This window comes from Arachis ipaensis, chromosome B8, assembly GCF_059453495.1.
Source record: "Arachis ipaensis isolate K30076 ecotype BB chromosome B8, ASM5945349v1, whole genome shotgun sequence".
Taxonomy (NCBI): Eukaryota; Viridiplantae; Streptophyta; class Magnoliopsida; order Fabales; family Fabaceae; genus Arachis; species Arachis ipaensis.
In genome coordinates, this window is record NC_142443.1 from 116648421 (window position 1) to 116720509 (window position 72089).

General features: G+C 35.1%; 1 protein-coding gene across 1 annotated transcript; it reads left to right on the forward strand.

The window, feature by feature from the left end:
* Nucleotides 1-15823: 15823 nt before the first annotated feature.
* Nucleotides 15824-27893, forward strand: LOC148549365 (beta-glucosidase 12-like). Its single transcript, XM_088496323.1, has 13 exons — nt 15824-16009; nt 17454-17523; nt 18235-18293; nt 18542-18617; nt 19346-19423; nt 24421-24508; nt 24709-24964; nt 25973-26088; nt 26257-26471; nt 26994-27025; nt 27320-27422; nt 27507-27603; nt 27710-27893. Exons 1-13 carry the CDS (start codon nt 15824-15826, stop codon nt 27891-27893), a joined length of 1560 nt encoding a protein of 519 aa, XP_088352449.1.
* The last annotated feature ends 44196 nt before the right edge of the window (nt 27894-72089 follow it).

A 72089-nucleotide genomic window follows, 5' to 3' on the forward strand; every position in this document is an offset into this window, starting at 1 on the left:
GATTTTTGGCGTTGTCTCCCCCTTGATCATAGCCCTTCCAACACTTTTATTTTTATCTCGTCTATTCTTACAAGACAAAACTGAGCAGAATCAATATTTCACAAGTTATCAATAGAACTTAAATCAAACATTCCCAAACTTTTTCTCAAAGTACAGAATCTATCTTCATAGAGGGGTTTTGTAAAAATATCAGCAAGTTGGTCTTCAGATTTTACAAATTGAATATCAATAGTACCCTTTTGCACATGTTCTCTAATGAAATGATATTTTATCTCAATGTGCTTGGTTCTTGAGTGCAAAACAGGATTTTTTGAGATGTTAATGGCACTCATATTGTCACAAAATAGGGGTATACTATTGATCTTTAATTTGTAATCTTCCAACTGCGTTTTTAACCAAATTAATTGTGAACAATATGCAGATGCAGAAATATATTCAGCTTCAGCTGTAGATAGAGCCACTGTGGCTTGTTTTTTGCTTGACCACATGTTAAGTGAGCTTCCAAGGAAGCAACACATGCCGGATGTGCTTCGTCTATCCACTCTATCTCCCGTGTAATCTGCATCACAAAACCCTACTGCACAAAAGTCATCAGATTTAGGATACCACAAGCCATAATCACTAGTCCCCTTAATATATCTAATGATGTGCTTAACGGCCGCAAGATGGGATTCTTTTGGGTGAGATTGAAACCTTGAGCATACACCCACACTTTGAACAATATCCGGTCTAGAGGAGGTAAGGTACATAAGTGAACCTATCATTCCTCTATACCTTGTTTCATCCACATCTTGGCCATCATCATCCTTTTCAAGTTTTGTGTTAGGATGCATTGGTGTTCCCATTGGTTTGGAACTTTCTAGGCCAAATTTTTTGATAAGTTCTTTTGCATACTTTCCTTGGTGAATAAAAGTACCACTAGGAGTTTGTTTAATTTGGAGGCCAAGAAAGAAAGTTAGCTCTCCCATTAAACTCATCTCAAACTCACTAGTCATGAGTTTTCCAAACTCTTCACACAAGGACTCATTGGCCGAACCAAATACAATGTCATCCATATAAACTTGAACTAGGAGAATATCATCATTAGATGCTTTAATGAATAAAGTTGTGTCGGTGGTTTCCCTTTGAAAGTGGTTTTCCAATAGGAAGGCACTAAGCCTTTCATACCAAGCTCTTGGAGCTTGCCTAAGGCCATAAAGAGCCTTAGATAGTTTAAAAACATGATTTGGGAAATCTTTATGATCAAAACCGGGGGGTTGAGCCACATACACTTCTCTATCAATAAAGTCATTAAGGAAAGCACATTTAACATCCATTTGAAATATTTTGAAACCCTTATGGGCAGCATAGGCAAGAAACAACCTAATTGCTTCCATTCTAGCTACCGGAGCAAAAGACTCATCAAAATCTATACCCTCTTCTTTATTGTAACCTTGGGCCACTAATCTAGCCTTGTTACGAACAACTTGTCCATCCTCACCAAGTTTATTTTTAAACACCCACTTAGTACCCGTAACTTTCTTTCCATCCGGATGAGGTACTAGTGTCCAAACCTCATTCTTGTCGAATTGAACAAGCTCTTCTTGCATTGCTTTGACCCATGATGGATCCTCAAGAGCTTGTTTGACATTGTTCGGCTCCATTTGTGACAAGAGGGCAAAATTGCTTGGTTCGGATTACCTTTTGGTTGAGGATCTTGTTGTTACTCCTTGAGAGGGATCACCAATTATAAAGTCATGAGGATAATCCCTCATAGACTTCCATTCTCTAGGCTTCCGGAGTGGTGTTGAGCTTTGATGAGTTTCTGTTGGTCTCACTGTTTCAGTTTCTCGTGTCTGCTCAGGAGACAAAATGGAAATGTCTCCTTCAATCTGACGAGACAAAACTGGACTGGCAGATTCTTCATTTTGAGCAGATTTGGGATTTTCCTTATTTGTTCCAGCTTCTTTACAATCTGAATCATTATCTATCACAGTACTGGGAATTAAATTAGAATCACAGAAAGTAATATGTATGGATTCCTCTATGGTCCTATGCTCTTTGAGATAAATTCTATAGGCCTTGCTAGTAGTGGAGTATCCAACAAACATTCCTTCATAGGATTTTGGATCAAATTTTCCAAGGTTTTCTTTATTGTTAAGTACACAACATTTGCATCCAAAAATATGAAAATACTTAAGATTTGGAGGGGTTCCTTTCCATAGCTCATAGGGGGTTTTCTTCAACCCTTTTCTAATAATTGTCCTATTCAAAATGTAACAAGCTGTATTTATAACTTCAGCCCATAAGAATTTAGGAATCTCATTTTTACAAAGCATGGCCCCAGTCATCTCTTGAAGACTTCTATTCCTTATCTCAACCACCCCATTTTGTTGAGGGGTTCTAGGGCATGAAAAGTTATGAGAAATTCTAAAGTCATCACAGAATTTTTCAAAATCTTGGTTTTTAAATTCTCTTCCGTGATCACTTCTTAAATGGGCAATTTTTAAATCTTTTTCATTTTGAATTTTCTTGCAAAGAGTTGCAAAAGCATGAAAAGCATCATTTTTATGAGCAAGAAAAAGTACCCAGCAAATCTAGAGTAATCATCTACCACCACAAGACCATAGTGTTTACCTCCTAAGCTTTGAGTTCTTGTTGGACCGAAAAAATCAATGTGTAACATCTCTAATGGCCTTTTGGTTGATATTCCATCTTTTGGTTTAAAAGAGGATTTTACTTGTTTGCCCAATTGGCAAGCATCACAAATAAGATCCTTATCAAATTTGATATTTGGAATTCCTCTAACCAAAATTTTCTTAACTAGCTTAGAAATTTAGTACATGCTAGCATGACCCAACTTTCTATGCCATAGCCATTTTTCAGATTCAAGAGAAGTAAAACATGTTACATTTTGTTCTTTCAAGTCCTCAAGAGTCAATCCATACATATTATTGCACCTTTTAGCTTCAAATAAAATATCCCCAGATTTCTCACAAACAACCAAACACACAAACTTTCTAAAAATAACTTCAAAACCTAAATCACACAATTGGCTAACACTAAGTAAATTATGTTTTAAACCATTTACAAGAAGAACATCATTTATACAAGATGAAAAGCTTTTACCAACTTTCCTAACAGCCACTATTTTTCCTTTTGCATCATCACCAAAAGTGACAAGTCCTCCATCATATTCATCAAGCTTTATGAAGAAGGTTGTCTTTCTGGTCATATGCCTAGAGCATCCGCTGTCCATATACCACATATTCTCCTTCCGTTTGGATGCTAGGCACACCTACAAAACAAGCTCAAGTGACCTTAGGTATCCAAATTTTTTTGGATCCTTTCACGTTAAACCATCTCTTATGTCCTAAGCCATTATAATAAAAAGCAACCTTGTAAACTTTATCACCTATCATCCTTTTACCAAAAAAGCATTGTATGGAAAAGTGTCCATTTCGGTTACATAGTCTACAAAATCTTGGAGTTTCTGTTTTGTTAAAGCTTCTTGGGTTTTGAAATCTTGTATCATTGGAAGATGAGGCAATATTTTCAAAATAAGATTTTTCAACAGATTTATAAAACCCCAAGCCAGCTTTATCATAAAGAGGTTTTTGGCTAGCCAAGATTTGATTCAGATTTTCAGAACTTTGTGTGAACTTGGCTAAGTCTTCTTTAAGCCTTTTGACCTCTTTAAGCAACTCTTCATTCCTTCTAAAACAATCAACATATGCAACAACCGAATGGTCACTTTCACAGCTCCTAAGTTGGGTTTTTAACTGCTTATTTTCTTCAACAGGATCACAAGCAGTTTCGGCCTCCCTTAGCTTTTCTTTTAAAAATCCGTTTTCTACTTTAAGGATGATAATTTGTTGTTCAAGTTCTTAATTATTCAGCAAAAAGCTACTTATTTTTTCAGAAAGATGATCTATCATAAGATGAAGAGATTCAGTGTCAGGGTTGGGAACGATTACCTGCTCAACATGGTCAGCCATCAGGCATGGTTGAGACTTTATTTCATATTCTTCATCGTCTTCAGAGTCATTTTCAAGGTCTTCTCATGATGCCATCAGTCCCTTCTTCTTCCCTTTCTTTGGTTTTTCTTCCTTCTTCAACTTAGGGCAGTCAGATTTGAAGTCACCTTGCTGAAATCTCTCTTCTATTTTCTTGAGCTGCCTCCTTTGCCTCTCTCCTTGAGCTTTACCATTTTCCTAATTTTTTTTGCAAACAAAACAAATTCGTTTTCAGATGAGTTATCACTGGATTCATCATCCAGAGGGTTAGTGACAGATGAAAAAGCTATTCCTTTCTTTTTTGAATCTTTTTTCAAATAGGTATTTTCAAAAGCAAGTAAATTTTCTCTCAAATCATCATAAGTCATAGAGTCAAGACCACTACTCTCAAAAATAATTAAAGCTTTTGTTTCCCACTCTTTTGTGAGACATCTCAACACTCTTCTCACTAGCACAGATTCAGGATACTTGATTCCCATAGCATCCAAGCCAACAACAATGGTGTTGAAGCGCTCATACAGCTCATCAATGGATTCTCCTTCCTTCATTGCAAACATTTCATATTCTCTGTTTAACATATCTATCCTGGTCTTCTTTACGATGGTTATTCCTTTATGAGTAACTAGGAGTTTGTCCCAAATTTCCTTTGCTATTGTGCAACGTGATACCCATCGGTATTCCTCAAAGCTGATAGCACAATTTAGCAGATTGATAGCCTTGGCGTTAAGTTCAACCTTCTTTCTATCTTCTTCGGTCCAGCTTGCTTCTGGTTTAGGAGTGACAACTCCTTCGGCACTTATGACGGTTGGATATTGAGGACCTTCAAGGATGATCTTCCAGAGTCTGTAGTCCACTGCTTGCACAAAGATCTTCATCCTCTCCTTCCAATAGGTATAGTTTTTCCTATTGAAAAGAGGAGGTCTGTTGCTTGATTGTCCTTCGGTCAGATTGTAGGACACTAGATTTGAGCCACTGTTCTCTGTCATCTGGATCTTTACTCCAAGTTGCAAATCTTGATCTCTTTGAGACCAAGCTCTGATACCAATTGATGGTTATCAATGGCTAAGAGAAGGGGGAGTTGAATCTTAGCCCCTTTTTTTGCTTTATAATATTTGCTGACCTTTGAAACCACTTCTGGAAACTTTTTGTCTTTTTATCTCGTAACTAGCCACGAGACTTTTTCTTATGTCTCGTCCCCAGCCACGAGACTTTTTTTTGTCTCGTCAGTCAGCACGAGATATTTTCAGTTTTATCTCCTGGGCAGCAGAAACAGAAATGGAGTAGAAGAAAGAGAGAATTACACCAAGATATATCCTGGTTCAGCTGCTAAGTGCAAGGTAGCCTACATCCAGTCTCCATCACAATAATGATGGAATTTCACTATAATCATCCTTGATTACAAACACCAATTCTCCCTAGGAACTACCCTTCCTATCTGGGACAAGTCCAGAATCTAAACCCAAACTGAACTTGACTTGGTCGCAGCCAAGCTTTCAACTGTAAAGTGCTAACCCAACTTACAAGGGGATTCCCACAGAATCATGAAATACAACACAAATGTACAAAGGAACTCTAAGGACATCTATGGCTTTTTCTTTTAATTTTTCACTCTCTGCCTTTTTCCGCTCTATGGCTTTTTCATACAAACCTCACTGTTTGCCTTTTTTCATGAGACTCAATACATGACAAAATTAAACAGAAAAATTACAAAATGAGAACATTGAAGGAGAAGAACTTCTGTTAGCTTAGGTAGCTCTGAGAACTCTGTGCCTTGCACTCTCACTCTTTGAATCAACCTTAACTGTTCACCCATACTTATAGGTAGAAGCCTCCAAGGTTGAAACCAAACAAACCAATCCAATCTTCTTCTTCTTCAACTTGAACCGGTTCGGCCAGAGAGAGAGAGAAAAGATAACTCATGCAAAACCCAACATGCAATTACCTCTAGTCCTTCCTTGGTCATCACTCTTCATCAATCCGAGCCCTTCAGCCTTGCCTTGCTCTCCAAGATGAACTTCTGGCCATTGATTCTTCATGATGATGATAGCTTCATCTGCTCCAATCTCTGCCTCTTCCATCACGTAGCCACTGTAGCTACCTTCTGTGGTGGTTGAGCATAATCAGAGACAAGCCATCCTCTCCAAGGATCTTCTCCTATATTGGCCGAGATCTTCACTTCTATTTTTGGTATGGAGGAGCCAAGATCTCTTTACAAAATCTTACCACAAGTGAGAGAAGATCTTTGCCACAGCATACTTTTCCTTTGCTTTTTCTTGCCATCATTGTGATGGTCTTTCGACGTGCATCTCCTTCCCTTTGGTGAAAAGCTTTTTCTTCCATGGTTTGCTATGTAATGACTGAAGGAGAAGAAAGAAAGATGAGAGAGAAGAAAGAATTGGAAGAAAAGCAATTCAAAGTGATTAAACAAAGATAGATAATAAAAGTAAATCAATTTCCCTTTCTCTTTGCTGACTAGCGTGTAGCTTTAGTGCTTGCAATCAAATCAATAGATTTATTCTCTCTTTCCAATGTAAGTATTAACTTCACTTTAATGAAATTTGAATTCCATCACATGTCAAAGAGAGAGATCCGTTGGAAGCATGCAGCCATGAATCAATGAATTGGGTTTTTATTACTTTAAAAGAGTAACATAACCATAGTGCCCCAATTCCTTTTAATTTCGGACCAAGTAAGTTGGTCATATACCAAGAATGGATTTGGGCCTGCTCATTTAAAATATGGCCCAACAAAGCAAAACAATTCAGCCATCATTCATAAGATAATTTTGCATAAGGCTGAAATTTTTATTGGGCTTAGGATCTTTTCTTTTCTTTTCAGCCCACACAAAACCTGTATAGCAAAAATCAATTTAATCACCATATATGAATTAATTAAATTAATAATATTTAGTCATCACAAATGTTAATGTAGAGTTTTCTAAACTTATCATGTTGACACTTTATGTTCTGAATTGTTGAAATATTTGTTGTAATTGGAACTTAGTTGTGATTTGATAATCCCTTTATGCTTTGATATGTTAGATAATTCCTTATACTCTGATATGATTCTGTTTATTTGAAAATATTTTCCTTACTATAAACTGATAATTTTTGCTCTGATATGATGGCTGGAAAATGTTGTTCATTTAATCAAATTATTTGGGAATTATCAACTGTTTCTTATGTACTCAGTACTCAAAGCATTTTTTATTGTTATTGAGCAGAAAATTATTTATATGATAACAAGTCAAGTTGTGTTTATCATGTTATTTCTGCTCATAAATCAAGCCATTCAACATCTCAAATTTCATATGTTGAATAACATAGTTGCCTTAAGCTTGATTTCAAAAGTTACAGGAAAAGCTTCCCTTGGTAAAATGGCATATATTAAGGGGGAGTCATGTAACAATTGGAAAGGTGAAGGAATCCTAATATTCAAAGGGAGTACTTTTTGATCCTTAATCTTTTCATTTCAATTTTTTAATAATGTTTGTCATCAAGGGGGAGATTGATGAGTTTGGAAAATTCCAAATTAAATTGATGATGATCAAACATTATTAACATAATTAATTGTAAAATTATTAATTTGATTTTAATTCATACGTGTTAATTAAATATTTTTGCTGTGCAGATGTTACTATTGGGCCAAAAAATAGCAAGCCCAAGATGTTGAAAGAGAATCAGCCTTGGTTATAAAAATGTTAAATGTTGTGGCTGAATTGTTATTACTCTTGTTGGGCCAAATTTAATTATTAGCCCAAAATCAACTTTGAAGAAAAGATCCACTAGCTTGGTCCGAAATCAAAGAAAAGGAAATGGGGCACAATATTTTTCTTTACTCATTTAACATGATGAAATCCATTTTCTTTAATGCTGCATGCTTCAACGGATCACACTTTTACCTTTGGTGAAATTCAAACTTTTATTAAGTGAAGTTAATGCAGACTTTGGAACCATGAGAGAGAAACAGCAATTGATTTGATTGCTATCATTAGTACTACACGCTACCTAAAGCAAAAAGGGAAGTAAATTAATTCATTTTGATTTCCTCATTCAAATCCATTAAAAGTTTTCTATCTTCTCTCTCTTCTCTCTCATAACTCTTGGTCACTTCACAGGGAAGAAGATGGAAGCTTTTGCAAGATATCAGAGTGAAGAAGAAGAAGCTAGAAGCAAGCTAGGAGCCATTGTGATGATGGCATCAAGAAAAAAAAAATCGGAAGTATGTTGTGGCTAAGATCTTTACCACAAAAGGCAAGATGTGGTGAAGTAATCTTAAGTTCCTCATACCCTAAAATGGAAGAAGATCATTTCGGTCAGAGGAAGATGATCCTTGAAGGGATGGCTTGTCTCACCTTTTGATCAACCACCACAGGAGGTAGCTACTGTAGCTACGTAGAGGATGAGGCAGAAGTTAGAGCAGAAGAAGCTGTCATCATCAAGAACTCATCAAGGGCTAGGAATCCTTCTTGGAGTGCAAGTCAAGATGGAAGGCCCGAATTGATGGAGCTTGGTGTAAAGGGAAGACACAGAGGTAATTGCATGTTGGTTATAGCATTCGGTTTCCTCTCCTCTCTCTCTAGCCGAACTGGTTTTGCATGAAGAAGAAGAAGTTGGCTTGATTCAAGAGCTTCAACCTTGGAGGCTTCCCCTTCTATGAATAAGGGTGAACAGCCAGGGCTTGAGGTAAGGAGTGAGAGTGCAAGGCACAGAGTTCTCATAGCTACCTAAGCTAATAGAAGTTCTTCTTCTTCAATGGTCTTCATTTAATAGTTTTTCTGTTTAATTTTGTCTGTCTTGAGTCTCATGAAAAAAGGCAAATATTGAGGTTTGTAAGAAAAAGCCATAGAGCGGAAAAAGGCAGAGAGTGCAAAATTAAAAGAAAAAACCATAGATGTCCTTAGAGGTCCTTTGTACATCTATGTTGTGTTTCATGATTCTGTGGAAATCCCCTTCCAAGTTGGGTTAGCACTTAGCAGTTGAAAGTTTGGCAGTGACCAAGTCAAGTTCAAGATTGGGGATTAGATTCTGGACTTGTCCCGAATAGGAAGGGTAGTTCCTAGGGAGAATTGGTGTATGTAATCACGATGATTATAGTGAAATTCCATCATTGTTGTGATGGAGACTGGATATAGGCTGCATTGCACTTAGCAGCTGAACCAGGATACATCTTGGTGTGATTTTCTCTCTCTTCTACTCTATTTCTATTCTCTGCTGCGTAGGAGATAAAACTGAAAAATATCTCCTGTCTGGTTACGAGACAAAAAGAAAAAGTCTCTTGACTAGGCATGAGACAAAAATAAAAAATATCTCCTCAAGTGTTCTGAAAGGACAGCAAGTGTTATTAAGCGAAAAAGGGGCTAAGATTCAACTCCCTTCTCTTAGCCACTGATAAACCATCAATTGGTATCAGAGCTTGGTCTCAAAGAGATCAAGCTTTGCTGCTTGGAGAAAAGATCCACATGGCAGAAAATAGTGGCTCAAACTTGGTGTCCTACAATCTGACAGAAGGACAGTCAAGCAACAGACCCCCTCTCTTCAATGGGAAGAACTATACCTATTGGAAGGAAAGAATAAAGATTTTTGTGCAAGCAGTAGATTACAGACTATGGAAGATCATCCTGGAGGGTCCTTAATATCCAACCACCACAAGTGCTGAAGGAGTAGTCTCCCTTAAACCAGAAGCCAGTTGGACCGAAGAAGACAGATAGAAGGTGGAGCTTAATGCCAAGGCTATCAACTTGCTCAATTGTGCCATCAGCTTCGAGGAATACCGACGGGTATCACGATGCACAACGGCAAAGAAAATCTGGGACAAACTTTAAGTCACTCATGAAGGAACCACCATAGTAAAGAAGGCCAAGATAGACATGCTGAACAGAGAATATGAAATGTTCTCAATGAAGGAAGGAGAATCAATAGATGAAATGTTTGAAAGATTTAACATCATCATTGTTGGCTTGTATGCTATGGGAATAAAGTATCCTGAATCTGTGCTTGTGAGAAGAGTCTTGAGATGTCTCACAAAAGAGTGGAAAACAAAAGCAATAATAATATCTGAGAGTAGTGGTCTTGATTCCATGACATATGACGATTGAGAGGAAACTTACTTGCATTTGAAAATACATATTTGAAAAAAGATACAAAAATGAAATGAATAGCTTTCACATCTATTACTAATCCCATGGATGATGAATCCAGTGATTATTCTTCTGAAAATGAATTTGTTTTGTTTGCCCAAAAATTCAGGAAAATGGTGAAACTCAAGGAAAGAAGCAAAGGAGGCAGTTCTAGGGAACAAAAGAAAGATTTCAGCAAAGTGATCTGCTACAACTGCAAAGAGACTGGCCATTTCAAATTTGATTGTCCTAAGTTGAAAAAGGAAGAGAAGCCAAAGAAGGGAAGGAAGAAAGGACTGATGGCTTCTTGGGAGGACTTGGAAAATGACTCAGAAGATTATGAAGAATCAGAAACCAAGTCCCAACCATGTCTCATGGCAGATCACGTTAAACAGGTAGTCTCTCGTAACCCTGACACTGAAGATCTTCATCTTATGATAGACCACCTTTATAAAAAAATTATATGCTTCTTGCTTGATAACCAAGATCTTGAACAACAAATCACCATTCTTAAAGCTGAAAATGGTTTCCTCAAAGATAAATTAAGGGAGGCTGAAACTGCTATTGAACTTGTTGAAGAAAACAAGCAGTTAAAAGCTCAACTTAAAAGCTGTGAAAGTAATCATTCTATGGTGGCATATGTAAACTATTTTAAAGAAAATGAAGAGTGCAAGGCACAGAGTTCTCATAACTACCTAAGCTAACAGAAGTTCTTCTCCTTCAATGTTCTTTATTTTGTAATTTTTCTGTTTAATTTTGTCTGTCTTGAGTCTCATGGAAAAAGGCAAACAGTGAGGTTTGTAAGAAAAAGTCATAGAGCGAAAAAAGGCAGAGAGTGAAAAATTAAAAGAAAAAGCCATAGATGTCCTTAGAGGTCCTTTGTATATCTGTGTTGTGTTTCATGATTCTGTGGAAATCCCCTTCCAAGTTGGGTTAGCACTTAGCAGTTGAAAGTTTGGCAGTGACCAAGTCAAGTTCAAGATTGGGGATTAAATTCTAGACTTGTCCCGGATAGGAAGGGTAGTTCCTAGGGAGAATTGGTGTATGTAATCATGATGATTATAGTGAAATTCCTTCATTGTTGTGATGGAGACTAGATGTAGGCTGCATTGCACTTAGCAGCTGAACCAGGATACATCTTGGTGTGATTTTCTCTCTCTTCTACTCCATTTCTGTTCTCTGCTGTGTAGGAGACAAAATTGAAAAATATCTTCTGTCTGGTTAAGAATCAAAAAGAAAAAATTCTTTTGACTAGGCACGAGACAAAAATAAGAAATATCTCCTCAAGTGTTCTGAAAGGACAGCAAGTGTTATTAAGCAAAAAAGGGGCTAAGATTCAACCCCCCTTTCTCTTAGCCACTGATAAACCATCAACATGTTTATAACCTATTTTATAAAATTTTACTTTTGTAACTTCTTTTTTTCTAATAAAAATATTATTTAACTATGTGACGATTGAGCTAAGGGGAAAGAAGTTGCGGATGAGTACACATTAGAAGGGAGCTCGGGTGAGGATTCAAATGTGGAGTGCATGCGATATGGGGATATGAGTGATGAAAGAAAAGTATAGGGGAATTGGTTCAATGGGTAGAAGGAGGATGAATTTGGAAATGGGTCAATGGGTATAAAGGGTGTAGGCCCAATCGAGAGGGGTGGTGAGAGTGGTGTGGTTTGGTTGTTGGACTAGGGTGTATGAACTAAAAAATTGGGCTGAGGTGAATTATGAACTTTTGAGGCAAATAAAAAAATAAAGTTAGCAAAATCTACAGTAGCAACTACCCAGACCAGCAATAGAAATCAAAAGTTAAACCCCAACTAAAACTACAAATAGCAATCACAAGAGGAAACAAACCAAAATCAAAATCTCTCAAACCAGACCAAATAAAGAAAAGGAACTACTTATTAGGAATCAGAATGACCTTCAGCCAAAAAAGAAATAAAAAATGTCCCCCATACTCCAATAAATAGCAACCTAAAATGACAATTGGATAAAAGTTAATGATAATACCTAAGACCAGATTGAACAAGTTAAAAATAAAGAGACAAATACACAACAAAAAAATGGAAGAAGGTGAACCACCTAACCCCAAATATCAAAAAGAAAATAAAGAAAAAGATGTGGATATGGAGATTCAGAAAGAAATATCAAAGCTAGTTGAAGGGGTAGATTTTGATACCCTTCCTAGCAAGGACTGGAATGGAGAGGACATTGTTGATATGCAGTTAAATTAGCCCTTTATGTTTTGTCTTTTTCCAATGATTTGTATGTCATGGAATATAAGAGGTGCGGCTAGTGCAACTTTTAGGTGCACCTTTAAAGAATATATGAGATCATACAAGCCTCACATTGTTATATTACTAGAGAAAAGAATTAGTGGTGATAATGCTATTAACACCATCAAGAACTTGGCGTTTAGCTACTACATTGTCAAAGAAGCACGAGGGTTTGTTGGTGGCATTTGAATATGTTGGAATGCTACTAAATACAATATCACACCTATTGAATAACATCTACAATTTATTTATGCAAAAGTTAAAATTTCCATGAATGATGATTGGTGTCTCACGACAGTCTATGCTAACCCCCCAAAACTAAAATAGAAGAACCCTTTGGCCTCTAATCCAAAACATTACAGATTCTATGAATAAAGATTGGGTTGTCATAGGGAGTTTTAATGAAATTAAAAATATTTCAGAGAAGAAAGACGGTGGTAGCACTAATACTAGAGCCTGTAGAAAATTTGCGGCTTGGATCAACAACTGTGACCTGATCGACTTGGATTTTTTAGACTCGAGATATATATGGAGAGGGCCGCTATTGGAAGGATAGGATAGAGTTTTCAAGGGACTTGACAGAGCCCTTACAAACCCCCAGTGAAGACTATCCCATAAGGAAGCCACGATTAATGTTCTCCCTAGGTCCAATTCTGACCACCACCGCCTCTTTATTACTGAGGGACAAGAAATGAACAAAAACAGAGATAGACCCTTTAGATTCGAGCTTATGTGAACAACACACCCTGAGTATGATAATTATCTTTGATGGCACTAGAAGAAGAATGATAACTTCATCAGTAACCTCAACAATATTAGAACAGAACTCAACTACTGGAACAGAGACACCTTTGGAAACATCTTCAAAGTAAAAAAAAAAAAAAAACAAAGATTATGAATAGGTTGGCAGGCATCCAAAGACACCACACCTATGGGAACAATCCTTTCTTAGATTAGCTTGAGACATCCCTTCAGAAGGAGCTGATTGACATGCTAGATAAAGAAGAGATCTTTTGGCTACAAAAATTCAAAGAGCAATGGATCTCAAAGGATACAAGAACACTAGATTTTACCATATGAAGACTATTATCAGAAAGAGAAAAAATGAAATCCTAAAACTAAGAGATCAGGAAGGCAATTGGATAGAAGAGGAGTAGCAATTGGAAAATCACATAGTGGACTACTTTCTCGATCTCTACAAAGAAAAGGTAATGAGAATTCCTTCACACACTTTAACAAATCCTTATCCTGATCTAGATTTATCTACTTGCAGAGCCTTGGAAACAACCCCTATGGACGAGGAGTTTAAAAAATTCCTTTACAACATAGGCTTTCTCAAAGCACCAGGAGAGGATAGTTTTCCAGTTATTTTTTACAAAAACAGCTAGGACCTCTTAAGCAGGAAGACGTGTAACCACATCAAGAAATGTTGGAACAACCCAAATCTCATCAAAGAATCCAACATCACTCTTTTAACTCTTATCCCCAAAATTTAGAATATGAAATCTATTGCTCAATTTAGGCTCATATCCCTCTGCGATGTGAGATATAAAATATTGTCTAAGATTTTGGTGAAGAGACTAAAGCCCATTCTATATGAAAGAATTTTTCAATACCAATCAAGCTTCATACCTGGCAGAAACATTCAGCATAAAATTCTTATTGCGAAAGAGCTTATGCATAATAAAAAGGATAAAAGGGATGAGAGAATTCATGGCCATCAAGATTGATTTTGATAAGGCATATGACAGAATTAATTGGAGTTTTATCAAGCAAAGGTACGAAGTTTATCAACTTCATCATGGGAGGGGTTCATTCGGTCAGTTACAATATCTTATGGAATGGAAGCAAAACCAAAGATTTGACACCTAGTAAGGGTGTAAGGCAAGGAGACACCATACTTCTCTATCTCTTTGTGATTTGCATGGACTATCTATCTCAGCATATTGAAGAAGAAGTGGATGAGGGGAACTAAACCCTATCATGGTGGGGAGAAATAGCCCAAAAATCTTTCACCTTATGCTTACGGATGATCTCCTTCTATTCGCGGAAGCTTCTATTAGTCAGATCACTAAAATTAAATAAATTTTGGATAATTTTCATACTGCGGCAAGGATAAAAGTCAATAAAGACAAATATACCATAGTGTTCTCCAAAAACACAACACCTCAAATCAAACAGGATGTCATTAGCAGAACTCAACTCAAGGAAAGCAATGTTCTAAGGAGGTATCTTGGGGCCATGATAAACGTACAACAACAAAAAAGAAAAAGATAATTTCAAGACCGTTATTGAAAGAGCCCAAAACAAGCTGAAAGGGTGGAAAAGTATTACCGAGAGAGTCATGTTTTCAGTTTAATTTATTAAGAAAAGTATTATGTTTTGAGTTTAATTTATTGAGAAAAAGGATTTTATTTTGAATTTGATTTATTAAGAAAAGAGTTATGATTTGAGTTCGATTAGACGAATCGATTAGATGTCGGATCGAGAGCAACAACTAGTAATGGAGAGGTATTCGGACCTGAACACGAGCTGTGGGAGGAGAGCTGCTGCCGCGATCATCGGTGGGTCGGGGGTGTGGCCACCTGTAGGGACACTCCGATAACAAAGTAAGTATTCGTACGATAAGATGGCTAATTAGGGTCAAAATGATGTACCTTGGGGGAAGGTAGGTCCCTCCCCATTTATACCTTGTACTCGGGTGGACCTCTGACTCAGACCCGTCCGTTTGGAAGCTTCTGCTAGTTGTCTAGATTTCCCTCGGGAGATAGAGCAACGCACAGTCGTCTTCACGCATATAGGTCGACAACCTGTCAGGTTGGTAAACATAAAATAAATTCTCAGCCTTTGTTGGATTGGGCTGAAACAATTATATACTATATTAAATAAATTTCAATAAATATGGTTATATTTTAAAAATATTTACAGTATAATTTTTATTTACAAAATTATTCACTTAATTATAAGCATATTTTTTATTTTCAAAATTTTTTTATTTTTAATTTTATTCTTAACATTTGATTTTGATTTTATTTTTAATATTTTAATATGTTTTAATTATATCTTTTTAAGTGTGAAAAATATATATGTAACACAACAACCTTATACTGATGTACGTCAGTGTAAGATTGTCACATGTTAATGACACTTTAGTATAGAATTATCCAGTTGACATCTTCGTTAATAATGTTAATTATCAAATATATAATTAAAATAAATTAAACTTTAATGAGAATTTTTTAAACTTCGAACCTCCTACACAAAAAGATAGACTTTACTCTAGAAACATGTGATTTGAGAAGTTGCATTAGATTAATTAAAACGAGGGAATCGCCGATACCGATGCCGAAACAGAAGAAAGGTATAGCTAGTACGTAGTGTATATATATATATATCATCCATATGAGAAAGAGTTGTTGAGTATCAAAAGGCAGCGATGGCAATTCCGTGGTCAAACATTTTCATTGTGTACTTCCTGGTTATATCTGTACTCAATATTTTGCTTCTTCATTATTCTGCGGTTACGGGAGAAACTTTTAAGTATTATTATGACACTACCTCTCTAAAACGAAGCACCTTCCCAGAGGACTTCATATTTGGTACATCGTCTTCTTCATATCAGGTTTGACTTATTACCACTATACTGCCTGACATAATAACAAAAATAAAGCTGCATTTCTATCTTAGCTTAATTAGTGGTATAATGTTTGGAATGAAAAATTTAAAATAATAAAAAAATTATCTACTTTTCTTTCCAATATCTCTAACTTTTGAAATAATAATAATAATAATAATAATAATAATAATAATAATAATAATAATAATAATAATAATAATAATAATAATAATAATAATAATAAATACAAGAATTTTCTATTAGAGAAAAAGTTATATAGTTTTCCCTTTCCAGTATCTCTATTTCTCATTCTAAAGACGTCTTGTTCCCAAATTTCTATCTCGCCTCTTGAACCAAGTACTGATAATATGCATACATGTTATATTTGAAGAAAGAAAAAAAAATATAAATTAAAAAATAAGCGATAAAAATTTAAAAAAAAAAATAATAATAATAATAATAATAATAATAATAATAATAATAATAATATATTTTTATGTGAATAATATTAAGAGATATTTTTAATTATATTATTTTATTAATTTTATTTGTATAGAACAGAAATGCAAAGAGATAGAGAATGAGAATAATGAGAGAGAAAAAAGAAAGAAAGATAAAGAAAAAGAAAAAAAAGAAGTTTGTTAAATATTTTGTGATACATTTTAATTTGTCAAATTAATAATATAAAATATAAATTATAAATTAGATGTAGTTTGAGAATGATAAAGAGAAATAGAGAAGGGAAGATGTAAATAAGAGAATAGAGGAAGGAAACTAAGTTGATTAATTTTGAAGAGAAATATTTCATCTCAATTTTAATAAGAGGTATCATATGACATATTTTAGTTGTTAAATCAGTAATATAATGTAATTATATTTCAATTTCAATATTAATTGTAATTAAAGTTACATATTTTAATTGTCAATTTCGTAATTAGTCATTCATAATGATATATAACAAAGATAGAGTAGGTAAAAAATGAAAAAAAAAAACCAAAAACTCTTTAATTTTAAAATAAAAATTTTGATTTTAATTATAATAAAAAAATTACATATAACATATTTTAATTATAAAATTAATAATATATAATAGATACCAAACAAGCAACTGTACTTTAGTTCATTTCATATAGTTTAGTTATAACGTCTTAAATATTATTGTATATTGAGAATAATAATGCCATTTAAAAATTTTAATTGATTGAAATAAAATTATCACTTCAATTTTCATTATTTCTAACATATAGCTTAATTTACTTATCCAATTTTAGAATTTCAAAAGATAATAAAATAAAAAGAAGAGAAAGAATGAAAAAAAGCGGGTTTGGCTCTATGCTTTTCTTTCTTTTATTTTGTTTTGTTTGGAAGAAAGTTTTAGTGTCACTTGGGTTCAATTAAATGTCCTGTATTTTTCTTTCTCTCACCCCTTCTTTCTCTTTTTCATGAAAAGTATGAAGGTGCAGTGAATGAAGGAGGTAAAGGTCCAAGTATATGGGACACTTTCACAAAGAAATATCCAAGTAAGGAATTTCTCTCTGATCTTTTTCTTTTGAATTTAGTAGAGCATACTTAATTTCATTATTTTTATTTTATTTATTTATATAGTATATAAAAATAAAAGAATTAAAACATAATATAAACATACTTTTTATAATATTTAAGTTAAAATATTTACATATATAGTTATAAAAGATTTGAATAAATTTAACAAAATAGTATTATTTTTTATTAAGTAAAATAGTAATAAATTACAATGTGGTTTTAACTATAACTTTTGTGGATTTGAAGTTTTATATAAAATAATTTATATTTTCAAATAATATTTTATTTATTTTAATATCAATATGATATAAGTGCTTAATAATTAATATAGTTTGGTCATGAGGGAGTACTTGGGTCACTTGGTTTACTTGGTTCTACGCTTCTAGCGACTGATTTTTAGAGCATAGCATACACTGGTGATAATGGACTCAGATCATGGTAGATATCTGTTTAAAATTTTCGCTTACTTTATGGATAGATCCACATCCAAAGGATCATGATATCATTTTTGAATTATTTTATTATAAAAAAAAAACTATGATCATAATTATCGAACTCGTTTAACTTTTTATATTTTAAATATTTTAATTCTTGTTGAGTTATATAATTATATTAGAATTAATATTTTTTATTAAGTATACTTATAATATTTGTGGCCTTTATTTTCAACTTTTGTGAATCCTATGCAGATAAAATAAAGGATGAGAGCAGCGGAGAGATAGCGGTTGATTCATACCATCGTTTCAAGGTATATATATAATATATAAACATTTGTATTTGCCTAGTTCTATTCAAGACAGCTCATATCACCCAAATATAGGAACATGGTCCACAAGGGGTATTGGCAGAAATCATTTTTTCTTTTGAAAGAAAAACAAAACTATATTTTAATTTGTTCTAATAAAAAAATGAACAATTTCGTATCCTTTTCAAGTGCTGGTTAATTTCAAGCAGCTCACTACTGGCTGAGAGAAGTGAAAATATTTCTTTCTTCAGGAGGATGTACAAATAATGAAGGAATTAGGGTTTGATGCTTACAGATTTTCCATCTCATGGTCAAGGATCCTACCAGGTGTGAATTAATAATGCATATTCCCAAGGTCATCTATTCTTTATATATATATATATATGAAATTTAAAATCCATAAAACTACTTAACAAATCTGACTCAAATCTTAAGAGTTATTTTAAAATATATACTGTACTGTGTAATATTTTAAAAATATATAGAATATATCACATGTTCAATTCTGAGTTTGGGGTGAAGAGCCTAACAATTTCTATGGTTTTTAAGAAATTATGGGGACACATAACTTGAGAGTGATAAAATTAATAACAAGTTGTAGTTTCAGTGAAATTAAAAGTTTAGTCTCAATGATTTGTTTGAAGTATTCAGATCAATTTAAGGATTTTGTTAGATTTTAGAGGTGTTTTTTTGGAACATAGAGATTTGTAATTAAGCTCTATGTATATTTTGCTTCCTTAATTTTTTTTTTCTCTGAGAGCCAAGCTCCTGCTCTTCCCAAATTTTATTTTTTTTTTTCTTTCTTAAAACAGAAATTCACTTCAAATTGATTTATAATTTTTTCTTATGACAAAAGAAAAGAACTTTGAACGCGAAATGGAAATTGATTTATAATTGAAATTCTCTTAAAATGAATTTTGACATATATATAGAAGATAAACTAAAAGTAAAAGATGGTCATAACTCATAAGTTTGGTGATAATATATCCTTTGGCAACCGCTGATTTTGTAACTTATACTACTATTTATTTTATTATATAATCACGTAATAACAGGTGGAAACTTATCAAGTGGAATAAATAGCGAAGGCATGATATATTACAACAACCTCATCAATGAAATTCTAAGAAAAGGTTTGATATATATATATATATATATAAAATATTAGGAACATCAGAATTTATTATTTTTATTTATTATTTAATTATTAATTTAATTTTTTAGTTTAATAATTTAATAATATATTTTATTTTATATTTTTAAATATTAATAATTAATTAATAACAAAAATAATAAATTATAATAGTTCTCTAATAAAAGAGAATAGATTCTCTTAATTGTTAAAAAAAAATTGAAAATATAAAATATAATTTCTAATCCTTCATTTTTTTTTTATATTTATTTTGGTCTCACTTATAAAATAAATAGTGAAAAATCACATTTTACTCTCTCCATTATTAAAAAAAAATGGCCTTGTGGCCTCCCCCACAGTACGATATGTGTATGACAAGTTTAACGGCTTGTTAAGTGTTCTCTAATCTACGGGGATCGCTCTAAATAGCTTTTGTAAAGTATAGTTCCATCCACCCGTATGTATGCATGCGGCGGTCCGGGAACACTTTGGGGTGAACACCCATCCGAACAAGTAGGCAGTGCCCATACGTTCCGACGTGGCGCAAGAAAATCAACGAAGCTTACTGCCCAACCTGCGCTCCAGCATAATTACTTTCTAGAGAGAGTCTAACTTCGCCGGAATTGGGTTTGTGTTGAGTGATCCATTTCCATATGTGTATCTTATTACGTTCACCGATTTTTCTTTCTTTCGTTTATATACTGTTTTTTCTAATCCATCATACAAATAGAATCTAGTTACACACCCTTACACTCTAACTATCATGCAACTGCAGCTGGCTTTTCCTTTTCCTCAACACCAACCGAACTATAATGAAGCTATAACACCACCAGAATTTAATGAAAATAAAAGCAATTAAATGAAGCTATAATGACTTTAACAGAAAACAAATAAAGGAGCATAAGTAAATGAATAATAGAAGAAGACATTAAATTGGAACAATTAATTAATAGTAATTAAATAAAAATAATAAATGACAAAATGTAAATTACAATGAAAAGATTGAAGATATTAAAAACCGAGAATTAAAAGAACAATTAAATGACTAGAATTAGAGTTAAGCAGTAGAGGACAAGAATTAAAAGAAAGTTAATAAATGACGTGAATCATAAGAAAACAGTAACAGAGAGGGTTGGAGATGTTGAATCTTCATGATCAATGAAACCCACTCTCTTTTCAATAATGCAAAGTGTGATTTCTGGCAAATCATAAATAATTAAATCTCAATTTTTTGGTAATTCAATCTCTTTTGACTTAATTAATTGTCAATTTTTTTATTAATTGCTGATGAAAAGAGGTAAAGCATAATTTCTGATTCAAAACCACATAATTCTTAAGATCTAGATTTACATTGATTCAACGCCACTTGCTTATCAAATTCTAAATCCAAAATCAGAAGAATTGTGAGAGAAGAGTTTTAAGTTTAATTATTATGATCCATTTTTCAAGTTCTCAAAGAATTCAGGTGAGATTTGAACTATTTTCCAATAGATTTAAATCTTTATGATGAAGAACAAAACTTTCTTAAAACAACAATACTTGAATCAAGAAGAAGAGGAAGACATCATCAATTCATTATTATTTAACAGAGCTTCTCCCCTTAATGGAGAAAAGTTTAGTTGCTCATAATTAAAAGAAAAGAAAAGTGGATATCGAATATGTACAGATGAAAAAAGAATGAAAAGGTGTGTGTAGAAGTGGCCCTCACAAAGTTTTCTAAATGGGCTTTTATAATGCTTCTCAAATTTAAATGAAAATCAAATACAAATTACATCAAATTCAAATTTATTAAAATGACTAATTCTAGATGATTCTTGCTTTATTAATGGATTCTTTTGTGGCCTTGATTACTTGTCACTTGTGGCCTTTGGTTACATGAAAATGAGGTAGACTTAGGTGATAGTTTTGACCATGCATTGGAGACTCCAAAGATTGGCAATGTTAAAGGCGTGTGTGGCCATGCACTCTTCATTAATAATTGGTGTTGTACGGCACTCTAACAAGAAAAAATGAAGCTCCAGGGGCCAATTTGTGCGTGGCATTGAAGTGCTCACACGCCTCAATAAAATTGGCGTGTTTAACGCTATCTTTTAAAGCAAAATCAAGCTCCTAAGGGAAGCAACCATCGAAGGCGTTAAGGAAAACTAACGACTTGTCTTTGTGACGTGTTTAACACCACCTTTTAGTGTAAAATCAAGCTCCCAGGGGAAGCAACCATCAAAAGCGTTAAAGAGGACTAACTCTTCACAAAATTGGCGTGTTTAACGCCACCCTTAGCACCAAGAAGTCTTGAAGGCGTGTTTGTGCGCTTCGCTGCCAGTCCAAAATGAATGTTCACTGTAGAGTATTATATATTGTTGGAAAGCTCTAGATCTCAGCTTTCCAACAATATTGGAAGTGCGTCATTTAGACCTCTATAGCTCAAGTTATGCTCCTTCAAAGGTGAAGAGCTCAACCTGGCATTTTGCTAATAAAAGGATCCAAGGCGTTATTTGAAACACACGCTTTATTCTTTTGGCATGTTTAACGTCTTGTATGTTTGAGAGCTGTTTTTATGAAGGTCGTTCGTGGTCCAAACTTCATGTCCACCATAAAATATTATATATCGTTGGAAAGCTTTGGATGTCAGCTTTCTAACGTCGCTAGAAGCGTATCATTTGAACTTCTGTAGCTAAAGTTATATTCCTTCAAAGGTGAAGAGATCAATCTGGCAATTTGGTTGAAAGAAGGTTGAAGGCGTTATTGAAAACACACACTTTTATGTTCTGGCATGTTTAACACCGCTTCTATGTTGGGAGCTAATTCTATGAGGGTTGTTCACGGCCTAAACTTCACGTCCACCATAGACTATTATATATTATTAGAAAGCTCTGGATGTCAGCTTTCTAACGTTGCTGAAAACACATCATTTGGACTTATATATCTCAAGTTATCTTTATTGGAGTATGAAAAGGTTAGTGACTCGCTATTACTCTGCTCAGCTTTCTTCCCGTGGCAAAGATTGGTGATTTGCATCCTCAGATTCAGCATTCACTATTGATTATTATATATCGTTGGAAAACTCTAGATGTTAGCCTCTTAACGCCATTGAAATTATCTCATTTGGAGCTCTATTGGAATAGGAAGAGGTCAAGATTGTAAATTCTCTTTGAACTTCACTTAGGCTTGTTTCCAACTTTTGCTTCCTGGGAGGTTTCTTCCTCTTGCATGCCACCTTCCTTGCTTTTCCAAAGACTTCTTTGATTGACCATTTTCTCCTTTATTTTTTCCTAACATCTTTCAATAATTTCCTACACTTATCAAAGCACAAAGCCACTCTAAGAAGCATTGATTAAAGCAACAAAATTCTCAATTAAAAGAAAAAATTACTAACTTTGTTCAAAGAAAGAAACTTCAATAAATATTGATTAAAAGCATGAAAATCTTAATAAAAATAAGAGATTACTATCCTTATTCAAAGAAATAATAACTAAAAATAACTAAAGATACTCATGCAACACCACTAAACACAAAAAAATTCGAAAACACATAAATGAAGGAGATACAAAACAGAACTTCAGCAAAGGAAACGCATAAAGAAAGAGCACTAACATGTGCTAGATATGAAAAAGAAGAGATGCGGAATGCAACGATCAGCCCAAACGGTAGCACCAACAGCGGAGGAAGAAGAAGATAGCACAGACAAAGAAGTTGCAAAAGAGTAAAAATGAGCAGTTACAGCGAGAGAACAAGGAAATAAACCCCCAAAATAATTAATGGATAATACCAAGGGACGAGGGGCAAAAAGGAAAAAATGCAAAACCTCCCTTCCTTCTCTCTCCCATTAAACGCCATAATGATGTCTTCGAAATCGCAACGAACAAAGTCCCATCACCAAGAAAAGTAACGGACGGATAACGAAGCAACCAAGCACACCAAACATCGCGAAATCCCAATCTCGTCCGAAGGCAAGGATGACGCTCTGTCTTCCCACGCAAGACTCGTGAACCCTAATGCCACGGAGAAACGAGCTTACCCAACGATGAGACTAAGCAAGCATACTCTCCAGGTCTGGGGACAACTATTTCGGACCCGATCCTTGGGTCCCCAAACGGCCTCTCCATGACCCAAGTCCCCAGGTCCAAGCCTTGACCACAGCCCAAATTGGTTAAGAGATCGCCAATCTCTAACTAACGTTTAAATTCGAATACCTCCTTTATCTTAACCAATAAGATAAGATAAGATAGCAGCAGAAATTATATAAAGGGAGACAGGGGCTCCCTTAGGTACATTACACCCTCACAATCCTAACATATACCTCTTAGATCCATTATGACTTGAATATCAGACTGTGTCTTTATAGATACCACCTCCGCTACTCTAAAAATCTGATCACGTCATCACCGAGACCAGCGAATCTCTAATCCTTCCTTCAACTTATACCAGCGAAGCCTTGTACACGTAACTAATATATTCTCTAACCTTCTAATTTCATTGCCAACTAAGCCTTCAAGTTGCTGCTGGTGCATAAATAATAATTCTACAAGATGCAATATTTGCATGATGTAAGGATATAGAAAAACAATTAGTAAAATTTGGGAACGAATTAGAGATAAAAAAGGATAAAATTCATCGGGTAGAAAGGAAATTTAGAGAGAAGAGAGGTGTCTTAAGATATTTCACAATTCATCACATATTTCTCTTTCACTAAATTTTTAATCCTCTATTTTTAATACTTCTAATTATATCAAACCTATATTTATTATTTGGGTCAAGTCTAATTGTACTTACTACAATCCAATCATACTCATTATTACACATGCCTAAGTATTTGACACTCCCGTTTTTTTTTCACTAATCATGGATTAAATAAAAAATCATCCTACACCTTTAATTTATACATGTCTTTTATTAATGTCTATACTCATCGATCAACTCGTAGTTGTAGCTTCAAAAATTTGATTTTTTATTTTTTCACAAGAATGTTAAAGACAAAATTTGTGGAATGCTTGGCAACAGGTTTGACACCCTTCATAACACTTTTCCAATACGATTATCCCCAAAGTCTCGAGGATGCATATGGTGGCTTTTTGAGTCCTCAAATTGTGTAAGTTAATATTAACAATATAATTATGACACAAAAAATAACAATCATTAGGGTTTTGCCAAGTGAAACTTTATTTAAAAATTTTCACTTAGTATCCTCAACCAAGGCAAAACCCTACTTATTAATCATAAAAAAAAAATTCTTAAATTACAAGAAATGGAAATACATATGATGTGTTTCGGAACTTGTCATCATTATAGGAAGGATTTCACAGACTATGCAGAGGTATGCTTCAAAGCATTTGGTGACAGGGTGAAGTACTGGATAACCTTTAATGGGCCATCCATTTTCTCTAAATTGGGTTACACAATTGGAAAATATGCTCCTGGAAGATGCTCAAGTTGGCTAAACTTGAACTGCACAGGTGGTGATTCAGCTACTGAGCCCTACATTGTTACCCACCACCAACTTCTTGCCCATGCTTCTGCTGTCAAACTCTTTAGGGAAAAGTACCAGGTCACCTCTTCATTCTTTTTGAAAAATGTTATTTGTATTATTTCGTTCTAGATATTTTTATGATAATAAAATTATTTATTCCAAAAATTTAACTTGTTATATAAAAGTGTATAAATAAATATATATCTAATTATTTTACTCACAAAATTTTTTTTTTAATCTTTTGATCATAGCAGTTTTGATACTATGTTATAATAAAGGTAGTAAAAATTTTCTAAGATTAAAAATAAGATATTTTTATTTAATTTATTTATTTTTGAAAGGAATTTTGTGATATTTATTGAGAATATTAAAGAAGATAGATGTTCTTACTCATTAATATTACTCAAGCATGGTGAAATCCATAGAAAAATACTTTTCTTGGTATAGGCTTGGGTTACTAATTAACATGAATATAAATAAAATAATGAATAAAGTGATAAATAAATTTCTGAAGATTTATATTTCAGATAGATTAATTCTTAGAAAAAAATTAATAAAATTTTTTATGATAGCAAACATAGACAAATTAATTTAAATAAAATCTTCTATCTTTATTCATAAGGGTTAATTCGAAGGTCATGTATCTATATTTATTATTTTAAAAGATTTTATTAGTATTTTTTAAAAAAAATTAATCTGTATGAAATATAAATTTTCAAAGATTTATGTGTTAATTTACTCTAAAATTTCTTTTTAATATTTTATTAGTAAAATCAAATTCAGGTATCATATATATTTGATGATCCTGACTCATGATATTTATTTAATTATTTGAGTATCTTCAGAATATTATATTTATTTAGTAAAAATATATTGTACTTTTAGCCTATAAATAAATACTTCTTATTATTATACATTCTATGAAAATAATAACATTTGATATTTATTCTTAACTTATCATGAATTCAAGAATCAAAATAACAAAATTATTTAATAATTATGGCAAAAAATGATTCTTATGATACTTTTCAATAAATAAGTAGTCTCTAATTTACTTATTAATCTAATTTCGGTAATCTCCACCAGGGTACACAAATGGGACAAATTGGGATCATTCATGGCACTGACTGGGTTGTACCGTTGTCCCAATCCAAGGAAGACATTGATGCAACATCTAGAGCAATGAGTTTCTTGTTCGACTGGTAACTATATTTATTTATAAACCCAAATTAACACTTGGTAAAAAGAATTAGAAAAGAAAAGAAATTAAAGGTTCTAATATAAAGTTCTTAATTAATTATTATTAAGTTCAAATATTTGCGTTTTAAGTATAAGTTGTACAAATTTTATTTGCTATTTGTTTACTATAGGTTTATGGAACCGTTGCATTCTGGTTCGTATCCAGCTATAATGATTGAGAATGTGGGAGAAAGACTGCCAAAGTTTACCGTAAAAGAATCAGATATGTTGATAAATTCTTTTGATTTTATTGGAATAAATTACTACTCTTCAGTTTATGCAGCTGATATCAAATGCCCAACTCAAAATAAAACCTACCTTACGGACTCATGTGCTGACCTCACCTGTAAGCTATATATTATGCATGCATTAAATATAATTTTCTTAAAGGATGTAGTCTAGTTAGAGTTAGTTATCAAGTTAGTTGGTTAGTTAGTGTTAGATAGAGTGTTAGTCAGAGCTACCTGGAAATAGAAAGGAAGATATATGCAATTAGGGTTTACTGTTAACTTCCACTTAGTAAACAACTATTATATATATCTTAGTTATTAATATAAAATATATATTAAAATATAAAATATAAATTAAAAATAAATTAAATTATATTTATATTTATATACAAATATATAATAATTATAATTTTAGTGTATATTTAGTATTTTATATATATATATATATATATATATATATATATATATATATATCAGAATAAATTCTAATACTAATATACTCTTTATTTATAGTATAATCCTCAGAACCATGCATGTTATTTATTATAATAGCATGCCTTTATAATTTTTTAATTTTTACAATGATAGTATTGTTATAAAGTAATCCTCGCATTGACATATTTTCAATAATGTATCAGTTGAGCGTAATGGAATACCCATCGGGCCAAGGGTAAGAATTAATTAATAAGAATGTTAGAGATCTATCAAAATTCATTATTTTTAATAATCAATTAGTCATTAATATTTAAAAATATGAAATAAAGTATATCGTTAAATTATTAAACTAAAAAAATTCTACTAAAAAAATTAAATTGATGGTTAAATAATGATAAAAAATAATATATTCTGATAGGTCTAATATTTCTCTTAATTAATTACAATATACCATTAAAATTTGATACTTCTATTATTACTACTAATTAAATGAAAATCTTCAAATAAATTATATATTCTATATATGTAGGCTGCTTCAGATTGGATATACCTTTATCCTCAAGGAATTGAAGAATTATTAATGTACATCAAGATCAAATACAACAACCCAATCATATATATAACAGAGAATGGTACATCAACATGCAAAATATTATTTAGAAATAAATAAAAACCGTATTACTAATGACACTTTTTTTTTTTAACGTAATTTGTAGGTTATGACAATTTTAGTGACGAAAATCAATCACTCAAAGACCAAACAAGGATAGATTGTTACGTTCAACATCTTTCACATGTTCATAATGCTATGAGGTGAGTAGTAATTTTGTTATTTTTTTTTTCTCAAATTGCAAATTGTTAATTAAGGTTTACCAACTAAATCTATGGTTTACATTTTGTATAATTTGAAATTTGGTAGGAATGGGGTCGATGTGAGAGGCTACTTTATATGGTCGCTTTTGGATAATTTCGAATGGTGCGATGGTTACACTGTTCAATTTGGGATCGTCTATGTTGATTTTGCTAATGGATTAAAGAGATACCCAAAGGATGCAGCCAAATGGTTTAAGAATTTTCTCCATCAAGAATATAAATCCCAGTGAAAGTGTTGATGGATGTAGACAGCAGCTTATTATTCTCTTCAAAGAAAAGAAATTTTTGCGTAGTATATTTCCTACTTTTTACTTTTTGATGCATATTTTCTATTTGGATTGATATAAAGGGATTTATTATCTTCAGTGTATTATTATCATCAGATAAAATAATTTTTTTCCTGCTATTATCATCAGAGTTAGAGAATTAGTGTCAGAGATATAAGTCATATAACTTATTATCTCTTTTTATTAGTTTAAATTTTGAAAAAAAAAAAAGTAGTATTTTAATATAATATCAAAATTTTTATAATTTAAATATTTAGAGTTTAATTTTTGTTGACTCTATAAAAAATAATTTTAGTATAAGATAAATAAAAAAAAATTTACACAAATTTAAAGAAAATCTTGCATGAGTAGCATGTTAAAAATATAATTATTAATATACTTTCTCTTATTAATTTAAATTTTTAAGAAAAAGAAAAATATCTTAACAATTAGTATAACAGAATATCATAGAGTTTAAAAAAAGTAGAGTTGACAAAAATATTTTTATATGAAAAAACTTCTCAGTCACCAAAAAAAAAAAATGAAAAAAATTGCTAATGATGAAGGGTAAAAAGTAACAAGTTAAAAAGTATATCATCGTAAGTGAAGAAAAATATTATAATTTCTTTTTAAAATGTAAAGACAGAATGATGAGAAGAATTCTATCTCAAATGGGAAAACAAAACTGTATTTCTATATTTTTTTTCTTTTTATTCTTTATTAAAGAATTCAAACCATATTTTATTTAATTTAATTGTATTTGTATTAAAGAGTAATAATTAATGTCTTATTTATATATAGGTCTAATTTGGATAAATAATTTAATTAAGTTCTTATTGAAAAAATAGCTTAAATAATAAATGTTTATATTAAAAGTAACTTATAAATAAATTATTTTGTATTTAATTTTTTAATTTTAAAAGTGCTTATTTTAAGAGAAGAGTGATAAAAAAAACTTTTTATTATGAAAGAAGCCATTTTTTTTAACTTCTCTGTAAACACTAAAATAACTTTTTAGAAAGCTGCAATTTAATTTTAAAAATTGTACCAGATATTAATACTATACATTTTTGTTGACTAGATCAAATCAAAATCAGATTCCTAATTCCTTTCATGAATCTTTTATGTAAATAGAATTAATTATAAATCTTTTTCTTTTTTAATTTAGCTTAATTTTAGGGATTTTATGATTAGAAATCTTTCATTTATTTTAGGCTAGTATTTTTTTCTTGTTTCCTATTTTATAGTTATTTCTATTTCTGTAATTCATTTATAAAGATGCTGATTCTCTGTACATTTTATAAAATAATATATTCAAACACTTCAACTTGGTATCAGAGCAAGATCTCTGCACTGTGCCTCTGATTTATAACTATGACTGACAGTTCCTCAGCCATTAATCCTAAACAGAAGGAGGCCAAACACCACCAACAAACAGTGGAAGAAGTGAGGATATTCCAGTTTCTTGCAGGCCTCAACGTGGAACTAGATGAAGTTCATGGCAGAAATATTGGAAGAACAATCCTACCCTCAATTGGAGAAGTATTTGTTGAAGTTAGAAGAGAGGAAACTCGTAGAGCTGTGATGATGGAGAAAGGCAAGACTGAACAGACTTCTTTGGAGTTTAATGCACTCTTAGTGGCACCAGCTGCACTTAAAAGTTCATCAAATCAGAAGCACCCCTCTAATCTTTGGTGTCACCACTACAATAAATCTCGTCACACCCGAGAAACCTGCTAGAAGATTCATGAAAAACCAGCACATCTTAAAGGCAGCAAACCTGGTCCAAAAATACGCTCTATCCCAACTGCTCATGAGGCTGAAAAATCATCATTGAGTAAGAAATAGGTTGAGCAACTCATAAGGTTGTTAAATTTCAGTTCTGTGTTTAGTACTCTTATTAGTTCTTTAGCTCAAATAGGTAATTTTAGTATTCCTATGTCCCTTAACTGCACCTCAAACTTGAATGTACCATGGATTGTTGATTCAGGTGCATCTGACCATATGACCAGCCTCTCCCCTTTATTTAAAACTTATTCTCCTTGGTTTGAAAATGAGAAAATTAGAGTTGCTGATGGTAGTTTTTTATCTATTGCTAGAAAAGGTACAATTAAACTGTCCAAAAATATTGACCTAACAAATGTCCTACATGTAACAAAGCTTTCTTGTAATCTCCTCTCTATTAGTAAAATCTGCAAGGATTCCAATTGTGCTGTGACATTTTTTGACACTCATGGTATTTTTCAGGATCGGACCTCGGAAAAGATGATTGGCAGTGCTAAGATGATGGATGAGCTTTATCATTTTGAGGATATTTCGGAGGATAAAATAGCTCAAGAATTTAGTGGTATAAGTTCTATGCCTATAAAGGACCAAATAATGCTCTGGCACAATAGACTAGGACACCTTAGTTTTTTATATCTCAAACATTTGTTTCCAAGTTTGTTTAAGAATATTGATTCTTCCTTGCTTAAATGTGAAAGTTGTATTCGTTCAAAGAACCATAGAGCTCCTTATTACTCTTAACCTTATCATGTATCTAAACCTTTTCACTTGATTCATAATGATGTATGGGGTCCATCAAAAATATCAACTCAATTTGAAAAAAAAATGGTTTGTAACTTTTATCGATGACCACACACGACTATGTTGGATCTATCTCGTGCATGAAAAATCTAAGGTTTCAAAAATTTTTCAGTATTTTTCAACAATGGTAGAAACACAATTTGACAGAAAAATTTCAATATTAAGAAGTAATAATGGCACTGAATACTTTAATAAAAATCTTAGTCAATTTCTTCAAAAGAATGGTATTCAACATCAATCTACATGTCCCAATACACCCCAATAAAATGGCATTGCTGAAAGGAAGAATAAACATCTTCTTGAAGTAGCACGTGCCATTATGTTTGAGGGTAATGTTCCAAAGTATTTATGGGGAGATACTGTTCTAACAACAGCCTATCTTATTGATGCGCGGAAAATTTGCACAACATAAATCCCCTTCGGCAAGAGTACCAAATCGTCAAGTAATAACTCACAAGAGTGAGGTCGATCCCATAGGAATTAATGGATCAAGCAACTTTAGTTGGGTGATTTGTCTAGTTAAGCGAATATTGGAAGGTTTTGGTGAAATTTAATGAACAAAATATAAATCCTCAAAGAAAGTAGAATAACAAAATTTAGAGTGCTGAAAATTTAAATGCTGAAAGGTAAATGACAGAAGCTTAAAAGGCAGGAAATGTAAAGAACTGAAACTTAAAGAGGAAGAAATTAAAAGAGCTGAAATCTAAATAACAAGAAAGGAAAAGCAAGAATGTAAATGGCAATAAAAAGTAAATTGCATGAAATGTAAATAGGATTTGGGTGCTGGGAATTTAAGAGAGTAGAAAATTTAAAGCAATTAAAGTGAACGTAAGGTAATTAAAGTGAAGAATAACAAAGAGAAAGATTCATTAGGGATTGGAGATATCATAATCCATCATAAATCAATGGGTTTCAACTTCATTCTCAATCATATGAAGTAGATCTATGTCGGATTGTAATTAATTGAGTCCCAATTCCTTGACATCCCAATTTCTCTAAACACAATCAATTTGCCAATTACTTGATCTAATTGTCATGAGAAGAGGTTAAGTGCATCTCTCTTATCTATAAGCCACACAAGCTCTCAAGGTCTCAATTCCTCTCGAATGGTGTTGATCAAGAGAGTTGTGAGAGAAAGAGCTTTAATTCTAATTTCTATGATTCCCCTTCCGAGGCTCACATAGAAATTCAATGGATCTAAACCTCCTTCCGGAGTGAATAGATCAAAATAAACATAGAAGTTACCTCTTAGCTACAACAAGCGGATTGAGAAGAAAAAGAATTTCATTCATTCATTGGAATTACAATAGAGCTCCTCTCCCTAATGATTGGGGTTTAGTTAATCATTGCTCTAAGAACAAGAGCAAGAAATTGAAATTTCATCAAAATAAACTAAACTCAATACAAAATAAAATGTAAAATTGCAGAAAAGAAGAAGTGTTTGAAATGGCATGAAAGTAGACTAAACTCAATAAAAAACAAAAAAGAAAGTTGCAGAATGTAAAATGAGTACAACTGAGAAATGCTAAACTAAGCTCTCTGGAGTCTCTAATCCTCCAGGTTGTGAGAGCTCTGGAGTCTCTAATCCTCCAGCCTCCTTTTCAAGTTCAAAATTCTTCCTATATATACTCTTCTTCTCATCTTCAAATGGGTCTTCAAGTACTTGGATGGGGTTTTTGGCCTTGGTTGAAGTAAGCCTGGAGTGGCTCTTGAAGTTAACGCTGAAGTTAATGCACTAAGTTTGCATGAGTGCCCCTGAAAACTAGCATTGGTACTGGCATTAATACACCAACGTTTGTCACTAACGCTCTTCTAGTCACGCGTACGTGTGACCCTCATTGCTGGCGTTGATACAAGCGTTGATGACATAGCGTTAGTGTGTCAACGCTCTTCTCACGCATCCGCGTCACCCACGCGCACGCATGACTTGTTAATTTTTCACTCTCACGCGTACGCGTCACCCACACGTATGCGTCGCCGCCAATATTTTCAAGCTTCAATTCATGAATTTGTCGAAGACGTTAGTGTGCTAACTTGAAGTAACGTTATCACACTAACGTTGGCACCATTCTTTTATGTAGCAACGTTGGTAGGTCAACTTTGGGCCGCCAACGTTGCTCCTCATGCTTGGCAACGTTAGTGGGCAATGTTGGTGAGCCAACTTTGGGCCACCAATGTTGCTCCTTATGCTTGGCACAACGTTGATGGGCAACGTTGGTGAGCCCACTTTGATCACCAACGTTGCCTCTTCCTTCTTTGCAACGTTGATGGGCAACGTTGGTGAGCCAACTTGGGCTACCAACGTTGCTTCTTCTGCTTCTTCTCTGCCCTTCCTTTGCCTCTTTTTACCTATCATCAACCAAACAAATACATCAAAGCTTTGCCATAATCACAAAATAATGCATCATTCATTGCATCAAGTAATTATTGCACTAAACTCATGAAAATGTTCATAATTAACAATGTTTGATTGAATCAGGACATGCATATATTACTCATCCAAATGCTTACTTATTGCCTAAGAAAGTACTTGAAACTAAGTAAAAACTGATGAAAAAGGATTGTGAAACTAGCCTAAGATGACTAGGTATCACTCGTAAATCGAATGTCCACATGTGTGTTAAATTACTGCACACCGTTGGATACTTTCAAAAAGAATTTTTCAGTATGTAGGTTGCATTCTTACTTACCTTTAAAAGTATTTGGTTGCACTGTGTTTCTACATACACCTTCATATCGAAGTAAACTTGATCCAAGGGCAGAAAAATGCATTTTTATTGGCTATTTTCCAAGTCAAAAGGGTTATAAATGTTTCAATCCACACACCAAAAAATTTCATGTAAGCATGGATGTTACTTTTTTGGAACATGAAACTTTTTTTCAGAAAAATTCTCTTCAAGGGGAGAGTCTAAGGGAAGAAAATTTTTTGCATGAACTTTTACCCACTCCTATTTTACATATTGAGGATACAGATTTCACTAATCAAGTAAATTCTGAAACAATTGCAAAACAAGATGTGGAAATCAATTCTGAAATTGTGCCAGAATTAGTTGGAATCCAAACAGAAAAAGAAATACCACAATCAGAAAAGGAGCTTCAGTGTTATGTTCGGAAATATCCCAAGAAGACTAGAGACCAGCCCAATCTAAAAATCCGGAAGACGGCCCAACTGTAGTACTTCAGGAACTTTCAGGTAAATTTGAAATTGTCACTTTTAATAATAACTTGCCAATAGCCCTTAGGAAAAAAACTAGAACCTGCACCAAAAAGGTACTCAAAACCAGCACCAACCATCCTATTTTCAATTATGTCTCTTACCAAAATCTCTCTAAAAAATATCGAGCTTTTACTTCTAAAATTACAAATTTGTTTAAGCCTAGAAACATAGAGGAAGCACTAGATGATCCCAACTGAAAATTAGCAGTGATGGAAGAGTGGCATGCACTCAAGAAGAATAAAACTTGGGAGATTGTAGATCTGCCACAGAATACAAAATTGGTTGGCTGCAGGTGGGTTTTTACCATCAAGTGCAATGCTGATGGAAGCATAGGTTAGTAGCTAGGGGATATACACAAACCTATAGAGTAGACTATCGAGAGACTTTTGCTCCAGTTGCCAAACTTAGCTCTGTGCGAATTCTTTTATCTCTTGCTGCGAATTACAATTGGCCTTTATATCAATTGGATATAAAGAATGCCTTCCTAAATGGGGAGCTAGAGGAAGAGGTGTTCATAAAACTTTCACCTGGATTTGAGACTGAACTAGAGAGGAATAAAGTGTGCAAACTAAAAATAATCTCTCTATGGATTGAAACAATCCCTAAGAGCTTGGCTTGAACGACTTGGAATGGTGGTGAAGGGACTTGGTTATATTCAAAGCCAAGCTGACCATACACTTTTCTATAAATATTCAGCAGCTAATAAAACTGCCATCTTAATTGTATATGTGGATGATATTATTCTGACAGGTGATGATTTTTTGGGGCTAAAAGACTTGAAGGATAAGCTTTCCAAAGCATTTGAAATCAAAGAACTTGGCTCATTAAAATACTTTCTTGGAATTGAATTTGCAAGGTCTAAGGAAGGCATTTTTATGAACCAACGAAAGTACATCTAGGTCTTTTAAAAGAGACAAAATTAGTTGTAAAGCTGCTGAAACACCTATAGAGCCTAATTTAAAATTGAAGCCAGCTGAACTAGAAAATGTAATAGACAAAGGGAGATATAAGCGGTTGGTAGGGAGGCTAATCTATTTATCCCATATACGTTCGGATATAGCCTTTGCTGTGAGCATGGTAAGCCAGTTTATGCATTCACCTGGTCAAGAACACATGGATGCTGTCTTTAGAATCCTAAGGGACTTGAAGGGGTCACTTAGGAAAGGGTTACCCTATAAAAAGTATGGACATCTTCAAGTAGAAGCTTATACAGATGCGGATTGGGCTGGTAATGTCATGGATAGAAGGTCAACATCTGGGTATTGTACTTTTGTTGGCGAAAACCTGGTTAGTTGGAGGAGTAAAAAACAGAGTGTTGTGGCACGAAGTAGTGCAGAAGCTGAGTTTAGAGCAGTGGCTCATGGAATATGTGAAGCACTATGGGTAAATCCTACAAGAACTAAACGTTTCCATTTCTCCACCAATGAGGTTGTATTGTGACAACAAATCTACAATTTCTATTTCTCATAATCCAGTGTTGCATGATAGAACTAAACATGTTGAAGTTGACAAGCATTTTATCAGGAAAAAGATTGAGAGAGGACAGATTTGTATCTCATATGTTCCAACCACAGAACAATTAGCAGATGTTCTAACTAAAGGATTACCCAAGAAGACTTTTGATAGCATAATAAGCAAGCTGTCAATGAATGATATTGGTGCACGAAATCGTGACTGTTCATTCCTTGGTAACGGCGCCAAAAACTTAATACGCACGTTCATAATCTTAGTTCTTTTTCACAACTTCGCACAACTAACCAGCAAGTGCACTGGGTCGTCCAAGTAATAAACCTTACGTGAGTAAGGGTCGATCCCACGGAGATTGTCGGCTTGAAGCAAGCTATGGTCATCTTGCAAATCTCAGTCAGGCAGATTCAAATGGTTATGGGATTTAAGATAATTAAAATATAAATAAAATATAAAATAGGATAGAGATACTTATGTAATTCATTGGTGAGAATTTCAGATAAGCGTATCGAGATGCTTTGCTCGCTCTGAATCTCTGCTTTCCTACTGTCTTCATCCAATCATTCATACTCCTTTCCATGGCAAGCTGTATGTTGGGCATCACCGTTGTCAATGGCTACATCCCGTCCTCTCAGTAAAAATGGTCCAAATGCGCTGTCATGGCATGGCTGATCATCTGTCGGTTCTCGATCATGTTGGAATAGGATCCAGTGATCCTTTTGCGTCTGTCACTACGCCCAACACTCGCAAGTTTGAAGCTCGTCATAGTCATTCCTTCCCAGATCCTACTCGGAATACCACAGACAAGGTTTAGACTTTCCGAATATCAAGAATGGCCGCCAATAATTCTAGCCTATACCACGAAGACTCTGATCCTGAACCAGAAGGCTAAGAGATATGCATTCAAGCTTGTTTTCATGTAGAACGGAAGTGTTTGTCAGGCACGCGTTCATAAGTGAGAATGGTGATGAGTGTCACATAATCATCACATTCATCATGTTCTTGTGTGTGAATGAATATCTTAGAATAAGAATAAGCTTGAATTGAATAGAAAAACAATAGTACTTTGCATTAATTCATGAGGAATAGCAGAGCTCCACACCTTAATCTATGGTGTGTAGAAACTCTACCGTTGAAAATACATAAGTGATGTAGGTCAAGGCATGGCCGAATGGCCAGCCCCCTAAACGTGATCTCTAAACATAAAATTAGTCAAATACCAACCAGAGATGTGAAATAAATCACTAAAAGTAGTTTTTATACTAAAATAGTAGCTAGGGTTACATAAGATAAGTAAATGATGTAGAAATCCACTTCTGGGCCCACTTGGTGTGTGCTTGGGCTAAGCATTGAGCTTTCATGTGTAGAGACTCTTTTTGGAGTTAAACGCTAGGTTGTAGCCTGTTTCTGGCGTTTAACTCTGATTTCCAACCTATTTCTGGCGTTCAACTCCAGAATAGGGCAGGGAGTTGGCGTTTGAACGCCAGTTTGCGTCATCAAAACTCGTGCAAAGTATGAACTATTATATATTGCTGGAAAGCGCTGGATGTGTACTTTCTAACGCAATTGAGAGCGCGCCAATTGAGGTTTAGTAGCTCCATAAAATCCATTTTGAGTGCAGGGAGGTCAGAATCCAACAGCATCTGCAGTCCTTCTTCAACCTCTGAATCAGATTTTTGCTCAAGTCCCTCAATTTTAGCAAGAGATTACCTGAAATCACAAAAAACACACAAACTCATAGTAAAGTCCAGAAATGTGATTTTTGAATGAAAACTAATAAAAATATAATAAAAAGTAACTAAAGTATACTAAAAACTATGTAAAAATAATGCCAAAAAGCGTATAAATTATCCGCTCATCACAACACCAAACTTAAACTGTTGCTTGTCCCCAAGTAACTGAAAATCAATTAGGATAAAAAGAAGAGAATATACTATAAATTTCAAACCATCAATGAAACTTAGCTCCAATCAGATGAGCGGGACTAGTAGCTTTTTGCCTCTGAATAGTTTTGGCATCTCACTTCATCCTTTGAATTTCAAAATGATTGGCATCTATAGGAACTTAGAATTTAGATTGTGTTATTGATTCTCTAGTTCAGTATGTTGATTCTTGAACACAGCTACTTTATGAGTCTTGGCCGTGGCCCTAAGCACTTTGTTTTCCAGTATTACCACCGGATACATAAATGCCACAGACACATAACTGGGTGGACCTTTTCAGATTGTGACTCAGCTTTGCTAGAGTCCCCAGTTAGAGGTGTCTAGGGTTCTTAAGCACACTCTTTTTGCTTTAGACCTCGACTTTAACTGCTCAGTCTCAAGTTTTCACTTGACACATTCACGCCATAAGCACATGGTTAGGGACAGCTTGGTTTAGCCGCTTAGGCTAGGATTTTATTTCCTTGGGCCCTCCTATCCACTGATGCTCAAAGCCTTGGATCCTTTTTACCCTTGCCTTTTGGTTTAAAGGGTTACTGGCTTTTTCTGCTTGCTTTTTATTTTTCTTTCTTTTTTTTTCGCCATTTTTCTTTTCTTCTTTTTTTTTGCAAGCTTTTGTATTCACTGCTTTTTCTTGCTTCAAGAATCAATTTTATGATTTTTCAGATTATCAATAACATTTCTCCTTTTTCCTCATTCTTTCAAGAGCCAACAATTTTAACATTCATAAACAACAAATTCAAAAATATGCAATGTTCAAACATTCATTCAGAAAACAAAAAGTATTGTCACCACATCAAAATAATTAAACTAATTTCAAGGATGAATTCAAAATCATGTACTTCTTGTTCTTTTGTTTTTAGAACATTTTTCATTTAAGAGAGGTGATGGATTCATAGGACATTCATAGCTTTAAGACATAGACACTTAAACACTAATGATCATGTAATAAAGACACAAACATAAATAAAACATAAGGCTCAAAAACCGAAAAACAGAAAAATAAGAACAAGGAGATTAAGGAACGGGTCCACCTTAGTGAGGGTGGTGTCTTCTTCCTCTTGAAGAACCAATGGTGTTCTTGAGCTCCTCTATGTCTCTTCCTTGCCTTTGTTGCTCCTCCCTTATAGCTCTTTGATCTTCTCTAATCTCATGGAGAATGATGGAGTACTCTTGGTGTTCCATCCTTAGTTGTCCCATGTTGGAACTTAATTCTCCTAGGGAGGTGTTGATTTGCTCCCAATAGTTTTGTGGAGGAAAATGCATCCCTTGAGGCATCTCAGGGATTTCATGGTAAGGAATTTCCTCATGCTCTTGTTGAGGTCCATGATCTCTTGTTTGCTCTATCCTTTTTTTAGTGATGGGCTTGTCCTCATCAATGAGGATATCTCCCTCTATGTCAATCCCAGCCAAATTACAGAGGTGGCAAATAAGGTGAGGAAAGGCTAACCTTGCCAAAGTGGAGGACTTGTCAGCCACCTTGTAGATTTCTTGAGGTATAATCTCATGAACTTCCACTTCCTCCCCAATCATGATACTATGGATCATGATGGCCCGATCCACAGTTACTTCAGATCGGTTGCTAGTAAGAATGATAGAGCGTTGGATGAACTCCAACCATCCTCTAGCCACGGGCTTAAGGTCATGCCTTTTCAATTGAACCGGGTTGCTTCTTGAGTCAACTTTCCATTGAGCTCCTTCCACACATATGTCCAAAAGGACTTGGTCCAACCTTTGATCAAAGTTGACCTTTCTAGTGTAGGGGCGTGCGTTTTCTTGCATCATTGGCAAGTTGAACGCCAACCTTACATTTTTCGGACTGAAATCTAAGTATTTCTCCCGAACCATTGTAAGCCAATTCTTTGGGTTTGGGTTCATACTTTGATCATGGTTCCTAGTGATTCATGCGTTTGCATAGAACTCTTGAACCATTAAGATTCTGACTTGTTGAATAGGATTGGAGAGTACTTCCCATCCTCTTCTTCTAATCTCTTGTCGGATCTCTGGGTACTCGCTCTTTTTGAGCTTAAAAGGGACCTCAAGGATCACCTTTTTCTTGGCCACAACTTCATAGAAGTGGTCTTGATAGACCTTAGAGATGAATCTCTCCATCTCCCATGACTTAGAGGTGGAAGCAATTGCCTTCCCTTTCTTCTTTCTTGAGGTTTCTCTGGCCTTAGGTGCCATTAATGGTTATGGAAACACAAAAAGCAATGCTTTTACCACACCAAACTTAAAAAGTTTGCTCGTCCTCGAGCAAAAGAAAAAAGAAAGTAGTAGAGGAAGAAGAAAATGGAGGAGATGAAGTGAGAGAGTGTATTCGGCCAAGGGGGAAGTAGTGTTTGTGATGTGTGAAAATGGAGTAGTGTTAAGGGGTTTATATAGGGGTGTGGGGTAGGCTTCGGCCATTAGGGTTGGGTTTGGGAGGGAGAGGAATTTGAATTTGAATTTTGGAGGTAGGTGGAGTTTATGGGGAAGAGGTATGGAGGTGATTGGTGAAGGGCATTTGGGGAAGAGTGTTATGAAAAGGTGTGAAGAAGAGAGAAGAAGAGGTGGGGTAGGTGGGGGTCCTGTGGGGTCCACAGATCCAGATGGGTCAAGGACTTAGCATGCCTGCTCCATTTAGGCATGCAAAATGCCCTTCGAATGCATGTCTGGTGTTAAACGCCAGCTTGCTGCTTGTTTCTGGCGTTTAACACCAGCTTTTCTCCCATTCTTGGCGTTAAACGCCAATTCCATGCTCTGTTCTGGCGTTAAACGGCAGTCTAGTGCTTGTTTCTAGCGTTTAACGCCAGCTTGATGCTTCTTTCTGGCGTTAAATGCCAGTTTGATACTTCTTACTGGCGTTTAAACGCCAGTAAGCTCTTCCTCCAGGGTGAGCTATTTTTAATGCTGTTTTTCATTTTGTTTTTGATTTTTCAGTAGTTTCTGTGACTTCACATGATCATCAACCTAAAGAAAACATAAAATAGCAATGGAAAATAAATAGATATAATTAAATAACATTGGGTTGCCTCCTAACAAGCGCTTCTTTAATGTCAATAGCTTGACAGTGAGCTTCTCATGGAGCCTCACAGAAAATTAGATCAATGTTGGGGCCTCTCAACACCAAACTTAGAGTTTGGTTGTGGCCTCTCAACACCAAACTTAGAGTTTGAATGTGGGGGGTTTTGTTTGACTCTGTACTGAGAGAAGCTTCTCATTCTTCCTCTCCATGGTTACAGAAGGAGAACCTTGAGTCCTAAATACAAGGTAGTCCTCATTTAACTGAAGGACCAACTCTCCTCTGTCAACATCAATCACAGCTTTTGCTGTGGCTAGGAAGGGTTTGCCAAGAATGATAGATTCATCCTCATCCTTCCCAATATCTAGAATTATGAAATCAGCAGGGATATAAAGGCCTTCAACCTTCACTAGCACGTCCTCTACTAGTCCATAAGCCTTTTTCATTGATTTGTCTGCCATCTCTAATGAGATTCTTGCAGCTTGTACCTCAAAGATTCCCAGTTTCTCTATTACAGAGAGTGGCATGAGGTTTATCCCTGACCCAAGTTCACATAGAGCCTTCTCAAAGGTCATGGTGCCTTTGGTACAAGGTATGAAGAATTTTTCGGGATCCGGTTTCTTCTGAGGTAATGTTTGCCTCATTAATGCATTTAGTTCATTGGTTAATAAAGGGGGTTCATCCTCCCAAGTCTCTGTACTAAATAAACTGGTATTCAACTTCATGATTGCTCCTAGATACTTAGCAACTTGCTTTCAGTGACATCTTCATCCTCTTCAGAGGAAGAATATTCATCAGAGCTCATGAATGGCAGAAGGAAGTTCAATGGAATCTCTATGGTCTCTGTATGAGCCTCAGATTCTTTTGGTTCCTCAAATGGGAACTCCTTTCTATTCAGAGGATGTCCTAAGAGGTCTTCCTTACTGGGATTCACGTCCTCCTCCTTATCTGGGCATTCGGCCACACCAAGTAAGGTTATGGCCTTGCACTCTCTCTTGGGATTTTCTTCTGTATTGCTTGGGAGAGTACTGGGAGGAGTTTCAGTAATCTTCTTACTCAGCTGACCCACCTATTCCTCCAAATTTCTAATGGAGGACCTTGTTTCATTCATGAAACTTAGTGTGGTCTTGGATAGATCAGAGACTATGGTGGCCAGGCCAGAATGGCTCTGTTCAGAATTCTCTGTCTGTTGCTGAGAAGATGATGGAAAAGGCTTGCTATTGCTAAACCTATTTCTTCCACCATTATTATTGAAGCCTTGTTGAGGCTTCTGTTGGTCCTTCCATGAGAAATTTGGATGATTTCTCCATGAAGGATTATAGGTGTTTCCATAGGGTTCTCCCATGTAATTCACCTCTGCCATTGCAGGATTCTCAGGATCATAAGCTTCTTCTTTAGAAGATGCTTCTTTAGTGCTATTGGATGTAGCTTGCAATCCATTCAGACTCTGAGAAATCATATTGACTTTCTGAGTCAATATTTTGTTCTGAGCCAATATGGCATTCAGAGTATCAATTTCAAGAACTCCCTTCTTCTGAGGCGTCCCTTTGTTCACAGGATTCCTCTCAGAGTTGTACATGAACTGGTTATTTGCAACCATTTCAATGAGTTCCTGAGCTTCTGCAGGGGTTTTCACGTGAAAAGATCCTCCTGCAGAATGGTCCAATGACATTTTTGACAACTCAGACAGACCATCATAGAATATACTTATGATGCTCTATTCTGGAAGCATGTCAGTAGAACACCTTTTGATCAGTTTCTTATATCTTTCCCAAGCTTCATAGAGGGATTCTCCTTCCTTCTGTCTGAAGGTTTGGATTTCCACTCTAAGCTTGCTCATCTTTTGAGGTGGAAAGAATTTGGCCAGGAAAGCACTGACCAGCTTATCCCAGGAGTTCAGGCTATCTTTAGGTTGTGAATCCAACCATGTTCTAGCTCTGTCTCTTACAGCAAAAGGGAAAAGTATAAGCCTGTAGACCTCGGGATCAACTCCATTGGTCTTGACAGTGTCACAGATTTGCAAGAATTCAGCTAAAAACTGATGAGGATCTTCCACTGGAAGTCCATGAAACTTGCAGTTCTGTTGCATTAGAGAAACTAATTGAGGCTTAAGCTCAAACTTGTTTGCTCCAATTACAGGAAGTGAGATGCTTCTTCCATAGAAGTCAGAAGAGGGTGCAATAAAGTCACCAAGCAACTTCCTTGCATCTCCACTATTGTTATTAGGTTCGGCCATGTCTCCTTCTTTTACGAAAATTTCTGTCAGATCCTCTCCAGAGAGTTGTGCTTTAGCCTCCCTTAGCTTCCTCTTCAGAGTCCTTTCAGGTTCAGGATCAGCTTCAACAAGAATGTTCTTATCCTTGTTCCTGCTCATATGAAAAAGGAAGAGAATAGAAAAGAAAATATGAAATCCTCTATGTCACAGTATAGAGATTCCTTATGTGAGTAGAAGAAGAGAAGAGAAAAAATTCGAACACAGGGGAGAAGAGGGGGTTCGAATTATGAGTAGAAGAGAAGTGTTAGTAGATAAATAAATAAATAGAAAGAGATGAGAGAGGGGGGAGAAAATTCAAATTTAATTTAAACTAAAAGGAAAATGTTTTTTTTGTTTTTATTTTAAAATGTAGTTAGAATTCGAAAATAAAAAAGAGAAATAAAATTAAAATTAAAATTTGAATCAATTAGTTAATTAAAAAGAATTCTGAAAAAGTGTTAGTGATTTTCGAAACTCAGAGATAGAGAAATAGTTAGGTGGTTTTGAAAAAGATATGATTGAAATAGAAAACTTTTAAAAATAAACCAAAAAGTCAAGTAGTTAATTGAAAAAGATTTGAAAATCAAATTTGAAAGGGTGAGAAGTTAGAAAAGATTTTGAAATTGATTTTGAAAAAGATATGATTGAAATTGAAAAAGATATGATTGAAAATCATTTTGAAAAAGATTTGAATTGGAAATTAAAAAGATTTGATTTTGAAAATTGAAATTGATTACTTGACTAACAAGAAACTAAAAGATATGATTCTAAAATTTAAAGATTGAACCTTTCTTAATAGGTAAGTAACAAACTCAAAATTTTTTTTTGAATCAATCACATTAATTGTTAGTAAAGATTTTGAAAAATATGGAATAAAATAAGAAAAAGATTTTTGAAAATCAATTTGAATTTTCGAAAATATGAAAGAAAAAAATGAAATAGATTTGATTTTTGAAAAAGATTTGAAAAAGATAGAATTTTTTTTTTAAATTGAAGATTTGATTTGACTCATAAGAAACAACTAAATTTTTAAAAATTTTTGAAAAAGTCAACTCAAATATTCGAATTTTATGAGAAGAATAAGGGAAAGATATTTTTTTTATTTTTGAATTTTTAATGAAGAAAGAGAAAAACACAAAAAAGACACAAGACATAAAATTATGAATCAAAACAAGAAAAATATGCAAGAACACTTTGAATGTCAAGATGAACACCAAGAACACTTTGAAGATCAAGATGAACACCAAGAACTTATTTTTGAAAATTTTTAAGAAAAGACACACATGCAAGACACCAAACTTAGAAATTTTTAATATTGAGACACTAACAAATTGAAAATGCATATGAAAAATAAGAAAAGACACAAAACATGAAAATGCAAAGATCAAACAAAGAAGATCATCAAGAACAACTTGAAGATCATGAAGAACAGTTTCATGCAGGTGTTCTTCGAAAATTTTTTAAAGAAAAATTAAAAAGATGCAATTGACACTATACTCAAACAAGGAACACAAAAATTTTGGTTTTTTTTATGATTTTATTTATTTTTTTGTAATTTTCCGAAAATTAATTGGAAAAGAAAAATAAGGTTTTCAAAATTTTTAATAAGAATTCCAGGAATCATGCAATGTTAGTCTAAAACTCCGGTCCAGGAATTAGACATGGCTTATTAGCCAGCCAAGCTTTCAGTGAAAGTTTCGGTCCAAAACACTAGACATGGCCAATGGCCAGCCAAGCTTTAGCAGCTCATTACATACAAAAGCTAAATTGCTGAGAAAGACAAAGAAGCTCTTCTAATGATAGTTGAAACCTCGGCCCAAAGGATTAGACATGGCTTAACAGCCAGCCAGGATTCAACATATCTCATGAAACTCTAGAATTCATTCTTAAAAATTTTGAAGAACATAGAATAATTTATTTTTTTGAAATTTTTTTTCGAAAATAAAAAGCTTTAAAAATAAAATAAAATTACCTAATCTGAGCAACAAGATGAACCGTCAGTTGTCCAAACTCGAAAAATCCCCGGCAACGGCGCCAAAAACTTGGTGCACGTAATCGTGACTGTTCATTCCTTGGTAACGACGCCAAAAACTTAATACGCACGTTCATAATTGATGAGCGGATAATTTATACGCTTTTTGGTATTGTTTTTAGTATGTTTTTAGTATATTTTAATTAGTTTTTATTATATTTTTATTAGTTTTTAAATAAAAATCACTCTTCTGAACTTTACTATGAGTTTGTGTTTTTCTGTGATTTCAGGTATTTTTTGGCTGAAATTGAGGGACCTGAGCAAAAATCTGATTCAGATGCTGAAAAAGGACTGCATATGCTGTTGGACTCTGACCTCCTTGCATTCGAAGTGAATTTTCTGGAGCTACAAAAACCCAATTGGTGCGATCTCAATTGCGTTGGAAAGTAGACATTTTGGGCTTTCCATCAATATATAATAGTCTATACTTTGCCTGAGATTTGATGGCCCAAACAGGCATTCCAATTCAGCTCAAGAATTCTGGCGTTTAACGCCGGAACTGGCACAAAAGCTGGAGTTAAACGCCCAAACTGGCACAAAAGCTAGCGTTTAACTCCAAGAAAAGTCTCTACACATGAAAGCTTCAATGCTCAGCCCAAGCACACACCAAGTGGGCCCGGAAGAAGATTTTTGCATTAATTACCTATTTCTGTAACCCTAGGCTACTAGTTTTCTATAAATAGGACCTTTTGCTACTGTATTTGGGGGAGATCTTTGGACGTTTAGTCCCTAGACCTTGGAGGCTGGCCATTTAGCCATGCTTACACCACTATCACTTTTGTATTTTCAACGGTGGAGTTTCTACATACCATAGATTAAGGTGTGGAGCTCTGCTGTTCCTCATGAATTAATACAAAGTACTATTGTTTTTCTATTCAACTCAAATCTATTTCTTCTCCAAGATATTCATTCGCACCCAAGAACATGATGAATGTGATGATTATGTGACACTCATCACCATTCTCACCTATGAACGCGTGACTGACAACCACTTCCGTTCTACATGCAAACAAGCTTGAATGTGTATCTCTTGGGTTTCTAATCTAAGATTGGAACCTTCGTGGTATAGGCTAGAATTATTGGCGGTCATTCCTGAGATCCGGAACGTCTAAACCTTGTCTGTGGTATTCTGAGTAGGATCTGGGAAGGGATGACTGTGACGAGCTTCAAACTCGCGATTGTTGGGCGTGTGACAGACGCAAAAGGATCAATGGATCCTATTCCAGCATGATCGAGAACCGACAGATGATTAGCCGTGCGGTGACAACGCATTTGGAACGTTTTCACTGAGAGGACGGGAAGTAGCCATTGACAACGATGATGCCCAACATAAAGCTTGCCATGGAAAGTAGTATGAATGATTGGAAGAAGGCAATAGGAAAGCAGAGGTTAAGGAGGAACAAAGCATCTTCATACGCTTATCTGAAATTCCAACCAAAGAATTACATAAGTATCTCTATCTTTATTTTATGTTTTATTTATCTTTTAATTATCTATTCTCCATCACCATCTGAATTCGCCTGACTGAGATTTAGAAGGTGACCATAGCTTGCTTCAAGCCGACAGTCTCCGTGGGATCGACCCTTACTCACGTAAGGTTTATTACTTGGACGACCCAGTGTACTTGCTAGTTAGTTGTGCGGAATTGTGACAAAGTGTGATTCACGTTTAAGAGCTCCAAGTCCTTTGGCGCCATTGTTGATGATCACAATTTCGTGCACCAATAATCTTAGTTCTTTTTCACAACTTCGCACAACTAACCAGCAAGTGCACTGGGTCGTCCAAGTAATAAACCTTACGTGAGTAAGGGTCGATCCCACGGAGATTGTCGGCTTGAAGCAAGCTATGGTCATCTTGCAAATCTCAGTCAGGCAGATTCAAATGGTTATGGGATTTAAGATAATTAAAATATAAATAAAATATAAAATAGGATAGAGATACTTATGTAGTTCATTGGTGAGAATTTCAGATAAGCGTATCGAGATGCTTTGCTCGCTCTGAATCTCTGCTTTCCTACTGTCTTCATCCAATCATTCATACTCCTTTCCATGGCAAGCTGTATGTTGGGCATCACCATTGTCAATGGCTACATCCCGTCCTCTCAGTGAAAATGGTCCAAATGCGCTCTCACCGCATGGCTGATCATCTGTCGGTTCTCGATCATGTTGGAATAGGATCCAGTGATCCTTTTGCGTCTGTCACTACGCCTAACACTTGCAAGTTTGAGGCTCGTCACAGTCATTCCTTCCCAGATCCTAATCGGAATCCCACAGACAAGGTTTAGACTTTCCGGATCTCAAGAATGGCCGCCAATAATTCTAGCCTATACCACGAAGACTCTGATCCTGAACCAGAAGGCTAAGAGATATGCATTCAAGCTTGTTTTCATGTAGAACGGAAGTGTTTGTCAGGCACGCGTTCATAAGTGAGAATGGTGATGAGTGTCACATAATCATCACATTCATCATGTTCTTGTGTGTGAATGAATATCTTAGAATAAGAATAAGCTTGAATTGAATAGAAAAACAATAGTACTTTGCATTAATTCATGAGGAATAACAGAGCTCCACACCTTAATCTATGGTGTGTAGAAACTCTACCGTTGAAAATACATAAGTGATGCAGGTCAAGGCATGGCCGAATGGCCAGCCCCCTAAACGTGATCTCTGAACATAAAATTAGTCAAATACCTACCAGAGATGTGAAATAAATCACTAAAAGTAGTTTTTATACTAAACTAGTAGCTAGGGTTACATAAGATAAGTAAATGATGTAGAAATCCACTTCTGGGCCCACTTGGTGTGTGCTTGGGCTGAGCATTGAGCTTTCATGTGTAGAGACTCTTTTTGGAGTTAAACGCTAGGTTGTAGCCTGTTTCTGGCGTTTAACTCTGATTTCCAACCTATTTCTGGCGTTCAACTCCAGAATAGTGCAGGGAGTTGGCGTTTGAACGCCAGTTTGTGTCATCAAAACTCGTGCAAAGTATGAACTATTATATATTGCTGGAAAGCCCTGGATGTCTACTTTCTAACGCAATTGAGATCGCGCCAATTGAGGTTTAGTAGCTCCAGAAAATCCACTTTGAGTGCAGGGAGGTCAGAATCCTACAGCATCTGCAGTCCTTCTTCAGCCTCTGAATCAGATTTTTGCTCAAGTCCCTCATTTTCAGCAAGAAATTACCTGAAATCACAAAAAACACACAAACTCATAGTAAAGTCCAGAAATATGATTTTTGAATGAAAACTAATAAAAATATAATAAAAAGTAACTAAAGTATACTAAAAACTATGTAAAAATAATGCCAAAAAGCGTATAAATTATCCGCTCATCACAACACCAAACTTAAACTGTTGCTTGTCCCCAAGTAACTGAAAATCAATTAGGATAAAAAGAAGAGAATATACTATAAATTTCAAACCATCAATGAAACTTAGCTCCAATCAGATGAGCGGGACTAGTAGCTTTTTGCCTCTGAATAGTTTTGGCATCTCACTTCATCCTTTGAATTTCAAAATGATTGGCATCTATAGGAACTTAGAATTTAGATTGTGTTATTGATTCTCTAGTTCAGTATGTTGATTCTTGAACACAGCTACTTTATGAGTCTTGGCCGTGGCCCTAAGCACTTTGTTTTCCAGTATTACCACCGGATACATAAATGCCACAGACACATAACTGGGTGGACCTTTTCAGATTGTGACTCAGCTTTGCTAGAGTCCCCAGTTAGAGGTGTCTAGGGTTCTTAAGCACACTCTTTTTGCTTTAGACCTCGACTTTAACTGCTCATTCTCAAGTTTTCACTTGACACCTTCACGCCATAAGCACATGGTTAGGGACAACTTGGTTTAGCCGCTTAGGCCAGGATTTTATTTCCTTGGGCCCTCCTATCCACTGATGCTCAAAGCCTTGGATCCTTTTTACCCTTGCCTTTTGATTTAAAGGGTTACTGGCTTTTTCTGCTTGCTTTTTCTTTTTCTTTCTTTTTTTTTCGCCATTTTTCTTTTCTTCTTTTTTTTGCAAGCTTTTGTATTCACTGCTTTTTCTTGCTTCAAGAATCAATTTTATGATTTTTCAGATTATCAATAACATTTCTCCTTTTTTCTCATTCTTTCAAGAGCCAACAATTTTAACATTCATAAACAACAAATTCAAAAATATGCAATGTTCAAGCATTCATTCAGAAAACAAAAAGTATTGTCACCACATCAAAATAATTAAACTAATTTCAAGGATGAATTCAAAATCATGTACTTCTTGTTCTTTTGTTTTTAGAACATTTTTCATTTAAGAGAGGTGATGGATTCATAGGACATTCATAGCTTTAAGACATAGACACTTAAACACTAATGATCATGTAATAAAGACACAAACATAAATAAAACATAAGGCTCAAAAACCGAAAAACAGAAAAATAAGAACAAGGAGATTAAGGAACGGGTCCACCTTAGTGAGGTTGGCGTCTTCTTCCTCTTGAAGAACCAATGGTGTTCTTGAGCTCCTCTATGTCTCTTCCTTGCCTTTGTTGCTCCTCCCTCATAGCTCTTTGATCTTCTCTAATCTCATGGAGAATGATGGAGTACTCTTGGTGTTCCATCCTTAGTTGTCCCATGTTGGAACTTAATTCTCCTAGGGAGGTGTTGATTTGCTCCCAATAGTTTTGTGGAGGAAAATGCATCCCTTGAGGCATCTCAGGGATTTCATGGTAAGGAATTTCCTCATGCTCTTGTTAAGGTCCATGATCTCTTGTTTGCTCCATCCTTTTCTTAGTGATGGGCTTGTCCTCATCAATGAGGATATCTCCCTCTATGTCAATCCCAGCCGAGTTACAGAGGTGGCAAATAAGGTGAGGAAAGGCTAACCTTGCCAAAGTGGAGGACTTGTCAGCCACCTTGTAGAGTTCTTGAGGTATAATCTCATGAACTTCCACTTCCTCCCCAATCATGATACTATGGATCATGATGGCCCGATCCATAGTTACTTCAGATCGGTTACTAGTAAGAATGATAGAGCGTTGGATGAACTCCAACCATCCTCTAGCCACGGGCTTAAGGTCATGCCTTTTCAATTGAACCGGGTTGCTTCTTGAGTCAACTTTCCATTGAGCTCCTTCCACACATATGTCCATGAGGACTTGGTCCAACCTTTGATCAAAGTTGACCCTTCTAGTGTAGGGGCGTGTGTTTTCTTGCATCATTGGCAAGTTGAACGCCAACCTTACATTTTTTGGACTGAAATCTAAGTATTTCTCCCGAACCATTGTAAGCCAATTCTTTGGGTTTGGGTTCATACTTTGATCATGGTTCCTAGTGATTCATGCGTTTGCATAGAACTCTTGAACCATTAAGATTCTGACTTGTTGAATAGGATTGGAGAGTACTTCCCATCCTCTTCTTCTAATCTCTTGTCGGATCTCCGGGTACTCGCTCTTTTTGAGCTTAAAAGGGACCTCAGGGATCACCTTTTTCTTGGCCACAACTTCATAGAAGTGGTCTTGATAGACCTTTGACATGAATTTCTCCATCTCCCATGACTTAGAGGTGGAAGCAATTGCCTTCCCTTTTCTCTTTCTTGAGGTTTCTCTGGCCTTAGGTGCCATTAATGGTTATGGAAACACAAAAAGCAATGCTTTTACCACACCAAACTTAAAAAGTTTGCTCGTCCTCGAGCAAAAGAAAAAAGAAAGTAGTAGAGGAAGAAGAAAATGGAGGAGATGAAGTGAGAGAGTGTATTCGGCCAAGGGGGAAGTAGTGTTTGTGATGTGTGAAAATGGAGTAGTGTTAAGGGGTTTATATAGGGGTGAGGGGGTATCGGCCATTAGGGTTGGGTTTGGGAGGGAGTGGAATTTGAATTTGAATTTTGGAGGTAGGTGGGGTTTATGGGGAAGAGGTATGGAGGTGATTGGTGAAGGGCATTTGGGGAAGAGTGTTATGAAAAGGTGTGAAGAGGAGAGAAGAAGAGGTGGGGTAGGTGGGGGTCCTGTGGGGTCCACAGATCCAGATGGGTCAAGGACTTAGCATCCCTGCTCCATTTAGGCGTGCAAAATGCCCTTCGAATGCATGTCTGGTGTTAAACGCCAGCTTGCTGCTTGTTTCTGGCGTTTAACGCCAGCTTTTCTCCCATTCTTGGCGTTAAACACCAATTCCATGCTCTGTTCTGGCGTTAAACGCCAGTCTAGTGCTTGTTTCTGGCGTTTAACGCCAGCTTGATGCTTCTTTTTGGCGTTAAACGCCAGTTTGATGCTTCTTACTGGCGTTTAAACGCCAGTAAGCTCTTCCGCCAGGGTGAGCTATTTTTAATGATGTTTTTCATTTTGTTTTTGATTTTTCAGTAGTTTCTGTGACTTCACATGATCATCAACCTTAAGAAAACATAAAATAGCAATGGAAAATAAATAGATATAATTAAATAACATTGGGTGGCCTCCTAACAAGCGCTTCTTTAATGTCAATAGCTTGACAGTGAGCTTCTCATGGAGCCTCACAGAAAATCAGATCAATGTTGGGGCCTCTCAACACCAAACTTAGAGTTTGGTTGTGGCCTCTCAACACCAAACTTAGAGTTTGATTGTGGCCTCCCAACACCAAACTTAGAGTTTGAATGTGGGGGTTTTGTTTAACTCTGTACTGAGAGAAGCTTCTCATGCTTCCTCTCCATGGTTACAGAAGGAGAACCTTGAGTCCTAAATACAAGGTAGTCCTCATTTAACTAAAGGATCAACTCTCCTCTGTCAACATCAATTACAGCTTTTGCTGTGGCTAGGAAGGGTCTGCCAAGAATGATAGATTCATCCTCATCCTTCCCAATGTCTAGGATTATGAAATCAGCAGGGATATAAAGGCCTTCAACCTTCACTAGCACGTCCTCTACTAGTCCATAAGCCTTTTTCATTGATTTGTCTGCCATCTCTAATGAGATTCTTGCAGCTTGTACCTCAAAGATTTCCAGTTTCTCTATTACAGAGAGTGGCATGAGGTTTATCCCTGACCCAAGGTCACATAGAGCCTTCTCAAAGGTCATGGTGCCTTTGGTACAAGATATAAAGAATTTTTCGGGATCCGGTTTCTTCTGAGGTAATGTCTGCCTCATTAATGCATTCAGTTCATTGGTTAATAAAGGGGGTTCATCCTCCCAAGTCTCAGTACTAAATAAACTGGTATTCAACTTCATGATTGCTCCTAGATACTTAGCAACTTGCTCTTCAGTGACATCTTCATCCTCTTCAGAGGAAGAATATTCATCAGAGATCATGAATGGCAGAAGGAAGTTCAATGGAATCTCTATGGTCTCTGTATGAGCCTCAGATTCTTTTGGTTCCTCAAATGGGAACTCCTTTCTGTTCAGAGGATGTCCTAAGAGGTCTTCCTTACTGGGATTCACGTCCTCCTCCTCCTCTGGGCATTCGGCCACACCAAGTAAGGTTATGGCCTTGCACTCTCTCTTGGGATTTTCTTCTGTATTGCTTGGGAGAGTACTGGGAGGAGTTTCAGTAATCTTCTTACTCAGCTGACCCACCTGTTCCTCCAAATTTCTAATGGAGGACCTTGTTTCATTCATGAAACTTAGTGTGGTCTTGGATAGATTAGAGACTATGGTGGCCAGGCCAGAATGGCTCTGTTCAGAATTCTCTGTCTGTTGCTGAAAAGATGATGGAAAAGGCTTGCTATTGCTAAACCTATTTCTTCCACCATTATTATTGAAGCCTTGTTGAGGCTTCTGTTGGTCCTTCCATGAGAAATTTGGATGATTTCTCCATGAAGGATTATAGGTGTTTCCATAGGGTTCTCCCATGTAATTCACCTCTGCTATTGCAGGATTCTCAGGATCATAAGCTTCTTCTTTAGAAGATGCTTCTTTAGTGCTATTGGATGCAGCTTGCAATCCATTCAGACTCTGAGAAATCATATTGACTTGCTGAGTCAATATTTTGTTCTGAGCCAATATGGCATTCAGAGTATCAATTTCAAGAACTCCCTTCTTCTGAGGCGTCCCTTTGTTCACAGGATTCCTCTCAGAGGTGTACATGAAATGGTTATTTGCAACCATTTCAATGAGTTCCTGAGCTTCTGCAGGGGTTTTCACGTGAAGAGATCCTCCTGCAGAATGGTCCAATGACATTTTTGACAACTCAGACAGACCATCATAGAATATACTTATGATGCTCTATTCTGGAAGCATGTCAGTAGAACACCTTTTGATCAGTTGCTTATATCTTTCTCAAGCTTCATAGAGGGATTCTCCTTCCTTCTGTCTGAAGGTTTGGATTTCCACTCTAAGCTTGCTCATCTTTTGAGGTGGAAAGAATTTGGCCAGGAAAGCACTGACCAGCTTATCCCAGGAGTTCAGGCTATCTTTAGGTTGTGAATCCAACCATGTTCTAGCTCTGTCTCTTACAGCAAAAGGGAAAAACATAAGCCTGTAGACCTCGGGATCAACTCCATTGATCTTGACAGTGTCACAGATTTGCAAGAATTCAGCTAAAAATTGATGAGGATCTTCCACTAGAAGTCCATGAAACTTGCAGTTCTGTTGCATTAGAGAAACTAATTGAGGCTTAAGCTCAAACTTGTTTGCTCCAATTACAGGAAGTGAGATGCTTCTTCCATAGAAGTCAGAAGAGGGTGCAATAAAGTCACCAAGAAACTTCCTTGCATCTCCACCATTGTTATTAGGTTCGGCCATGTCTCATTCTTTTTCGAAAATTTCTGTCAGATCCTCTCCAGAGAGTTGTGCTTTAGCCTCCCTTAGCTTCCTCTTCAGAGTCCTTTCAGGTTCAGGATCAGCTTCAACAAGAATGTTCTTATCCTTGTTCCTGCTCATATGAAAAAAGAAGAAAATAGAAAAGAAAATATGGAATCCTCTATGTCACAGTATAGAGATTCCTTATGTGAGTAGAAGAAGAGAAGAGAAAAAATTCGAACACAGGGGAGAAGAGGGGGTTCGAATTATGAGTAGAAGAGAAGTGTTAGTAGATAAATAAATAAATAGAAGGAGATGAAAGAGGGGGAGAAAATTCAAATTTAATTTAAACTAAAAGGAAAATTTTTTTTGTTTTTATTTTAAAATGTAGTTAGAATTCGAAAATAAAAAAGAGAAATAAAATTAAAATTAAAATTTGAATCAATTAGTTAATTAAAAAGAATTCTGAAAATGTGTTAGTGATTTTCGAAAATTAGAGAGAGAGAAATAGTTAGGTGGTTTTGAAAAAGATATGATTGAAATAGAAAACTTTTAAAAATAAACCAAAAAGTCAAGTAGTTAATTGAAAAAAATTTGAAAATCAAATTTGAAAGGGTGAGAAGTTAGAAAAGATTTTGAAATTGATTTTGAAAAAGATATGATTGAAATTGAAAAAGATATGATTGAAAATCATTTTGAAAAAGATTTGAATTGGAAATTAAAAAGATTTGATTTTGAAAATTGAAATTGATTACTTGACTAACAAGAAACTAAAAGATATGATTCTAAAATTTAAAGATTGAACTTTTCTTAATAGGTAAGTAACAAACTCAAAAATTTTTTTTGAATCAATCACATTAATTGTTAGTAAAGATTTTGAAAAATATGGAATAAAATAAGAAAAAGATTTTTGAAAATCAATTTGAATTTTCGAAAATATGAAAGAAAAAAATGAAATAGATTTATTTTTTGAAAATGATTTGAAAAAGATAGAAATTTTTTTTAAATCGAAGATTTGATTTGACTCATAAGAAACAACTAAATTTTTAAAAATTTTTGAAAAAGTCAACTCAAATATTCGAATTTTATGAGAAGAATAAGGGAAAGATATTTTTTTTATTTTTTAATTTTTAATGAAGAAAGAGAAAAACACAAAAAAGACACAAGACATAAAATTATGAATCAAAACAAGAAAAATATGCAAGAACACTTTGAATGTCAAGATGAACACCAAGAACACTTTGAAGATCAAGATGAACACCAAGAACTTATTTTTGAAAATTTTTAAGAAAAGACACACATGCAAGACACCAAACTTAGAAATTTTTAATATTGAGACACTAACAAATTGAAAATGCATATGAAAAATAAGAAAAGACACAAAACATGAAAATGCAAAGATCAAACAAAGAAGATCATCAAGAACAACTTGAAGATCATGAAGAACAGTTTCATGTAGGTGTTCTTCGAAAATTTTTTAAAGAAAAATTAAAAATATGCAATTGACACTAGACTCAAACAAGGAACACAAAAATTTTGGTTTTTTTTTATGATTTTATTTATTTTTTTGTAATTTTTCGAAAATTAATTGGAAAAGAAAAATAAGGTTTTCAAAATTTTTAATAAGAATTCCAGGAATCATGCAATGTTAGTCTAAAACTCCGGTCCAAGAATTAGACATGGATTATTAGCCAGCCAAGCTTTCAGTGAAAGTTTCGGTCCAAAACACTAGACATGGCCAATGGCCAGCCAAGCTTTAGCAGCTCATTACATACAAAAGCTAAATTGCTGAGAAAGACAAAGAAGCTCTTCTAATGATAGTTGAAACCTCGGCCCAAAGGATTAGACATGGCTTAACAGCCAGCCAGGATTCAACATATCTCATGAAACTCTAGAATTCATTCTTAAAAATTCTGAAGAACATAGAATAATTTATTTTTTTGAAATTTTTTTTTCGAAAATAAAAAGCTTTAAAAATAAAATAAAATTACCTAATCTGAGCAACAAGATGAACCGTCAGTTGTCCAAACTCGAAAAATCCCTGGCAACGGCGCCAAAAACTTGGTGCACGAAATCGTGACTGTTCATTCCTTGGTAACGACGCCAAAAACTTAATACGCACGTTCATAATTGATGAGCGGATAATTTATACGCTTTTCGGCATTGTTTTTAGTATGTTTTTAATATATTTTAATTAGTTTTTATTATATTTTTATTAGTTTTTAAATAAAAATCACTCTTCTAGACTTTACTATGAGTTTGTGTTTTTCTGTGATTTCAGGTATTTTCTGGCTGAAATTGAGGGACCTGAGCAAAAATCTGATTCAGATGCTGAAAAAGGACTGCAGATGCTGTTGGACTCTGACCTCCCTGCATTCGAAGTGGATTTTCTGGAGCTACAGAAACCCAATTGGCACGATCTCAGATGCGTTGGAAAGTAGACATTCTGGGATTTCCAGCAATATATAATAGTCTATACTTTACCTGAGATTTGATGGCCCAAATAGGCATTCCAAGTCAGCTCAAGAATTCTGGCGTTTAACGCCGGAACTGGCACAAAAGCTGGAGTTAAACGTCCAAACTGGCACAAAAGCTAGCGTTTAACTCCAAGAAAAGTCTCTACACATGAAAGCTTCAATGCTCAGCCCAAGCACACACCAAGTGGACCCGGAAGAAGATTTCTGCATTAATTACCTATTTCTGTAACCCTAGGCTACTAGTTTTCTATAAATAGGACCTTTTGCTATTGTATTTGGGGGAGATCTTTGGAAGTTTAGTCCCTAGACCTTGGAGGCTGGCCATTCAGCCATGCTTACACCATTATCACTTTTGTATTTTCAACGGTGGAGTTTCTACATACCATAGATTAAGGTGTGGAGCTCTGCTGTTCCTCATGAATTAATACAAAGTACTATTGTTTTTCTATTCAACTCAAATCTATTTCTTCTCCAAGATATTCATTCGCACCCAAGAACATGATGAATGTGATGATTATGTGACACTCATCACCATTCTCACCTATGAACGCGTGACTGACAACCACTTCCGTTCTACATGCAAACAAGCTTGAATGTGTATCTCTTGGGTTTCTAATCTAAGATTGGAACCTTCGTGGTATAGGCTGGAATTATTGGCGGTCATTCCTGAGATCCGGAACGTCTAAACCTTGTCTGTGGTATTCTGAGTAGGATCTGGGAAGGGATGACTGTGACAAGCTTCAAACTCGCGATTGTTGGGCGTGTGACAGACGCAAAAGGATCAATGGATCCTATTCCAGCATGATCGAGAACCGACAGATGATTAGCCGTGCGGTGACAGCGCATTTGAAACGTTTTCACTGAGAGGACGGGAAGTAGCCATTGACAACGATGATGCCCAACATAAAGCTTGCCATGGAAAGGAGTATGAATGATTGGAAGAAGGCAATAGGAAAGCAGAGGTTCAGGAGGAACAAAGCATCTTCATACGCTTATCTGAAATTCCAACCAAAGAATTACATAAGTATCTCTATCTTTATTTTATGTTTTATTTATCTTTTAATTATCAATTCTGCATCACCATCTGAATTCGCCTGACTGAGATTTACAAGGTGACCATAGCTTGCTTCAAGCCGACAGTCTCCGTGGGATCGACCCTTACTCACGTAAGGTTTATTACTTGGACGACCTAGTGTACTTGCTGGTTAGTTGTGCGGAATTGTGACAAAGTGTGATTCACGTTTAAGAGCTCCAAGTCCTTTGGCGCCATTGTTGATGATCACAATTTCGTGCACCAATAATCTTAGTTCTTTTTCACAACTTCGCACAACTGACCAACAAGTGCACTGGGTCGTCCAAGTAATAAACCTTACGTGAGTAAGTGTCGATCCCACAGAGATTGTCGGCTTGAAGCAAGCTATGGTCATCTTGCAAATCTCAGTCAGACAGATTCAAATAGTTATGGGATTTAAGATAATTAAAATATAAATAAAATATAAAATAGGATAGAGATACTTACGTAATTCATTGGGGAGAATTTCAGATAAGTGTATGGAGATGCTTTGCTCCCTCTGAATCTCTGCTTTCCTACTGTCTTCATCCAATCATTCATACTCCTTTCCATGGCAAGCTGTATGTTGGGAATCACTGTTGTCAATGGCTACATCCCGTCCTCTCACTGAAAATGGTCCAAATGCGCTCTCACCGCATGGCTGATCATCTGTCGGTTCTCGATCATGTTGGAATAGGATCCAGTGATCCTTTTGCGTCTGTCACTACGCCCAACACTCGCGAGGTTGAAGCTCGTCACAGTCATTCCTTCCCAGATCCTACTCGGAATACCACAGACAAGGTTTAGACTTTCTGGATCTCAAGAATGGCCGCCAATAATTCTAGCCTATACCACGAAGACTCTTATCGTGAACTAGGAGGCTAAGAGATATGCATTCAAGCTTGTTTTCATGTAGAACAGAAGTGTTTGTCAGGCACGCATTCATAAGTGAGAATGGTGATGAGTGTAACATAATCATCACATTCATCATGTTCTTGTGTGCGAATGAATATCTTAGAATAAGAATAAGCTTGAATTGAATAGAAAAACAATAGTACTTTGCATTAATTCATGAGGAAAAGCAGAGCTCCACACCTTAATCTATGGTGTGTAGAAACTCTACCATTGAAAATACATAAGTGATGGAGGTCAAGGCATGGCCGAATGGCTAGCCCCCTAAACGTGATCTTTGAACATAAAATTAGTCAAATACCAACCAGAGATGTGAAATAAATCACTAAATGTAGTTTTTATACTAAACTAGTAGCTAGGGCTACATAAGATAAGTAAATGATGTAGAAATCCACTTCCGGGCCCACTTGGTGTGTGCTTGGGCTGAGCATTGAGTTTTCATGTGTAGAGACTCTTTTTGGAGTTAAACGCCAGGTTGTAGCCTGTTTCTGGCGTTTAACTCTGATTTGCAACCTGTTTCTGGCGTTTAACTCCAGAATAGGGCAGGGAGTTGGCATTTGAACGCCAGTTTGCGTCGTCAAAACTCGTGCAAAGTATAGACTATTTTATATTGCTGGAAAGCCCTGGATGTCTACTTTCCAACGCAATTGAGAGCGCGCCAATTGAGTTTCTGTAGCTCCAAAAAATCCACTTAGAGTGTAGGGAGGTCAGAATCCAATAGCATCTGCAGTCCTTCTTCAGCATTTGAATCAGATTTTTGCTCAAGTCCCTCAATTTCAGCCAGAAATTATCTGAAATCACAGAAAAATACACAAACTCATAGTAAAGTCCAGAAATGTGATTTTTGAATGAAAACTAATAAAAATATAATAAAAAGTAACTAAAGTATATTAAAAACTATGTAAAAACAATGCCAAAAAGCGTATAAATTATCCGCTCATCAAATATCTTCAAGCCAGCTTGAGGGTGAATGTTGACTAGATCAAATCAAAATCAGATTCCTAATTCCTTTCATGAATCTTTTATGTAAATAGAATTAATTATAAATCTTTTTTTTTTTGGTTTAACTTAATTTTATAGATTTTATGATTAGAAATTTTTCTTTATTTTAAGCTAGTATTTTTCTCTTACCTCTTATTTTATAGTTATTTTTATTTCTGCAATTCCTCTATAAAAAGACTGATTTTCTGTACATTTTATAAAATAATATATTCAAACACTTCAACTATTTTTATAAGTTAAAGTTAAAAAAAATAATTTAAAAACTTATCCAAATGGGCCATAGGATATCTCCTACGAGAACTAGACAATAATGGCCTGCACCAACATGGCAGGAAAAATAAATAAAATAGAAGCTATAATTGTTTCTGTTTGATAAAATACATAAGATAATTTTGAATTCAGTGACAATTGCGGTTGGTGTTTAGGAAAACGGGGGAGACTTGTCTAATGCAATATAGTCTATGTTAGTTACAAACATTTTAAAAACAAAATTCTAGATGATTTACATTTTAAAAACTAATTAACGAAGACTAAACAAGAACGACTATTTTTAATCCTATCTCTCTCTGGTCAATGCACAACACTCGATCTTCTGATCATCTCCTTGAGAGATAGTCTAGTGGTTATTAAAAACAATGGAGGACTGAAATCACAAAAATAAAATAAAAATAAAATAAAATGGGTCATTTATTAGTATTTGTGTATATTTATAAATACTAAATATATAAAATATTATATTCCAAAACATAATAATCAAATATTTATACAACAATATTATTAAATATTTTTATAAATACTAAATATATATTCTTATACAATGATTGATCGATAATTAATTTTTTATCAAGCAGCATGCAAATATTTTAATATAAATAGATTAAATGTTAGAAAGGGTAAGAGAGAGCAGTAGAGAAACGATTTGTGTCTATTTAAGTTATCTTTAAAATAATATAATATAAAAAGATATTTATAGCTGCTAAGAGAATCGAAATAATAAAGACGTAATATCCTATAATAAATATTCAGATATGCTAAATAATGCTGATTGATCTAATTGATTCTAATTATATTCTAACATCGCCCCTCAAACTCAAGTGACAACATGAGTTTGAAACTTATTTAAAACAACGAAATAAAAAAATGCATAAACTGATAGAACGGGTGCAAACGGAACTGCCTGAAGGAAGCGCAGACGGAACTGCCGGAAGGAAGTGTAGACGGAACTGCCACAAGGAAGCACAGACGAAACTGCCACAAGGAAACACAAACGAACTGTTGGAAGGAACACTACAAAAAATTATGGTAATTATGGTTGTTTTTTTGGTATTTACGGCGGTTTGATCCACCATTATTACCAAGTATGGCGGTTTTAAAAAATGACGTAATTCTGAGCGCCATTCTGGTTATTACGGCGGTTTTCTGAAAACCGTCGTAATTCCCAGAGTTAAAACGACGATTTTTGATAGGTTAAAACGGCGGTTCAAACCGTCGTTATTTCCAAATAAAACGGCGTTTTTTAGTTGGTTAAAACAGCTTTTTGAAACCGCCATTTTTAACGGGTTAAAATGGCAGTTTTGGTTGGTTAAAATGGCGTTTATGAACCGCCATTTTTATCCTGACAGTGGCATTTTTATTGGTTAAAACGGCATTTGAAACCGCTGTTTTTACCGGATTAAAATGGTTTTTGATTGGTTAAAACAGCATTTATAAATCGCCATTTTTACCCTGGCAGTGGCATTTTTATTAGTTAAAACGGTATTTCAAACCGCTATTTTTACCATATAAAAGTGACATTTTCTATCAGTTAAAAAAGCTGTTTTTACCGTCATTTTTATTGTGTTAAATAAATAATTTTTTTATTAAAATTTCACAATAACAAAAAATTAATATCCATAAACAAAATATTATATAACTTATAAACAAAGTCTTAAAAATATACCTTTTTATTATGCTTTCGCTCGTTTCCTAACACATATGAGGCATACAAAATGTTGCTATTTTTTTTCTGAATTAAATAAAACAATGTAAAACTATAAGGAATAATCCAGAGGAGAGTGGCATGATGATAATAACAAAGTCCACTTCACATCATCAATAATGCTTTCTTGATTACTTCATGTATCTTGAATTTCACTTAATCTTTTGGTCTTCAAGCTCTCGTTTTAATGTTTCCACCCTTTGAATTTGGAATGCTAGGCCTGTAGTATGAATATAACTAGCTTTGACTTTTTACTGTTTCAACGTCATGTTAGCAGTAGTATCAAATAGCTAAAAGATTCACATGAGAAGAACTAATCGTTTCCTCAAACATAATAATGCTTGCTAAACGCCTTCACCAGAGACATGTCTGATGATGTTAAGGCTCCCAGCCTGAAATATGAAGATCAGACTTAGAAGACAGTGGAAAAAAAATAGTTTTGGGATTTTGAAGAAGGAAAAGAAGGGGGGATGTAAGAAAAGGGGAACCTTCTTGGTGATCTTGTCAACTTCGTCAATGTAAACAATGTCTTACTGTGCAGCTTCCATATTATAATCTACAACCTGAAAATATATGTATAAAATGTTGATTCAAGACATTGTAATCTTCCTCCAACACTGTATGCTACAAAAGCTAAACAAAAAAACCTATTTTCTTCCCAAGATTGAATCACACTGTTTAAACCTGGTCTATATTCCTGCAAAAACTAGTTTTGTTTGGGCTTAATGACAAATCTCAAATTGCTATGGTGTATGAAAATGACATAGTTGTCATTTGTGAGGGTGCTAATGGTGAATAGCTTGTATAATATGGACTCCACATCTTCTTCAACATAACTAGCCTGCACAAAGTTGGTATTGGGGCATTTTCAAATTGGACAAGCAGAAATGCATCTGGTATATAACACTCAAATTTCTTAGCAGTAAGAAAATCATGTTAACTTGCTTGAGTTAGTGTAGTAGCATCTGCAATAATAAAGGGAACATTTACAAACCGTGCCAAAGTTTTGGCTAATAATATCTTTCCTGTCATTGAAATGGCATAAAAAAATAACAAGTTAGACTAGAAACATGACATCAATGATAAATAAATTTGAAGTGAAAAAGGGAGTCCAATACTTGACTGCCACTTTCATTTATATTATAAATGATTTCACATTCAAATTTCTAACCAAGGGATTTGGCCCAAATAAATGCACTAGTCCAACTAAAATGAAACAATAACAACTTGTAATTCCAACAGCTGAAGGATGATAAATTATGCAAAAATAGCAAACCGTTTACAAGATCAAATCACACATCTCTCAACCAATCATTCAATTCAATTTCACAAACCTTCCATCAACCCTCAAGACATCAACAATCATTATTATTTTATACTCATCAAAGTCATAATCCAACACATACAAATTTATTCATCCTTTATACACACATCATATACCATATACACAATCCATCAATCATTCATTCAATTTATTCCTATTTTAAGGTCTTCTAGCCTAAGTTTTTACGTGATATTAAATATTAACTACGAGAAACCAAAATCATACCTTGGCCGATTCCTCCCTAAGCCAGAACACCTCAAAAACCTCTCCTTTCACAAGCTCCAAGTTTTCAAACGTCAATTCCTCAAGCTTAATTACCCAAATTTCGTTCCAAACTGCCAAATTGAACTCCAAATTGACAAGAACACAATTTAATTCACACAATATCACTATAATCATAATAGGGTTCACTAATTCAATGATTCACAAGGATTCAATAGTTCCTTACCTTACCCACGGATCAATTGGACAAAACTCAATGATTATCACCGGTTAGAGTTTACCTAAACCATCAAAATCATTCAATTCCTCAATACCCAAAATCAAAACCCACAAAATTGAGAAGGGAAAAAACTAGACAAGAAATACAAACACTTTGTTCAGATAGAATTGAAGATAATTTTGAGACGAACATGTGGCCACTAACGGCTCATCAGTCGGAGCTCCAGATTGAAAGTTATGGGCGACGGAAGTTTACGGTGAATACCATTTCCCCCAAATCACCGTGCTCTCTCTTCCTCTCTATGCAAAATCTGATTTGCTGAGAGTGGGGAAGAGTTTTATATAATTAGGTTTCGATTCTTGGGTCAGGTAACAGGTTCGGTCCGTTGGCCTGGTTTTGGGCCAAAATCTTTAAAATTAGTGTCAAAATTCGTATTTTTAATATTTCTACTTCCCTAAATTATAAAATTTAATTTTCTAATTTCTTTGAATAATAATTGATTTATTAATTTTTCAGGATTTATATCATACCCACTTAATTAAGAATTTTGTCCCTAAAATTCAGATTCAGTTATTTGAAAATAGGTAAGGGTAGTCTTCTCTTATTTCTGACTTAAGTTCCCAGGTGTGTTCCTCAATTCTAGCTCGACTCCAAATAATCTTTACTAACGAAACTCATTTTCTGCGTAGCCACTTAAGACTAGTATTGTCAATTCTAACAGGAGTTACTCGATGCATTAGATCCTCTCTCAGTTACACTGGTTCAAGTTCTAAAACGTGATTGGCATCAGAAGCGTACTTTTAAAACTGCGAGACGTGAAATACATCGTACCAGTTTGAAAGATGTGGGGGTAAAATTAACCGATACACCACTTGCCCAATCCTCTTCAGAATCTGAAACGGTTTGTTTTTTGCCACTAACTCAGGTCTCATTACACTTCGACTTCAGTTTTGATCGCTCATCGATTCCATTTTGTCGAAGTAACCTTCACGAATATAGGACTTTCTTCTTAAAATTTGAAAGGTTTCCTCTTCATGTCCACATAACTCTTCTGTGAGCTTTTCATAATGAGAATTTTAACTCGAATTTGCTTGATCTCTTTTTCGTCATCTCAGCTATCATTTCAAGAACTAAGACGCTTGATTCTCTGGGTTCACACTAACACAGAACCGATTAACACTTTATGCAACCTTACTATCTTCTTAACGTACAGTCTCCAATACTCTGTCTTTACCTTCAGACACGTCAGGCACTTGGTCGCAAGTGATGCTGCGCCACCTTCCACCCTAGACCACCAAATCATCTGCTTTAATTCGTAGTGCATCTTAGTAACTTCAGGATGAATTCGAAAATCCAATTTTGAGAACTTCATGCCACAATTTATGCCTCCACTTACAACATTCGGCATGCAAATCATTCCATTTTACCTTCAATGCTTTCTTTATCTCCCTCGATCTTCTTCTTGATTTTTTTGTTCAACAGACTTCAACATCCATGATAACTTCTTACCATTTTGTTGCGTCCTCCGAACTTCAGCCTTACCATTATTTATAAATGCCATAATTCAGTCTGACACCTACAACCACTCTCTAAACACCCAACTTAAGACTCTAAACTTACTTAACAATTCTTCCTCCTGAATCCGCATCTAAGCAACATTTGGAGACTTCCTACTCAGGGCATCCGTCACCTTAGTACGACATTGCGTCGACATGCACTCTAAGCCCTTCAATGACACATCACAGTAACCTTAAAATAGTTTATTAGGTTCAGGTAACACTAGTGTTAGCGCTATAATCAATCTCTTCTTCCAAGTTCAAAAACTCTCTTCACAGTCGAGCGTCCATACAAATGGTGCATCCTTGCGAGTCAACTTAATCACAGGCAATATGATCGGTAATAATTAAAGCTCCAAAACTCCTCTTGATATTGCATTCTTACAAGTCCCATCTTTCACATTCATAAATCTTGCTCTACGGCACTAACGTCTTAATGGTTTCATCTAGGAGTTGTACGCAACGCAAATTCCAGCTCGAGTTGATTTTTGAAAAGATGTTAGGTTCAAAGAGACGAATGAGCAACACAAACGATGTTCACAAGAGATCAGAAGAAGGTCTTGTATGCGGTTAAATAGAGTTATACAAAAATAACGAAATGCACAAGAAAAGGAACTAAGGTACATCTCAAAAATAAATTTAAATCAAGACTTTGATAGAGAGAACAAGGCATAGCGAATCAGGTAAGTCTCAGTGGATTTTATAAGAGTACATTTTACAAAGGAGAACAACTCCATTCACAGCAAGTTCTTAAGATTCAAGGATTACATGATTATACCAAGATAATCTCAGGCTCATCTCAGAAGAGACAAGATTCATGCAATTAAGGAATAGAATTGGGAAGATGATCAATTCATTTTTCAAGATAAAATTTAAGATAGAATTCCAATGCAAGTTGCAAAAGAAAGGCTAGATCGACTTGTAAAGATGCGTTGGCACACTCTCTTTCTCGCCTGAAACTTCTGGCTATTGTCTTTCTTCTTTACAGACATAACTGGCACTCCCCATAGGGAAACACTTAGTCAGACAAATTTCACTTCTAGTACTCCCTTCAACTAGATCCTAAGTTCTACCGATTCTAACGGTGTCATCTTATACGATGCAATGAAAACTGGTCCAGCTCCTGGCATTAAGTCTATTGCAAACACACTTTCTCTTGCCACCTAACCAACTAGTAGCTAAAGGTTAAATTCGTGTCATGCTTCTTCCTCGCAGTTCACCATCACTAGATTTCAAATAATAATCCCGCGCAACTTTCAACACTTCCGATTCCTTAGATATAACTCAAATTGAACGCTCGAAATAGTTCAACCCGCTTCCACTGTGTTAATCTGATTATTATCCTTCAAGAACCTAGCCATTCCGCTATGTTAACCAAATATCACTCTATCTCAATAACTAGAAGTCATCGGTTGATCATTCATTTGGAAATAACGATTCTCACAAATTAGTCATGCGTTACGAATGAATGCTACATACCAATATTATGTAAGGCAGTTAAAAATTCAGCTACTAGTTCACAATTACCTCGGGTCTAAAAATCAGATTTAATTGCATCCCTATCTTTCCTGTGTGGACAATTCTAAGAGATATGCCCTGGTTCCCTGCACTTGTAATATATGCCTATCCCGGCCCTGCACGACTTGTCTTGAGGATACCTTTTGCATCTCAAGCACTTTAAATTGTTCAGCTGAGTACTCGCCTGCTTTTCCTCACCAGGTCTTTGGTGGTTATCGTTCCCTTAATCATTGTGTTGGTCCTGAAGATGTAGGAAAACATAACCCTTCCTTTTGAAACTCCGGCTCTTTGGTGTGATCTTCTTTCCCTTCTTCTTTGTGTAGGATTCCTGGCGGTCACTCCTTACCGCCACAGTCCTTCTTGAGCTTTCTCCCGTTACTTGAACCGTGTTAACTAACTCTGGAAAACTCACTATTTCCATCGGTACCATCGTACTCGGAATATTATCTCCCCCATCATGTTCATTATTACCTCCATTTCCATCTTCAGCTTCCTGTCTCATCCTATCCACTACTCGGTTGGTCGCAATACAAGCAACATTAATGGAAACATCCACGTTCGTCATCATAGTTACGAAGTCAGTTAGACTACCAACCATTACGCTTACCTCATTACCTCTCCGTACTTGACTACGATCATGTCCACAAGGTGCCATTTGGTTCCTGTTCACATCAAGCAAATGATATCAAGGTGATCAGTCTCAATATCTCAAGTCTAATGCTCAAAATCCCAAATGGATACTCATGAAAAAATATGCTACATATATCAATTAGATATCCTAATTAGCTATACATATATCCAGAGTATGCCCAGAAGCATAGTCAGTCCGTCCCTCAAGCTTTACAGGAACAAACTCCTCTGATACCATAATGTAACACCCTGCCACACAGAGCCTTACACTTAAGTCATAAAGTAGAGGTGGCGAGGTATTACGACCTCTAAAAATAAAATACATACATAAATATAGTTGAAAGAATTTATAATTAAGAGCCTTGAAGAAAAAGCTAAGCAAAAGCAAAAACAGAAAATCGTGTCACACTTGCAAGGTTAATCGTAAAACGGATAAGTAAGATAAAAAAAAAAGGCTAAAAACATAATATACAGATCAGAATTCTAAGACACATATATCAAACTCCAGACTCGACCTGCAAAATTAAGGCCGGCCAGAGTATGTAATTACACACACACACACACACACACACACACACACACATACAATCCAAAATATAACTCAAACTACAAAATAAACACTTGTTTCTCCAAGTTAACCTCTAAGAGGGACAAAATACAAAATATACATGTAAATATTTTATATACATATATACATAACCTAAAACAAAATATAACAGCCTAAAAGACAGTTCTTCGCTTGTAAGGCGGATCTCCATAAGCTCAACAAGGTGTTTTTCGACCTGCATCTGCAATAGAAATATATACGGAATGAGAACAGGGTGTTCTTAGCATGGTAAAGGTGTCCGCATAGTTAATATAAAAGGTTCCGAAAAAGTCAGAGGCTTTCCTAGAACTCCGACACTCAGATTTCAGCTTAAAGATCCAACTAAACCAGAAATTAAGTAAGTTATCTAAGGTATTCAAGTACTAAATCTAACTTTAACCTAACACTTCACTTTCTGTCTCCTCCAACCTTCTAAATCACCGGTGGAATAACCCGCCTTACACCTCTGCCAAGAGGGGTCTCTCAGAAAATATACACATACAGTTCAAGTAAGGAAAATACAAATAGAGGTGCAATTACAACAAGTAGAACAAGAAGCAAATATGCAGAGTTAAGCAGTTAAGCAAATCAAAATAATACACACTCAAGCAAAACATACAAATACATATGATGTATGCCTGTCCTATGGCTGATGAGTCTCATCTGTGGGTTATATAGCCAACCCGACATGCCCTGGTAGCTAACTATTGGATAGTCTCTCTGTGCACGAAGCTCCAAGCTCAAAAATAATATCCATGGAACCAAACTCGAAGCTCAAATATAATATTTCATGGAGTCAAACTCCAAGTTCAATAATATAATATTCCATGGAGTTAAACTCCAAGCTCAAATATAATATTCCATGGAGTCAAACTCCAAGTTCAATAATATTCTATGGAGTCAAACTCCAAGCTCAATAATATAATATTCTGCGTATATACGCATGCCTATGGGGAGACCCGGGGAGTTAAAGTTCCTGGTCGCATCTTGCAACAGAAGGTCAACAATTAGTCTCAAATATACAAACCATATAACAATCTTTTTCTTTTTAAATTAACACTTCAAATCAAAACTCCAATTTTTATAGAAATTTTGGCAATATCTCCTTTAAAACTCAAACTTCTGCCACCCTTCAAGGGTCCTAACCACCAAACCAAATACTTTTCAGTCATTCAAATCATTTCCAGTATCAAAGTATTTCAAAATCAAACTAATTCCAATATTAAATCTTTTCCAAAACTAACCAACTAAAATAGCAAACTGTTTACAAAATCAAATCACACATCTCTCAACCAATCCATTCAATTCAATTTCACAAACCCTCTATCAACCCTCACCACATCAACAATCATCACTATTTTATACTCATCAAAGTCATAATCCAACACATACAAATTCATTATCCTTTATACACACATCATATAACATATACACAATCCATCAATAATTCATTCAATTCATTCCTATCTTAAGGTCTTTTAGCCTAAGTTTTCACATGACATTAAACATTAACTATGAGAAACCAAAATCATACCTTAGCCGATTCCTCTCTAAGCACGAAACACATTAAAAACCTCTCCTTTCACAAGCTCCAAGTTTCGGAACGTCAATTCCTCAAGCTTAATTACCCGAATTTCATTCCAAACTGCCAAATTGAACTCCTAATCGACAAGAACACAATCTAATTCACACAATATCACTATAATCATCATAGGGTTCATTAATTCAATGATTCACAAGAATTCAACAGTTTCTTACCTTACCCACGGATCAATTGGACAAAACTTAGTGATTATCCAAGGCTAGAGTTCACCTAAACCATCAAAATCATTCAATTCCTCAATACCCAAACTCAAAATCCACGAAATTGAGAAGGGAAAAACTGGAAAACAAATACGAATTTCTTACCACTTTGTTCAGATAGAATTGAAAAGAATTTTGAGACGAACACGTGGCCACTGATGGCTCATCAATCGGAACTCCAGATTGAAAGTTATGGGCGACGGAAGTTTACAGTGAATACCGTCTCCTCCAAATCACCATGCTCTCTCTTCCTATCTATGCAAAATCTTATTTGCTGAGGGTGGGAAAGGGTTTTATATAATTGGGTTTGGTTTCTGGGCCCGGTTTAACCGATTCGGTCCTTAGCACAATTTTAGGACAAAATCTTTAAAATTAGTGTCAAAATTCATATTTTTAATATTTCTACTTTCCTAAACTATAAAATTTAATTTATTAATTTCCCAAAGTTTACATCAAATTCAGTAACAATAGAACCAACTGCAACAAAATTTTTTTTAAAATAAACCAGAAATTCAACGAAAGAGGGAAAGAGTAGAATGGAGGTAGAAAGGAGGCGCAGCATGACGAGGAGGCAGAATGGAGGCATGACACTATAGGAGGGAGAACGGAGGCACGACGCTGCAAGGAGGAAGAATGCAAGCTGGCGCTGCGAGGAGGCACAACTAGGAGGCACGCCACTGTAAGGAGGATGAATGCAAGCCAGCGCTACGAGGAGGTAGAACTAGAAGGCACGGTGCGGCACGAGGAGAAGGAAGACTGAAGGCGCATCATTGTGAAGAGGATGATCGAAGGCTAGCGTTGCACCTACGCCAGCGAGCTCTCCTTATCTACGAACTCTTTCTCTTCGAAATCTCTCTCTAATTTGGTCTCCTCTCTCTCCTCTACCACTCTTCTTCTCGGCTAGCTCAGCGGCAGCAACATTTCCACCTACACCGGTGTCATTGTCCTCCCCACCCCACCCCCCTTTTTTTCTCTCCTTCTCTCCCTCGTGTTCCCTATTCGCCCTCTGTTTTTTGTTTTCTTCGTGCGGGTGAGTTAGGGCAAAAAGCCAAAAATGGAGCAACATCTCCACCTACGCCGGCGTCATTGTCCCCCCACCCCCTTTTTTTTCTCTCATTCTCTCCCTCGTGTTCCTTATTCTCCCTCTCTCATTCTCTCCCTCGTGTTCCCTATTCTTCCAAAAATGGGTGGAGTGGGATGAGGGTGAAGGAGAAGAGAAGCTTTTTAATTTTTTTACCAGGGGCAGTTTAGTCCAAAAATTAAAAAAGGATGATTTTATAATATTTTGTAACGTTGAGGATAATTTTAATAAGAAAAAAGTCGAAGATGATTTTAATTTTGACCCAAGACCTTAGGGACGAAAATAGTACTTAACCATTTTTTTTATTATGAATAAAAAATAAAAAAAATCAAATGAAAAAGAGAGCATACAATACTATAATAATAGCATATAAATATCATATGAGAGAGGAATTCTATCATATATGTATATAAGAGAGCATCATGTGGTTATAATGAACAAAAACTTGTAAACAAAATAAAGCAAAAAATAGTAAATCAGATATGACGAATAACAAAAACTTGTGAATAAAAAAGAGCAAAAGCTTTACCAAAATCGTCGATCAATTTACACAAATCAAATATGAGGAATAGAACAATTAGGTATGGGAACAAATAGAAAATTGCATATTATAGAACAACTCAATGAGAAGCCAAATCAAAAAATATAAATTAGGAAATCGATCTAAGAATATGAATACTTAACTTAATACGTATTAGCAACAAGAAGCTTGAATAAAAAAATTTGAAATCTGAATCAGCAAAATAAAAATTATATCAAATTTATGAAAGAATAAAAAATTTTGAGAGAAAGAAAAAATACCCACTACAAGACATGCGGAGAATAGCGGCGGTTTAATTGCCGGATTGCGACGGTTTTAAACCGCCGCTAAATAGGTTGCCAGCGACACAGTGTCCACAGCGCGGGAATCACATTTTGCGGCGGTTTCCAGCAACGGCTGGCATAACCGCCGCAAATAATGTATTTTGCCTCAAACAGTTTAGCCGTAATTTTCTGAAGCGTATTTAATGAAAATTTTAAAAACCGCCACTATTTGCTACTTCGTTTCCTATAGACTTTATTCGCGGCGGTTTAAAACTGCCGCTATTCTTTGGATTTTTTTTAATTTTATTTTGATTAATTTTACAAACCTGGGTATTTTTTTAACTTCTTTTTGTTTAAAAAATCTTATCGTTATTTAATTTCTTTTATTTATTTATTATATTTTATAAATTTTTTTCATCTTTTTTATTTAAAGAATATTATACTCTCTTTTTTTCTAAAATTCTGCACTATGGAAATAAAAAACTCATGAATATTTAACTGCGAAGCAAACTAACAATACTATTTAATAATGTCAATAAAGTATTTCAATGGTCACCCAAAAAGGTAAAGTATTTGGCTAATAATTAAAGCTCCATAGTTTGTTAAACAAAACATATACTGAAAAACAAAGTATCACATAAATCCTAATTTCTATTTTCCACTATGTCCGTCCAGAGAATTCATCCGTGCAGCGATGTCTGGAGGCAGCTCCCCACATTGCTGTTGGACAAGATAACTCAGCACACTCTCTATTGCCTGCTTCTTCATTTTCTCTATTGCTAATTCATCCTCCGTTGCTTTCCTCTTCAATTTTTTGGTTGTCGACTCCGCCTGTAGTTCACACAGCATCCTTTGGGCCTCTTTTACTTGAGCTCTATTAACCGGCGGTTGCGTACTCGGACGGAAGAGTTGACTTGGTGTCGGCCCGTGTCCCATCCCACGCACTTTATCCAATTGCTCTTTACCGAGAGCTTGGGCAAGGAAATCATTTTCTGATAATATTCTTGTAGATTCATCCAGATGTTCAATCTCAGATATTTTTTCCTGCAGGCATAAATAAAATTACACAATCACACTAGGCTAATAGCATACTCAAGACATTTTAATAACTAAACCCAACATGTTACAGCATAAATGATTACGTGTACTTACACCAATCCTCTAAACTTTTTCATGTATATAGCTGCCATCAGATCTTTTGTGCTTTAGGATCCATACTTCTCCCCTACCAACTCTCCTCCCTTGTTTTTGTGACTGTGATAATACAATTTACGCCATGAATTTCACTTCTTTAAACTTTTTCAATAATTCTTTGTTGTTTTACTCTATGAATAAATCAACACTAAATGCCACTTATACTTGATTACAAATTTATATTACCTATTCTTTCCTTGTCCTAGCCAAGCTTTTAGAACCGCCAGTGTGTGTGTAAAGTTGCTTCTTTTGATTCAACGTGTTTTGCTTGCACTTCGCCTATAAAAAATCAACAGTAAGCTTGAAGCAATAAAGTAATAAATATAAATATGTAGTATATATATCCTACGTTGCAAGAGACTCAAAATAATGGGGCAGTAAGTATAGTAGCATGGAAATTGAATAAACTGTACGTAACCTTAAGTTAACTATTGCTTTAACAAGAAAAATATTTATATGGATGCGATCCCTATTTATATATAAGAAGTTAACAATATTATTGTATTTCTAATATGCAAATGCAACCCCTAACTCTCACCACAACTAACAGAAAAAAGCTTTAGCAGGCATGTGTGAGATAGCCCAATAACAATTATATAACATAAATTATAATAATAGGGGTACTC

Coding starts and splice junctions, on each gene's coding strand:
- LOC148549365 (XM_088496323.1), top strand. CDS start 15,824: ATGGCAATTCCGTGGTCAAACATTTTCATTGTGTACTTCCTGGTTATA. Junction 27,423..27,506: donor CATATATATAACAGAGAATG/GTACATCAACAT, acceptor CGTAATTTGTAG/GTTATGACAATTTTAGTGAC. Junction 27,604..27,709: donor CATGTTCATAATGCTATGAG/GTGAGTAGTAAT, acceptor GAAATTTGGTAG/GAATGGGGTCGATGTGAGAG.